At 41.6% G+C, this 72,089-nt stretch overlaps 2 protein-coding genes and 1 long non-coding RNA gene across 5 annotated transcripts; all 3 read left to right on the top strand.

Moving 5' to 3' along the window:
- Positions 1–16,311: 16,311 nt before the first annotated feature.
- Positions 16,312–27,365, top strand: LOC133452681 (zonadhesin). The gene is made up of 17 exons (XM_061732219.1): positions 16,312–16,499; positions 16,618–16,667; positions 16,786–16,857; positions 17,184–17,413; positions 17,511–17,592; positions 17,872–18,269; positions 19,387–19,951; positions 20,558–20,752; positions 20,856–20,990; positions 21,204–21,460; positions 21,536–21,617; positions 21,710–24,961; positions 25,072–25,277; positions 25,379–25,526; positions 25,604–25,899; positions 26,738–26,867; positions 26,940–27,365. Exons 1-17 carry the CDS (start codon positions 16,426–16,428, stop codon positions 27,080–27,082), a joined length of 6,315 nt encoding a protein of 2,104 aa, XP_061588203.1. The 5' UTR covers positions 16,312–16,425; the 3' UTR covers positions 27,083–27,365.
- Positions 27,366–32,099: 4,734 nt separating this feature from the next.
- On the top strand, positions 32,100–61,373 carry LOC133452679 (uncharacterized). 3 transcript variants are annotated; one of them, XM_061732217.1, is made up of 11 exons: positions 32,100–32,243; positions 37,178–37,315; positions 37,604–37,756; positions 54,952–55,104; positions 55,878–56,030; positions 57,914–58,054; positions 58,192–58,341; positions 58,971–59,114; positions 59,894–59,998; positions 60,097–60,173; positions 60,268–61,373. In XM_061732217.1, the coding sequence occupies exons 1-11, from the start codon at positions 32,186–32,188 to the stop codon at positions 60,340–60,342; spliced, it is 1,347 nt and encodes a 448-aa protein (XP_061588201.1). In that variant the 5' UTR covers positions 32,100–32,185; the 3' UTR covers positions 60,343–61,373. The 3 variants fall into 3 exon arrangements, with proteins under 3 accessions (XP_061588201.1, XP_061588200.1, XP_061588202.1); XM_061732216.1 differs by having other exon boundaries at positions 59,891–59,998; positions 60,268–60,655; XM_061732218.1 differs by lacking the exons at positions 32,100–32,243; positions 37,178–37,315; positions 37,604–37,756 and adding exons at positions 51,771–51,890; positions 54,522–54,659 and having other exon boundaries at positions 59,891–59,998; positions 60,268–60,648.
- Positions 39,578–41,343, top strand: LOC133452680 (uncharacterized). The gene is made up of 5 exons (XR_009783272.1): positions 39,578–39,712; positions 39,861–40,007; positions 40,857–40,964; positions 41,063–41,139; positions 41,228–41,343. It is a non-coding gene; the product is annotated as an uncharacterized LOC133452680 (long non-coding RNA).
- Positions 61,374–72,089: the final 10,716 nt, after the last annotated feature.

Here is a 72,089-nt window from a genome sequence, read left to right as displayed (position 1 = left end):
ATGCCCCAGACAACATAGCTCCTAGAATCACTCGGGCAACACAAACCCCTCCACCACAGTAAGTTGGAGGTTCAAGGAGGGGTGGGCCCAAAGTGTGCCAGGAAAATATCCCCACACCATTACACCACCACCAGCAGCCTGAACTGTTGATACAAGGCAGGATGGATCCATGCTTTCATGTTGTTGACTCCAAATTCTGACCCTACTATCCGAATGTCGCAGCAGAAATTAAGACTCATCAGACCAGGCAACATTTTTCCAATCTTCTGTTGTCCAATCTTGGTGAGCCTGTGTGAATTGTAGCCTCAGTTCCCTGATCTTAGCTGACAGGAGTGGCACCCGGTGTAGTTCTGCTGCTGAGGCCCATCCACCTCAAGGTTCGACATGTGCATTCAGTGATGCTTTTCTGTATACCTCGGTTGTAACGAGTGGTTATTTGAGTTACTGTTGCCTTTCCATCAGGTCGAACCAGTCTGGCCATTTTCCTCTGGCATCAACAAGGCATTTGCGCCCACAGAACTGCTGCTCACTGGATATTTTCTCTTTTTCGGACCATTCTCTGTAAACCTTACAGATGGTTGTGTGTGAAAATTCCAGAGATGAAGCAGTTTCTGAAATACTCAGCGCAGCCCGCCTGGCACCAACAACCATGCCACGTTCAAAATCACCTTTCTTCCCCAACATTATGCTCGGTTTGAACTGCAGCAGATCGTCTTGACCATGTCGACATGACTAAATGCATTGAGTTGCTGCCATGTGATTGGTGGAATAGAAATTTGCATTAACAAGCAGTTGGACAGGTGTACTTAATAAAGTGGCCTGTGAGTTTATATATTAAAATAATATTAGTTTTCCAGTCTGGTATTTGAGAAAGATTAAATTACACATATGAGCCAAAATGTGCCCATGTGACAGATGTGGCAGTGGTTCTGCCTGGGCATGTCTATGTTAAAGCATCTGTAAAAATGCTCATGTTCAATTTTTTAGCATTTACTTTGCACAATTACAAATCAGATATTACTTTACAACTTCCTAAATTAAATTTGCTATCATGAAATCCAAAGGTGGTTTTTCAGAGGAATGTGCATATTTTAGGGCAACGATAACAAAAGTTTTCTACCGAATGAGTTTACTCTGAAACAGTAACACACTGTTTGATTCTGATACTTCTGTAGTAATCTTGCATGTGTTAGCTTTCCTTTGAGACTAAGATATACATAAAGCCCTTATATTTGTGAACATGTACAGTATACATGTACAGTATTTTTAATCTATTTATAGATCATTTCAGATGTAAGGCAAATATATATATATATATACCTGACAAACAAGAGGTTAAAGTGGTTATAGCATGATTAAGAAGTTATTATCAACATATATGTTTACTGACTATGTGACATAAGATTAAATATTTGTGTTGATAGAGATCTTGAGGATTGTTTTACTCATTGTCACAGGAACTGAAGAAACATAGAGCAGAAAAAAGAAAAAGAATCTGCGGGAACATCCAACACCAGAAACAATGGTGTTGCACTCTGGGATAAAAGAAGAAAGCTGTTGGATGTTCAGGAGAATGATGGAGTGAATATTGTAGAAAAAGAAATAAGAGAAGAATGGTGGTTAGTGGTAAGTCATGGCTTGATTAGAAATGCTTCACTGAGCCTGTAGCTCAACAGAGAGAAGGATATTAAACCTGACTGAATCCACACTTGAACAACCTTCAAAGGTACTGTACTCAAACACCGATGGTCCTTTTCTCCATCCTAATGCGCTTCAAAGTTCTGTTCAATGGATATTGTATTTTACATTTATTAGTAATATGTTGTGTTGATTGTTGAAGGGGAATATTTCTAAGGTGAGTATTTGTTTTTTATGGTCTTTCTGTGCTTTCCTGGCTCTTTTCATTTTTTCTTGGGGTTTTTTGTTGTTTTTTCACAAATTCTGTATTTCAAAGAGTTATCATGTTTCCTTTCCAGCTTTTTCAAATACTTGAAGGAAGACTAAAGATTTAATGTATTTTTCTGCAATTTCCTGAATAGCCTTACTCTTTGTATCCAGAATGGTTGGAGTCCACTTTGGGGCATAGTTGTCAAATGATGAGCCCATTTTCAATCAATGGAACACTGAACCCTTGCAACAGCATTTTCAGCTGACATTTTAAAAGACCGCGTTTGGCGCGTAGGCAATGGCATGGTGGCTATTGTTCCTTTGTGATGCTCAGATTGTTTATCGACTAGGTGAGCATGCACCCGTAGCCTCCTGTCAGTGTGTGAAGCCTCTGGAGACAACTACAAACTCCTGTTCATCTGTGCATCGGAATAGAAGGTGCTTCAGAAAAGTAAGGGTAGTACAAGTTTTGTCTGGTACTGCAAAAACACATGAATAACCTGCACACTCAACTAGTTTTTTCACCATTACAGACACACATGTATCTTTCTATACATTTTGGTGGAAAAAACACTGGAATAAAACTACAAGAAAGAAACCCTCTCTCTCAGCAGATGAGTCAACCTGATCCAAATACACAAGCAACTTTTGTAAGAATCTGAAAAGTTTTTCTTTGAATGAAAACCACAACCGAGTTGTTCTTTTCTGAAACACAACAGCTATTCGTTGACTTTGCTCAATCTTTTTTGTTGCCAAGTCTGGGTCCAAATCAGCACAGACTAAGCTGGACAATGGTGTACTGTCAGGCAATAAAGTACATTGTTTCAAGATATCTTAAAACATTGTTGATTGCTTCAATAAAGCAATAGGTGTTACTGGCTTTAATATAGATTTCAATATAGATTTTGTGATCAGTCAGCTGACATTTTGGACCCGGTTATGATGGATTGTTTCTCCATTTAATTTCAATTTATTTATTTATTTACTTTTGACAAACTGAACATTATCCAGCTTAGTTCGGGAAATTTGTCTACCTACTTTTTTTTTAATAAGAAAGATTACATCAATATACTTGTAAGAACACACACACATACAGTATATACATATATAAAGTTCCTCATGTCCAATAACACTTCAGGGTATCAACAGTGTCCAGCCTATAAATGTTCTGTGCAGCACCAGTCTGTCATCATGTTAAGAGACAGATTTATTAAGGCAGGCATCTTGCAATCAGTTTAAAACCATTATTGGTTTTTAAGGCTTATGATCAAACATCATTCAGAAGGGAGGAAGCCTACGAGCCTAACCCAAGCCTAGCATTTATTTAAATAGCAACAACAAGGGAAACATTCTTCAAGATGTCTAACAATCTGTAATCATTGCAGCCTACTGTTTACCCCTGAGATATCAGCACACAGCTGTTCAAGAAAAGGAAGGTACTGAGTGAAAACCTGCAGTACATCCTCACCATTTGGAAACATTATATACATTTATTCCTCTGCAGGTGGGGACAGCCACAGAGAAACGATTTCATCCTTTCTGAAGATATGTGGTTTCTGTTAAAATAAGCACGCATGCATAAAACAAAGAACAAAATGCTAAGAAGAAATCCAAAATGATTCAGTGAGGCAGTTGGTGGGTGATTCCTTCACGGTACAGCTTTCAGGACAACCTAGATTTATTCCACTTGCTTAAAAATAATGTGGCATGCTTGTCATACATTACAATAACGCCTTCTTCTGGCATTTTAAATAAATTTACATGAATGGAGAATCTCTTCCTTCACACTCTCCCACTCTGTACAGCACCTGTGCCTCCTCCTCATCACACAAAAAAAATGTTAAACATGTTTTTTTTTAGTAGTAAATAATCCCACGATAACTATCTAATGCAGAGCTTTTTATATTAGTCTGCAGTGATTGATTTAAATAATCCCCACCCAAAATGTTGCACTCCAGAAAGCCTTTTAGGCACTAATTTATGATATATGAATAGCAATAAATAATGACAAGCCAAAGCATGAGTTTTCATCAGGCTCATAGTGGTGGTAAATCTACCCCAAGTTGTCATTTGTCAGTAGTGAAATATTCATTTAGAATCTTTACTGGAAAAATTACCAAGATAACATTTTACCAGTACTCCTTCAAAAATGTCACTGAAAATTGTAACCTGTGATTCTTGCACAATTTACAGAATTTATTTACATTGTGTAATTTATGAAAAATGATTTCAGTGTTGTAATTGATGGTGGTGGAGCTCAATATATCAGGCTGCAGCTTATACAAGTAATATCATTTATCTGCTGATTAATTTCGTAGCTGACTAATTCAAATCTGTTGGAAAATAGTCTCTGAGGTCAAAGAGGTGTCACCATAGTCATTAGTATTTTGTTTGTTGTGTTTTTTTGTCTATTACATGAAGAAATATACAAATAATTATCACTGATAGCTTCTAATAAAACGTAATCTTTCAGAAACTGCACACCTCACAAGCTATACACCTCAAATTCCTAATCTTGACATGCATTGAATAAATCTTGAAAACTATATTCACTATATTCATATTTAATTGAAAATGGTTAGTTACAACTTTCAATTTTAATAAGAGCTTGTAACATTTCCCAAAGGTCACCAAAAATCTCCATAAAGAGGCTTACTTTTCAAAGGTTCTGTACCGGGAATCATGACCCCCGAGCCACCTGTCTAATTTAGGCACATAATTTTATGCTTTTATGCTTTTATGCTCTTCTCTATCCATCAGCCACCACCGATCATCTCAACCTTCATGAAGGTACAACCCCCTCTGATTTTCTCATTATCAGCTCCAGCTATACATGGTTGATGTTAGTTATACACTGGGGGAATCATTAAAAAAGATTCCAAACATGCACCCACTCAGATAATTACAAATTAGCAGTATTTGCATAAATAAAGCACTGCATCGATTATTAAAACATACCACCAGCCATCCCTATTCTTTATACATCTCTAATGAACTGTGCTCATTTTTCATTCAGGGCTGCATTAGGCAACTTGAAATTAATGCCATCCAGTTTCCATGTCTAATCCCTAATATCATGATTAAAATTCGCTTGCCAGCTACTCGCCTTATCGGGGTTGCACCATGTTGAGATAATGTGTGCCTGTACAGCTCTGATGTTGCTGCGCCATTTGTACCTTCTCTTTTGATATTTGACGGTTGACATTCAAATGTGTCCCTTTCTACCTGGTTGCGGCTGTTCACTGTTATCTGCTTCAGCTATGGCTGAGCAAAAGGGTGCATAGGTTGGGTGCTGCAGGCAAAGACAGATCTTCAGAACATAATGAGAGTTTGCCAGGGCGCCTCTGCGCCCGGTCCCTTTACACCGAAGGAGAAAAATACTTTTATTCCTCATGGTTGAGCACAGAGGCCCCGCCTTGGGCTACCGTGTTGCTGTATGAATAAATGCAGATCACTCAGCAATTAGAATACTAAAGATTTCCTCCTTTTGCTGTTTTTTCTTTCACGTTAATTGAAATGGATGTTCTGTTGGCTGACCACTGTGGACTAAAGCTGAATTATAAAGAGAAAAAAAATGTCAATTAAGGTGCTATTACACAACAGGAAGAGTGTGTGTGTGTGTGTGTGTGTGTGTGTGTGTGTGTGTGTGTGTGTGTGTGTGTGTGTGTGTGTGTGTGTGTGTGTGTGTGTGTGTGTGTGTGTGTGTGTGTGTGTGTGTGTGTGTGTATTTGAAACCGTTGATTGTTGTTCTATGCTTGCTTGAATGCAGAGGATTTAGGGCAAGCAACCTTCCTGCTTGAAGATCCAAGACTTCTCTCCCCTTATCTCAGTCCTCCCTCTCCTTCTCTCTTTCTGTCTGTCTCTGAGTCTCTGCCTGTTATGCATTCTTTTCTTATGTTCCTATGTGCCTCAGCCAAGGTGAAACAGCATGGATGTGATTTCTTTAGCTCTGTTGGATACCAGCACCTCATTGCAAAATGGTTTTGGCTGGTTGGGTGAGGGAATCAAATCCTGGATAGCGAAACAAAAATGATGTCAGTTTGAGACTGGAAACCCTCCCTCACTTCTGTCACTGGAGCACGATGAAATGGATACCTTCGATTAAATTCATTTAGAAAGGAATAGGGGAGTGGTGTAGAAGTAGTAAGTTATGAAAGTTTGAAAGGAGTATAGACATGTACTCAAATGTGACATAAACATTCATCTATAAACATGTGGGAGCAAGTGGTTTTTAATCTACACAAAATGATCTGTATGTGAAACCATCAAACATTAAAACTCAAACAAACTGACAAAAAGAGCGAAAATTAATCTTCTGATATTTTTTAAGCGCAACTTTTCTAGTTATGCGGACAAGTCAAAGCACTTTTGCACTACAAGCCACCATGACCGTCTCTGCATTTGGGGCCAGTGGGGCCAGGCCCCACCAGATGTCGCTGTGGAGCAATATGCTGTTCTGAAGTAACAGAACATTTTTGTTATCGCAGATGTAATCATTTCAACTCAGATTCTCTTACAAAGACAATTCGGTATTATATATTTGTCTATTTGTCTATATATATTGTCAAAGGTATTAGTCAGCTTTAGTAAGTTTATTCCTCTCAAAGCACCTATAAATGGGGCTGGCCCACTGGCGCTAGCTTGGTGCTAATCATAGACTTTATATGACAATGGACGAACCCATTGCTTTCTGAAGACAGGTTTTGCAGCCCGTTTTTTTTTTTTTTAAAGGGCGTAGTCATGTTGCTCAGCAAGCCGACGGGAACACCCCCACCACATGTCAATAAAAGTTAGCTTTGCTTCCAACTTTTTCAGCTTCTTCACCTGAACCCTGCTAAAGAATCTGCAGAGGTGCTGTGAGACCTTGTCAGCAGGATAAACTGTTTACCATATCAACTTGTCGGCTAGCAATTGGCTGCACCGACTACCAATCAGTAATATGACAAATAAATGTATCGCTTGATAAAAAAAAAAAATCACCCTCCTCAGAGTTGTCATGGGTATGAAATCAAACAATTGAGAGCAAAATGGTTTTCGAACCAGGCTGTAAATATGTTTATTTCTGCTCTAAAGTCATTTTAAAGACATTTTAACATGGAAGTCACTGAAGACTTTTAGAGCCAGCCTCTATCAGTCAGTCAAGGAACAAAACGTAATTTGGCATGAGTGTCAATACGGTCTCAGTAGATCGCTGTGGGGCACAATTACAATGGCCCCATGCTGAGACCATCTAATTAAAATATTGGGATGACTTACATCAGCACATAATGTATGCCACTTTTGGTGCATGGTAGGCTGTGTAGCAAGCTTAGATACCAATACAAAAAAAAAAATTAAATGAAGTAGAATCAGAATCAGAATCGTCTTTATTGGCCAGGTTCGAACATTGTCCAACAAGGAATTTGACTCCGGTTATTTCGCTCTTTAGATTTAAAGAATACCAAACAGTAAATAAACAAATGTGGCACTTATTGACATATATACAATTAAAGAACTGAAGGTGCAGCAGTATGAGGTAGAAAAAAATTACGGCTCTGAATAAAATAACATATATACAATTATAGAAAAAAGTGAGAGGTGCAGCAGAGTGAGGCAGACATGATTATTGCCAGAAGGTGCATTGTTACAGCATGTACCTGCTATTATTGTTATTGCACGTGATATGTTCTCTGAGACTCTATTAATTGTGAGAGTTCATCAGAGCAACAGCTTGGGGGAAGAAACTGTCTCTGAGTCTGGAGGTTTTTGCGTACAGGGCTCTGTAGTGCCGTCCAGAGGGGAGTAGTTTAAACAGTCTGTGTCCTGGGTGTGAGGGGTCTGCAGAGATGTTACCTGCCCTTAGACCCCCTTAAGGTGTTGACTAGTTTAAGAAACTGCCAGTACTGATATTTTTCCCTCCCTCACAAATGAAAATTAGCGGCACGACATTCTCACGAAAACTAAAAAAAGAAAAGCGCAAAAGCCATTCTGAAGTCATGGCGGCTTTTATTTTAGCGTGGCAGTGTGCAACAATCATTTACATGTTGCTGAAACCCTGCATGTAATACTGAGCAAATCTGGGTTGTAGGCAGCGTCTCAGAAAAATGAGACTACGTATAACTGTAGAATCTGTTGTGTCCCACTAGACTATTTAGCCACACACTGATGAATGCACTGGACATAATCTTGGGTTCAGTGTCTTACCCAAGGACACGTCGACACCTGGACTGCAAGGCCAGGAAATGAACCATCAACTTTTTAGTTAGCAGCTTTCTAATCTATCGTCTGAGGTGCAGCCACCTTCAAAATTGTCTGGAAAGTTTGTAGAGATTAATTTTGAAAGAACACAACCAAAATGCTCTTCCTCCACCTTCTAACCTCCATCAAAACCCGTAGTAAGCAACATAAGCAGACAGACTCACTGCGAGCCAGGGATGAACGGGGTTTTCCTCGTTTTCTTTGTTTCATCTGAATAACAAGGCATCAAACTACGGAGGTCCTTAGGGGACAGAGAGATTTGTTTCTTTTGAGTTCTCTCACAATACTTTGCATTACCTCGCAATAAGTTTTGCGTTCCCTCACAATAATGATGTGGAATATTTACTTGTTAGTTCAGCCGTGGACACAATAATGGAGCACCCGCACCCTTGGGAGAGGATTATAGAGTTTTATTTTTAGATCCGTCTGCAATGCAAAGATATTCTAATAATTCTAATCTTTATTTGTCGGTATATATCTCACAAAAATTAGTCATTTTCTTTTAACCCTTCACTAGTTACACTAGGAGCAAGGGGCTGCCATTTTTTACAGCGCCATGGGAGCGGTTAAAGGTTCACCTCAGTTGCCAATCCAGGGACTCAAGCCTGGGTCCTCCAGACCCAAGCCCACCTCGGTAACCACTATGCTACCACTCCCCCGTTCAAAATGTGCTTGCTGAAAGGCATGGGTTTCATATCAGTTTGAGACATTTGAAAAGAGTACTAAAATCAAGTGGACACAGTCATCGCAAGGACTATTCAGACCTTGCAGTACTGGAATGAAAGTGCTGCATGACCTCCACACCTTATTACGAGAGAATGCACTGGAGTGGATGTTACTACTCAGGAAACAAATAAATCTGGTTGATGGGGAGAAAGAACAACAAATTAATTCATTTAGCTTGAGGAAAATAATTGAGCATGTTTTTTACAGAGCCCTGGCCTCCACCGACTTGGTTTTTGTTGTTGTTTCTTGTCTTTATTTTTTTGATCCCACATTGTTTTTGTTTTAATCTCAGAGCACATAATTAATTAAAAAATTTTAATCAGAATTTCAAAACAGTAAAATCCTTTTTTCTTTTCTTTTTTTCTGTTAATTACCTACCGGTAGTCACCCTCTAAAGTTATTTCAGGCAGAGTGGGTCGTTGTGTCTTATCAATGCAGTCAGATCAGAGTGTGACATCCCTGTGTGCTGGCCATATGCACTACTAAGTAAATTATTTATTAGATTGTTTTTCCCTCTGAGCAGTTAAGTGGTAGCTAGGACCCCCTGCTTCTTGGTCTCCTTGTTTCCCCTCTCCTGAGTCAGATGCTGACATGACACACCCTTTTTTCTTTATACGTGGCCCTGCAACATTTTCACACTTTTTGTGAAGAACAAAGTCCTTAAAGACTTTTTCGTGCATTTTTTCATGCGTTTTTCCGTGCGTTTTTCGTGCGTTTTTTCGTGCGTTTCTTCGTGCGTTTGGCGTTTTTTCGTGCGTTTTGCGTGCGTTTTTTCGTGCGTTTTTTCGTGCGTTTTTTCGTGCGTTTTTGCGTTTGTTTTTGCATGCGTTTTTTTGTGCGTTTTTTCGTGCGTTTTTGCGTGCGCTCGTGCGTTTTTGCGTGCGTTTTTGCGTGCGTTTTTTTTCCTTTTTTCCCCTTTTTTTCCTTCTTCTTTTCCTCTTTTTTCCCTCTTTCTTTCTTTTTTTCTTTCAGACCAGACCAGACCAGAGACCAGACCAGATCAGACCAGACCAGACCAGACCAGACCAGAGACCAGACCAGATCAGACCAGACCAGACCAGACCAGACCAGACCAGAGACCAGACCAGACCAGACCAGACCAGAGACCAGACCAGACCAGACCAGACCAGACCAGAGACCAGACCAGACCAGACCAGAGACCAGACCAGACCAGAGACCAGACCAGAGACCAGACCAGACCAGACCAGACCAGACCAGACCAGACCAGACCAGAGACCAGACCAGAGACCAGACCAGAGACCAGACCAGACCAGACCAGACCAGACCAGAGACCAGACCAGACCAGAGACCAGACCAGACCAGAGACCAGACCAGACCAGACCAGACCAGACCAGACCAGAGACCAGACCAGACCAGACCAGACCAGACCAGACCAGAGACCAGACCAGACCAGACCAGACCAGAGACCAGACCAGACCAGACCAGACCAGACCAGAGACCAGACCAGACCAGACCAGAGACCAGACCAGACCAGAGACCAGACCAGAGACCAGACCAGAGACCAGACCAGACCAGACCAGACCAGACCAGACCAGACCAGAGACCAGACCAGACCAGAGACCAGACCAGACCAGAGACCAGACCAGACCAGACCAGACCAGACCAGACCAGACCAGACCAGACCAGACCAGACCAGAGACCAGACCAGACCAGACCAGACCAGACCAGAGACCAGACCAGACCAGACCAGACCAGACCAGACCAGAGACCAGACCAGACCAGACCAGACCAGACCAGACCAGACCAGACCAGACCAGACCAGACCAGAGACCAGACCAGACCAGACCAGACCAGACCAGACCAGAGACCAGACCAGACCAGACCAGACCAGACCAGAGACCAGACCAGACCAGAGACCAGACCAGACCAGAGACCAGACCAGACCAGACCAGACCAGACCAGAGACCAGACCAGACCAGACCAGACCAGACCAGAGACCAGACCAGAGACCAGACCAGACCAGACCAGACCAGAGACCAGACCAGAGACCAGACTTACTTCTGCAGATGTCAGATTTTTCATCTCATCAGTCATGTTTTACACACCTAGTCTGTGCTGTTCTGCTCTTTTCTCGGGGTAACAAAGAAAAACTACAACCAAGTTGCTGTTCTGCACCAAAATTCGACGAAGCAGCAGTGAGGGTAATGTTTTATTCGAACCAGGGCATTTGATTTTACTCTGCACATTCGGTGTATCTGAATCATTTCTGTTTACTGTGCTGCTCATCACAGGAAATGTGTTTCATTCTCACAATTTCTGACAGTGGAGTGCAACTGAAGTACTTGTAAACTGTAGCAGAGTACCACTGAGGGTTTTCTGTGTTTTAGGGGCAGAAAGTGTGGCCACTCAGGCAGTGGTCAGTTAACACAGTCGAAGACGGCAGCTCTCTTTATGTGTCTGCGTCTGTGCTGACCTTTTGCTGATTGTGAATTAAGTGTCTGAGTGTTTCGGGTTCCTGGCCTTTGAAGGTTATATATACGTACTCCGCAGGTCTGTTCCTCCTTGAAGCAATAAACAGCAAATACACTAGACAGCAGGAACCCGTCTGCCTCGCGCTCTTTCCCTGTTCCCTCTAACCTCCTGTGTCTTTCTATTGTTATGATCATGGGATATCTTCACAGCCGCTCCCAAGGAAATGGAGGGATGCTCAAAATGAAAAGAAAAACAATTAGTAGCGCTGATGGGCCTGTGTGAGGTAATGAAATTGCGTATTTCATTGTAGCGTGTAATAGAGAGCAGTTTGAAGTTAATTGAGGGGAGATAGGACACTGGGCCACTGTCTGTTACTATGTTGGATCTGGGCTCAGTGTTTATCATGGAGGGAATCACTGATCATAATGTATATGTTTTATATATATATATATATATATATATATATATATATATATATATATATATATATATATATATATATATATATATATATATATATATATATATGTGTGTGTGTAATCGACTGAATCATTCATTTAATATTCTTTTCATCTCTTTCTAGGTCACACTCATGGTCATAATACTTGATACAACCCCACTGGAGCTAAATCCAGCCAATCCATGTCCAAATAGTTGTATTGTCCTATTTTCTGGTTCTATGCATGTATGTGTATTTGAGCTCTTTCCCTTTACATGTAAAATCACTTTTTAAGGTATCAGTTACACTGATACACCATCAGTGACAGAAAATATAAGGTGTGGTTTTCATAGTTTGACGTGACTGGTAATAACATAGCCTCAGAAACAACACTCCGGTGAGTTTCAGAAGGAGATAAAGTGCCACCTTCTGGTGAAAAGTCTGAATGATGTTAAAGTTCTACTCCACTAAGATTCCCCAGGAATGTTGCTCTTCGAAAAAGGGTACAGCAACGGGAAAGTTGCTTCAGGAAGATACAGATAACGTAGTCTGGAATTATAAAACAATGTTGCTTCATTTTGAATTTTAGTGATCTTGTTTCAAGCTTTTTCTCAGAGTGAGGTCTTGCAGCAGGAAGTTACAAATCATGTTTAAAAGACAGAATAAAATCCTTGAGTTGTTCAGATGTTGTGCTTGTGAGGATGTTTCCTATCGTCTGTTTCGCAGAACGGTGACAGAAGATAATTAATCGCAGCTTGCCTACAGTATTGATCATGTCTTCCTGATAGGCAGAGCAGAACCACAGCACCTGTATTCATTAAACAACCTGTTTAGTAACCACGCAGCGCAGGGAGAAGTCAGGCTCTGTTTGTGAAACGCAGTGCCACAGGCCAAGAAACACCTGCAAGATTGCACGGAAACTTCTCAATGGAGCGTGACAGAAGGTAGGAGCGGCGAAGAAAGGAAGGACGGCTCACGACCTTGCCTCAGAAAGGTGGAAAAGGAAAACAGTGAAGAGAGGCACAAAGCATTAAAGCAACAAAATAGAAAAGAAAGTTAAATTGGTTTTGTTTCCTGGAATTACAACTGAAATGAGACAGAGGTTATTTGTTGTTTTATTGCTTTGTAAACACTTGTTCACTTTAGAAGCTTGAGAATCAAATGTTAACAACTTTGACTTGTCCCTGTGAAATTAGGAAATGGTTTATTGGATCAAATAATTCAGCAACCATTAAAGAGATGGTGAGATGGTGCATTTTGATTGGTCTCATTTGTTTTGACAGATTTTTTTTTTTTAACCTTATCCTGCCTACTTTAAATTCCTGAGATAGGCCTTTGGTTGCTTTTATTCAGCCTTTAGTGCTTCATTCTAAAGAACTAATTGAAAATAGGTCATTTTCCAGCAGACTATAAACGGCAGCTCCTGTAAAAACGCACCCATAAAGAGTTGAGGGATTTGAAATACGATGTTGTAGCCTCATTTAAGCCGTACACAGGTCTTTAACATTCATGTTGTGATGTGACTCTGTATTATAATTATAAGGGATGTTTGTTAGCAGTCAGACTTCTGCAGTTTTTCAAGGCCATATATTAAATGTTACGAATTTAGAAATGAACAAATGTCTACATGCACTACCTACAATTTGACATTTAAATTACATTCCTTATGTGGTTGTCATTTAAATGAAAGCTGCTAAAATAAAAGTTGTGAGGTGAAAGAATGTCTGTATCAAACTTTGATGACCATGGCCCTGTACCGAATCACCTGACAACCTGTCAGAAAGCAAAAAGAACCGGTTATCTCTAAGCGTTCAATTATTTGGGGGGTGAGTTAGATAATGAGGACTACATAGATATATGAAGAGAAACTGGTATATGGGAATGGGATAGGGAAAGTGTCTGGCTTTTCTTCCCCTCCATTCACTGTAACCTTGACCAGATGCTACAACTGAGGATCTTTGAGGATTGGAGGTAAGAAAGAAAACATTTTTAAATGGCATGGTGCCCCCGGTATTATAGATCTAGTTTTTTTTCGAGGGGGGGGGGTTTGCATTAAAAGGTGACCTTTGGAATATGTCTGGGTCTACGTAACTAACCTCTGAAGCAAGGACAAAAAAGTGCTTGATTATGAGTTTTCCATGACTAGAGAATGATTGTTTGCCATGGGATGAAAAACGTAAGAAAATATGTTTGAGCTTCTGAAGTCAAAGGCCATAATGTAGCTTGGATCCATAAACCATGTAAACTCGATGCGTATCAGACAACTGAACTATGTTTCCCATTTTTTCTTTTCAGTTGCTGTTACACGGCCCCTCATGTCTCTCCGGTGAGTCTGATCTCCTATGAATCGACAGTTGATAGTGTTTCTGCCTATTCTACTGTCCGAGAAGTTCACTGCTTCCTTGAAAGTTGGTGTCTATTCCAAGAACAACCCGCATAGATGGAAAACCAGTTAATGTGGTACTAAGCAAAGCTCACAGTTCTGTTTCAAACCCCACAGAAATGTCCGCCCATCCATCACTTCTTCCATACCTTCTTTGTCCTGTTTACTATCACATCCCATCCCAGCTGTCACCCGATTAGACCCACAGTAGACTCTGCACTGATCATCTGTCCATCACAAGGGACAAGAGACACGGGAGAACCCTACATGCTCACACAGTACTGCAGAAATATTTCTGTTAATAATACAAAAGAGAGTTCGATGGAACATTTCAAACTTTGCTTCCTTCCGAGTCATTTGGAAAATCACTGCGACAAGTGGAAAGTTACAAAATCGCTGAACTGTAGCTAGATCTTTCGCCTCTTTCTTATCACCTCTGAGGATGCATGCTGACCCTTTAACTCCCAGCTGCTTCAGTTCAAAACAATGATCAAAGCAATACTCTTGTGGATAATCTTCAAAATATGAATTGACACCTCTAAGATGTTAGAATTGTTCATCCATGTTTTTCAGCTGGCTGGAATCCGTCACTAGGGAATAGCTTAGTCAATCCCTCCATTTAGTAGTCTTCAATGGAACACCAGCTCTCTTCATCACTGTGTAGCACAGCAGATTATGATCTCTCCTTGTAAAAAATGGACATTTATGGCATTTGCCTCATTTTGCCTCAGCATTCCACAGTGTTCTATTTTTACATACCACATGGCGACGCCAGTGTCGCAACAGGAGATATAAATGGCAAACATTGATTTATGAACTGTTAGTCATGGATCAGATCATCTCCAGTGCACCCTTTGAAAAGCTGCCAGCACACCGTTTTGTGTTTTCCTCTACAACCCTTGTTGCTCGTGCTCCCACATCCTGTGGGCAAGGTTTATTATTAATGGACCTTGCATTTGCTGGCAGAAGACAAGCTAACGGCATATAAACAAGCACTCATTAATAGACTTTCTGGTATGCGGTTGAGTCACGTTGTTACGTCATATTTCAATGCTCAACATGATTAAAATGTAGTATTAATAAAGAAACAATATGGGGTATAATTGTGCGTTGTTGTTCTGGATGTAAAGAAAAGGCTATTCATTGGTGACTCTTTCAATAATACAAAAAATCTACAAAGAATCTACACATGCAGACAGGGCTTGAGGAATGTTTGCATAAATGACTCAGACAGCACTTCTCAGACAATATCTCTTTCTTATCACTTCCTTTTTTTGTTTTAGTTTTGTTCTGGAACTGCAGTGTTCTCTGCTGTTGACATGCACTTAAAGCAAGCTTGAGCAAACTATACATTAAACTACTTCCCTTTACAACATCATCATGTCACAATGTTCTCATGCCCTGTGTACTTTTCCAACAACATGGGTTGCACAGGTTAACTCCCCTGATGAAGTGGTTGTCCCTCCAAAAGCACAGGGAATTTTCAGCTTTGACTGGGTGCAATAGAAAACATTGAATAAGCTTATTTCTGTCTTAACATGTCCACTTTCATGATGCAAGTATGCGCCCCTGCTCCGACACAGCTGTTTCAGATGAGTGCTCCAATGTGTGAACGAGACCATCAGAGGCCTGATGAGCAGCAGCTTATTTAAATCAGGTGAGCAGGTATGCGCATCAGGCTGCTGGTACTGAGCAGGAGGTCTGTGTCCATAGGGGTGAGTTCCCTTCTCAAAAGAAACATTTATGAACCTGTTGTTTTAGTGATACCTAAGAGCAAAGTTCAATGTCATTTGTCAGTAATGTTTTTCTTTCTACGGTTCTTCGGTGGCCCAATAAAAGTAATGGCTTGACATGACCCATTGTTTTATTTTGATCTAATGTCCGCCTGTTAACCATTTTGAACAATAAGTTGGCTCTAATATTAAATTTGCAACTCCAGTGAGAAGTTGGAGTCTTTATAAGGCTTTTTAAAGACTGAATAAAGTAACTAATCTCACCCATTCTTCTCTCACTGTTTGTCAAGATTGTGTGATATACATGTCATCACCTTCAAAGGGTCTCGCTGCCCCTTTTTTATAAAAAAAAAAAAAGTCCAGCCCCTTTTTTGTTTCTTTGTAGTAACCTCTTTCTCCTCCCACTGAGTTTACCTGGCTGCAGAGAATAAATACCTGAGACCATTTGCTCTGACAATGTGTGAGGACCTGTAACTGCACTGAAGTAGTGAAATATTTTTACAGAAAGGCCTACATATCATTCACTCAACTCATCCAGGAGTGTATACGCAAAGGTAAAGGAAGCGGCTGCCTTTGAAGGATCAGCCATGCTTGGAAGCATCAATATGCACTTGCTGGTCATAGCTGGAGTACTCTTAACTTGGACAGTTACCGAGTGCAGGTGGGTTTGAAGATACATTTTTATATGAAAAACTTGGCTGATGTATGGCTAATATGAATTTCATATCATTTTATCTTTGATGGAGCCTCTTATAACTTGCATATTTTTCTAAATTCAGACATTGGAATGACCTTTCAGTAGTTTCATTGCCAGAGAGGACATCTTCAGGTACTTGAGTACTGTAATTTCAAAAGCCTGTAACATTTCTCAGTAAACTTCCTTTTTTATAATCGATGGTCTAACAGACATTCATACTGATATTGTATTTAAATATGCTTTCCTGTAGATTATGTAACGCAGTGTTTCTACAACAAACATGCAAATCTGACTTGTGACTGGACGAGGAGCCAAAAAACAGGTACAGAAGACTTTAAACTATTTAGTGGGTGGCTCTGAGTCACTTCAGAACAGAGTTCAAATTGATTCTCTGGGAATACTTGGATCAACTTTTAGTTTATGTTCATTATACAAGGAAATTGTACCGGTAGGGGCTATTCTTAGGTGTGTGTGGTAACTCTATAGTGGTAGTTGCTAATTGTGATTGGGGATTAAAGATCCAATATAATGCACGTTAAAGGTTAGTTCATCAAGGTCACTCGCTGTACTATAGAAACAATTCGTAACCCTTGAAATATTAATGTGGTTACACTCTGGATGCTGAAAGTGTCTTTGTTCTCATTTCAGTTCCCGAGGATGTCACAGTGAATATGCTAGAGAGTCGTCCACTAGAGATTGAGGGCATGGCCTGTCTGGAGTTCTGGTACTTGGCCCCGGCTGCATCTGTTGGGTCTGAGCTTCGTGCTCTGTTAAAAAGCAGCAGTGGTCAAGTAAAAATTTGGACTTCTCCCACTTTTCCAAGAGATGCATGGAGACAAGTGTTTCTGCCCCTAGATATCAATGAAACAGGCTCATGGGTAAACCAACATGCATTACAACGTATGTTTAATTGAAATGCGACTGGGGATGTTAAATTTGCGATTGACCCTCCTTAAACTGTTTAACTTTTATTAGCTTGCATTTGAAGCCATCTACCCGGTATCTGTTGAAGACCAGACTCATCTAAAACAGATTGGTGTAAGAAGAGGTTCTTGTGGTAAGTATTAGGCTAACGATAATAAATTATGTTCAGGTACAAATGGCTGTAGCGTCTTTTGGTAACACGAGCTTACTGTCATAACGCTTGTCAAATGGCTCAAGACTGCAAGTGATTTGATCGAAGCCTCCTAAATTAATTTGACATATTTTAACATAAAATAAAAAGTGCCTGCTTCAAGTCTACTGTAAAAACACTCAAGAAGATCCATTAATTACTATATTTTCCAGCCAGAGAGATTAAATAAGTACTTTTTTTTTTTTTTTTTCTTCTTTACAGGTAACCAGTGTGACTCCAACACAGAGTTATTGACTGATGAGTCAACTCGCTGCATCTGTTCTTTTGGTCAGCTCTTCTGCTTTCAACCTCAGTGCCAAGAGGACCAAATTTGTGGTCCTCAGAGAGGAGGCCTCAGTGGGCTTTCCAATTCAGGGATGTGTACTATCCACCATAACACAGACTTGAGCACTTTTGACGGAATGATGTTCCACTTCATGGCTCCCTGCTCCTATGTGCTGAGTAAGAGTTGCTCAACCACTGGAGTTATTCCCAAGTTCAGTGTGGAGGTGGTCAATGAGCAGAACAGCAACGGATCACTGCCAAATGTACAGCAGATTATTGTGAATTTGGGGAACATATGGGTGTCCCTGCTAAAAAGTCAGATGCAACAGGCTATGGTGAGTTGCTGATTTATTATCAAACTGATGTACTGAAACTCCAAGTTTGGCTGCCTACTTTGAAAATCTATTGCAAATAATTTGCAGGGTTCTTTTAATGTAATAAAACAAAGTTGAGTGAGGGAGAAGATGGAATCATGAATCACAAGTTGTATTTTTGCTGGCTTCAGATCTTCCATCTATAGAATAAGGGGCTGTTTCCACATTCATGGAGAAGCACCGTCATTTAATGCAGTTTGTCTCGCCTTGCATTTCTACCTGCTTTGGCAACCCCACAGCAAAAGAGAAGATGGATTTAACAGGAATGAGAAAATTGCAGGAAAAGCTCAACTCCTGTCAGTCTGCAGAACATCTATGTTGAGCTTTGCATGCACAGTGCCAACATTAAGGGCTACACACAGTACTGTTCTCATTTTGGGGTGTTTTTTTTTTTTTTAAATCCACTTTCAATAATTCTTTGCTGTCTTCCACTGGATGACTGACTGGAAGTGTGAAACATAATTGTTTTGTTAATGGGAGGAATTTTGACCAAAACCTACTTTCAGTGGGGAAAAATGTCCACAATTCCAATGACCACTTGTAACTATACTGTGGAATGAACTGCCAGTTTCAGTCCTTACTGTGGCACGTGGCCCATATAAGACTATTTAGTCAGTCTAATGATCTTTGTTTGTTTGGACTTGCACCAAACAAGTTGTGGAGCCATCTCTTTACAATGATTTGTATTTTTCCCCTTAGTCTAGTGCATAACCACAATTTAGCACCCTCCATTATTTACATGCCATATTTTGTTCTGACACGTCAACCTTTTAGTTATATTTTTTTATTTCAACCCCACAATGCTCTGTGCTTAGGACCACATTTCCTGTCAATCAGCTATGTACAACAGGTCTCAGGTGTGCAAGCACTTTCAACTGAGTATCCCTTCTAGAAGTGTAAACTGTGGTGATTTCTGGAGTAGACTGTTGTAGATTCTAAAAGTGGTGAGGTGTAATATCCTCAAATTCAAAGTGTCATTGGATCACTCAAATGCAAATGGATACAGTAAAGCAATAATGCTGTTGATGGCTTATGATCTGTAAAGCTAATACTGTTTTTAATATCTCTCTCACCCCAGGTTAATGGTGTCTGGAAGAATCTTCCATTCAGTCACAGCAATGGCCTGCTAAACATCAAGAGCAACCCTGCTGCTGCTGTAGTGGAAACAAATTTAGGTCTTACCGTTTCATATGACAATGCTGGCGACGTCATTATCTACCTGCCATCAAACTTCTCCGGTGAAGTATGTGGCTTGTGTGGAAACTTTAACCACCTGCGTGGAGATGACTTTCATAAGCCGGATGGCACATATGCAGAAAATGCCAAAGCTTTGGGTGAGAGCTGGCAGACTGGGGAAATCGGTTCCTCCTGTGAAACCATACTTGTACCTTTCCAATGTGATCAACTGAAAGAGGCAGAATATGCCAGTGAGGTGTACTGTGGAGGCATCCTCTCTGGCACTGGGGCGTTTGCTGACTGCTTATCAGTGATCGGGGCACAGAGCTACTTCCGGACCTGTGTGGCTGGCATGTGTTCTTCTCATGGTGACCAAACAGTACTCTGTGAGATGTTTCAGGACTATGCTGCTATCTGTCAGGAAGCTGGAGTTGCTGTACCCACATGGAGGAATTCAACGTTCTGTCGTAAGTTGTTTTTTGCATTGCTTAGTTGTGTATTACTCTGCCAACAGTTGTCAACACCCTATGCAAATCCAAGGTCTTGTACAACACCATGCTAGTTTGCAGGAGTGAAACTTCCTCAGTGGCAGATTAATACAACCTGTGGTTAGACTGTCCTTTTTTTTTTTTTTTTTTTTTTAACCTGGAAAAGGTGGTTACTTATTTTTAACTGATTACAGAACAGTAGTGTGGCCCCTTTGCAAATTACACTGGTTTTTAATCCTCTGTAGATATTGTGACTGACAATCTTAAGGAAACTGTGCATCCTCCAAATGAATCTTTTGATTACCAAACCCTCTGGACAATGAGGCCAGCAATGTCATATTATGGTACATATGCAGACATAATTGGCCTTCATGTTTACCTACTCTAGAACAGTGGCAGTTTTACAGTATATTGGAGGGAAAAAAAATAGAGAAATGTTAGTTGGCTGAGGTGGACTTCAAAACAATCCAGACCTAATTCTGCAAGCTTAATAAAAACTTGTACATCATTGAAGGGTAGAGATGATCCATTTCAGAGGTGCCCTTCTGTGAAGTGTGACTTTTTTTTTTTTTTTTGTTCTTTCAGGTCAAGGTGGGGCAGCACTACCTGCTAACCCCAATCTCAATACGCCAGCTTCTCAAAGTGTTCGTGTGCCCACCACCTCAACTCCAACAGCCAAGCATCCGGTAATGACTGCCACTATGCCTCCTGTAAAGGGGTCAGGGCATTTGTTAAATGGGCGCAATGCTACTGTAGTTCCTGGGCTACCTCTGCACCCAGGTATAGTTGCTGTATAACTACTGCATTTTGTGTATATTTTGCTATCTGATCTGTATGATGTATAAAAATGCACTGTACCTGATATATTAACTTTACTTTCCAGTTTGCCAAGTAAACTGTGATTTTGAGCAAGATTTATGTCAGTGGAGTCAGATGCTCACTGATGTGCTTGATTGGAAAAGGCACAATGGTTCCACTGCCACCATAACTGGTCCTGCGTCAGACCACACCACAGGAGGTAATTATGCTTAAAGAAGCCATGTGAGGTCATTTGTGAATGACTGAGGAATGGAAATTAATTAGACACCATTTTTCAGCATCAACCACAATTTTACTAGAGGTAGATTAGCCACCGTTTTAACAGTTGTATCTTAATTGGGTGTACACTAAACCATGATGAGGAAATTATAAATTCAAATGATGCACTGTTTCTTTTTTCATCATTGTACAGGTGGTCAGTATCTTTACATTGAATTCACTGCTGTGTCACTTGGAGCCACAGCTCGTCTAATCAGCCTTGAATGTTCCGACTCTGGCCCACAATGTTTTCAGTTCTGGTACCATACGTATGGATCAGCGGACACAATGGGTCTTCATATATACTTAATTCAGGATAGAAAAGTTGATGCTGTGTGGCGGAAAAAGAATAATCAAAGAAATATGTGGCATCAGGCTCAAGTGGATTTGATGACAACAGGAGCATTCCAGGTGAGTGCCTGTAATTGGAATTGTATACAAAGTTGATTTACTAAACAATTAGTAACAACTGACATGTCTGTTTAGCTCATGATTGAGGCAAGAGGCTCCAATGACCAGTCTGATGCAGCAATAGATGACATATCCCTTCAGCGTGGCTTCTGCACAGGTGGGTGTTTTTTTTTTTTTTTTTTAATCCTGGCTTTGACTTCTCCAATACTGTTGCCTGTGACTCAATGTAACTAATTTAAAATTTTACAGATGTGGCTAATCCAGCAAGTCCTGTTCCTACAACCATGAGTCAACTTCCGATACAAAGCTATGAGTTTCCTCTGCTCAAGTCAACCATCACCACATCCAGGCCACCCTTAACAGAGGCAAGCCCCACACCCCAATCGGAAGCAACAGAGCCGCAGCCTCAGACTAACACTCTACCCCCCACCACCACAACCTGGCTACCCATGTCCACAGAGGCAAGTCCCACCCCTGGCCAAGAGCTCTTCCCAACACCTCAACCAGAAGTGACGGAAACACAGCCTCAGACCACCACTCAGACGCTGGTCACGACAACCAGGCCACTGCCGACTGAGGTAAACTCTCCACTCCAACCGGAAGTAACCAAACAGCAACCTCTGAACACTACTCCACCAAGGACCACCAAAAGCACATCGGTGACCACAAGCGAGGTCCTGAGCACAGAGGCAAGCCCTACAACTGAACCAGAAGTGACAGAGCCGCAGCCTGAGACTATCACTCTACTACCTGCAACAACTAGACGCCCCATGGCCACGGAGGCGAGCCTGACCCCTGGCCCACAGCTCTTCCCAACACCTCAACCAGAAGTTACGGAACCACAGCCTCAGACCACCACTCGGATGCCAGTTGCCACAACCATGCCCCTGACAACTGAGGGGAGCCCTACACCCCAACCTGAAGTGACCAAACGGCAACCTCTAAACACTACTCCACCAAGCACCACCGAAAGCACATCGGTGACCACAGGTGAGGTCCTGAGCACAGAGGCAAGCCCTACAACTGAACCAGAAGTGACAGAGCCGCAGCCTCTGACCAGTCGGCCCACTGCCACCACAACCAAACTACCCCTGACCACAGAGACCAAACCACCACAGCATCCAGAAGTCACGGCTACTCGGCCAACCACCACCAGGCTGACCCTCACTACAGAGGTGAGCATGACAACGGAGGCAATCCAAACCCCTGGCCCACAGCTCTTCCCAACAACACGACCAGAAGTGCCAGAAATGCAGCCTGAGACCACCACTAAACCACCTGCCTTCACAACCAGCTTGCCCCTGGCCACGGAGGCTAGTCCTGCAACAAAACCACAGCTTCAGACCACCATTAGGCTACCAGCCACCACATACAGGCTGCCCCTACCCACAGAAGTGAGCCCTACACCACAATCGGAAGCAACAGAGCTGCAGCCACAGACCACCACTTCGCAACCCCCAACCACGACCAGACTACCCCTGGCCAAAGAGACCAAACCACCACAGCATCCAGAAGTCACGGCTACTCAGCCACCCGCCACCAGGCAGACCCTCACTACAGAGGTGAGCATGACAACAGAGGCAATCCAAACCCCTGGCCCACAGCTCTTCCCAACAACACGACCAGAAGTGCCAGAAATGCAGCCCGAGACCACCACTAAACCACCTGTCACCACAACCAGCTTGCCCCTGGCCACAGAGGCTGGCCCTGCAACAGAACCACAGCTTCAGACCACCCTTGGGCTACCAGCCACCACATACAGGCTGCCCCTACCCACAAAAGTGAGCCCTACACCTCAATCAGAAGCAACAGAGCTGCAGCCACAAGTCACCACTTCGCAACCCCCAACCACGACCAGACTGCCCCTGGCCACGGAGGTGAGCCCCACCCATGGCCCACAGCGATTCCCAACACCAGAACAAGAAGTGCCTGAGCTGCAGCCCCATACCAACACTCAGCCAACAGTCACCACAACCAGGCCACCGCTCACCACGGAGGGGAGCACAGTCCCCCAACCAGAAGTGACTGCACCTGAGCAGCATGCCACTTCAACCAGGCAGCCTAACACTGAGGTGAGCCCAACACCCCAACCGGAAGTGACAGAACCACAGCCTCAGACCACCACTCGGATGCCAGTTACCACAACCAGGCTGCCCCTGACAACTGATGTGAGCCCTCCACTCCAACCAGAAGTGACCAAACGGCAACCTCTAAACACTACTCCACCAAGCACCACCGAAAGCACATCGGTGACCACAGGTGAGGTCCTGAGCACAGAGGCAAGCCCTACAACTGAACCAGAAGTGACAGAGCCGCAGCCTGAGACCACCACTCTACTACCTGGAACAACTAGGCTCCCCATGGCCACGGAGGCGAGCGTGACCCCTGGCCCACAGCTCTTTCCAACACCTCAACCAGAAGTTACGGAACCACAGCCTCGGACCACCACTCGGACGACGGTCAACACAACCGCACTGACCCTGACAACAGAGGTAAGCCCTACACCCCAACCTGAAGTGACAGAGCTGCAGCCTCTGACCAGTCGGCCCACTGCCACCACAACCAAACCACCCCTGACCACAGAGACCAAACCACCACAGCATCCAGAAGTCACGGCTACTCAGCCACCCGCCACCAGGCTGACTCTGACTACAGAGGTGAGCATGACAACAGAGGCAATCCAAACCCCTGGCCCACAGCTCTTCCCAACAACAGAACCAGAAGTGCCAGAAACGCAGCCTGACACCACCACTAGTCTACCAGCCACCACAACCAGCTTGCCCCTGGCCACGGAGGCTAGCCCTACACCTCAACCAAAAGCAACAGAGCCATGGCCTCAGACCACCACTCAACCATCCATAACAACCAGGCTCCCCATGAACATGGAAGCAAGCCCGACCCCTGGCCCACAGCTCTCCCCAACACCTCAATCAGAAGTGACGGAACCACAGACTGAGACTACCACTTGGACACCTGCCACCACAACCAGGCTGGCCCTAACAACGGAGGTGAGCATGACAACAGAAGCAATCAAAAACGCCATCACAACTAGGCTGCCCCTTACCACAGAGGCAACCACAATCCCTAAAATGACAGTGACTGCACCTAAGCCACCTGCCACTACAATCAGGCAGCCCATTAACACTGATAGCCCAGAATCGCAGCATCAGACCACAACTCTGCCAACTGCCACAACCATGGCCACAAAGGTGAGCCCTACATCCCAACCAGAAGCAACAGAATCACAACGTCAGACCACAACTCGGCCAACTGCCACAACCAGCCCACCCCTGACCACAGAGCCAAGCCGAACAACCCAACCAGAAACTATGGACTTGTTGCCTAACACCACCACTGGGCCACCCACCACAACCGTGCGGTCCCTGACCACAGAGATGAGCCCACCACTCACACCAGAAGTAACCCCTCAGCCACTCGCCACCACAACCAGACCGCTCCTCACCACAGATGGACTACCATCATTAATCACATTTTTCCCAAGTTAGTAATTTTTTTTAATAATTGGAATATTTGCCAGAATTGACGTCTGTATGAATTGTATTGGGCTTCCTTGTATTCCCCTGATCATTTGAAGTGTCTTATTTCTCTAGCACCATCTTGTGCAAAGAACAGTCATTACACCGCTTGTGTTCCTCCGTGCGGTCCAACTTGTGACTTCCTGAATGGCCCCCCGCATTGCAGTAACAACGGTTGTGTACCAGGATGCGTTTGTGATGATGGCTTTCTACAGAAAGGAGGGACTTGTCTCCCTGCACAGGAGTGTGGGTGTGTGGACAAGAATGGCATCAAACGCAAAGTAAGTGATTTTATTTATATTTCTAATATTAAGGATTTCTCTGCCTGATCTTTACAACGGACTACAGTTTACGGTGTATGTGTGCTTTTATTTCTCATAAGTTCAATGAAGTGTGGTACACCAGTCACTGCAGTCAGAAATGCAAATGTGATGAGGACGATGGCATGGGAAAGATCGACTGTGATGACGAGGGGTGTGAAGATGCAGTCTGTCTTCAAAATGAAATGGGCTATTACTGTCAGTCAACAGGTGTGTGTGTGTGTGAGTGAGAACTTATATCTAATCTTTACATCTTCATAGTTTAACTGCAGTTGTTGTCTTCAAAGGCTTCGGTGGATGCACTGTCAAAGGAGATCCTGAGTACAAAACATTTGATGGGATGAAGCATAACTTTGAGGGTGAACGCTCATATGTGCTGCTGAGGACTAAAAACCTACCCAGTAACCTTCCAGATGTCTACATCGAGATCATTAATGCATGCACAGAGGACAATCAACATGATGACAGCAGTGAGGAAGACAGCAGCAGTATCGAGGATGATCATGAAAAGGACGCTGTACAAGAACTCAAGATCAGAGTGTACAACCACACTGTGGAGTTCAAAAAGCATCGGAAGCTTTTTGTGAGTATCAGCCCTTTATTTGCATGATGGTTTACGCTGGCATTAGATCTCTGAATGCTACAATAGCCTCTCACAGGAATTACTTGGCATGCCTGAACAAGATTTTTGCATCAAATCGTCGTATAGATGTACTGATCTGACAGTAGAAGAAATATAAGGCATGGCAAGTTTACTTGTAGAGCACAATTCATGCACAAGACAATTCAAAGTGCTTTACAGCTCCATGAAATCACAAGGAGGCAGAATTATTCTATAAAAATCATTAAATAGTGCAGATAAAATCCTTTCAGTTATATGCACGGCTAAAGAACTGTTTTCGGCCTGGGTTTGAATATAATCAGTTGAGGCTGTCTCACATCTTCTGGAAGACTGTTTCAGATTTTAGGAGCATACAACTGAAACACAGCTTCACTTTGTTTAGTCCTGACTCTGGGCACCTGCAGGAGCCCACTTTGAGGTTTTCAGAGTCCAAGTTGGTTCTTATTGCTCCAACATGTCAGATGTACTTTGGTGCCAAGTCATGGTACACAAGAAAAGCTGTTTTAAAGTCTATTCTGAGCGACAGGAAGCCAGCGCAGAGACCTTAGGATTGGGCTAATATGGTTTTATTTCCTGGTTTTTAGTCAGGACTCGAGCAGCAGCATTTTCGATCACCTGCAGCTCATTTCTAGAGCCCATAAGTGCATGAAAATTGTAGGATTTGGCTCTTTTATTGTGTTGAGAAATATTAAAATCCTCACCGTGCGTCTAAATAGTTTGGTTCATTAATTTTAAAATGTTTTCCCTTATGTCCACAAATTAAAAGTATCTTTTGTTCAATGTCAAATCCTGTTTACAGGTGGATGGAATTAAAATTCAAACTACTGTCACACCAACTCCGGGATTTGATATCCAGAAGCGTTCATCCCGCATCTACTTAAAGGCTGATTTTGGTCTTTCAGTGGAGTCTGATGGCCTCTGTAAAGCAGGTAATTCTCTCTATATGTCAGTGTAACTGTGGCTTTTTATGTTTAACACTCACCCTTATCTCCTCCCCACAGAGATCATTCTACCAAATTTTTATAAAAGGAAGGTGGAGGGACTGTGTGGAAACTTTGATGGACAAAAGTGGAATGAACGGATGAAGCCAGATGGTACTAGGGCCAAGAGTATTCAAGAGTTTGGGGAAAGTTGGGCAGTGTGAATAAATGAAGAATGTAAAAGGGATTCAGCTCTTAATGATGATCTGTTTGTACCAGTAGTTTAGTCAAACGTTTACATGAATGCCTCTAGAAATCAGATTTCTGCCCCCACTTATGGATTTCACAGCTTTTTCATGACTATAGTTGCCCACCTATTGCCATGTATACCAACTATTCGAAATGTTGCGTAAATGTTCAGTAACACTAACTTGGCAAGGCTGATTGTTTACATGGGATGCATAACTGCAAATGGATCATCAATGAATAGAAAATTACATGATCAAAATTAGGTATTTTCATTAAGAGGAGAATGTCTGTGTTTTGTCCCATACAAATAAACACCTGTCTTGCGCTATATTTGTGCTGCTTTCTGATCAGTGGTTGATGTATGCCTTATTAGGGCTACTTTGACCTATGTTGGAATCTACATTTTCAGCAACAACCCCGCTCCAACAAGTCAAGAAATGTATCTTCATGCTAAAAAAAATCACTATAGTTGTATCCAGAAGTAACTTGACTTAGGTTAATGTTCAGTATCTCAATTTGCTCTGTCGGCAAACTATCTTTTGAGCCAACTGGGACATTTTGCTTAAAAGTAGAAGCTTGCTATTTTACAACTAGATGGCTTAATGTGACAAATGTATAGATGCTTTCCAAACTTCATAAACTGAAGACAAAATGTGCTGCTACCACTGTGTAGCTAATTTCCCAACCACATTCCTCAGGATGCATTGCCCTAAATGTTAAAGGCTTGTGCAAATCTTTGACAAGCTAAAGATTAATGTGAAGCCCTACCCCTACAGTATGTCTAAAACATGCAGGGCAGTGTGCCCCAAGGACAATAGTTAGACCATTGGTTTGACAGATGTTACTTATCTTACTTCCTTCAACTTTCTGCTCCTGGGGTTTCAATCTGCCCTTTATTTTTATTTGCGTCAACAGGAGAGAAATGGCAAATGCATAAACCTTGCAAAAGTGATTTGTCTTGTTCTAAGGTCGTAATCTTAACTGGATGCCAAAGCCGATTCAAACAACTGTTAACCCTCAGCTGCACTGTTTACATCACTACTGTCATTGGCCGGGTTTCCCAGATCCAACCTCTCAAGGATTTAAGAGAGGTTCAAAGAAGGTTTCAACTAAGAAGGTACCCTAAGATACGGGTGTTTCCCAGATTACCTCTTAACACCGTTCTTTAGTTTTGCTCTTTTAGCTCTTTAGAGGAGCTGTCCGGTTCTGAAACCAAATCAATCGATCACTATCAGCGCATTTTCACACGCAGCACTGCTACCTAACGCACTAATTCCCTGCTGCCTGTGCGTTTGTGTGTGTTATAATGAAAAACTAAGATGATAAATATAATTCAATTACCCTTTTTCATGATGAAAACAAGACTGCAACTAAATAAGTAGTCTTGGTAAGAGAATAATGAGGAAATTGTTTTTTTATTAAATGTGAAAGATGGATGAATTAGGACAAATTATCTTAACGATCAGCATATAGGACCACATTGTATTCTCGTGACTAGTAAAACAGAATCCTTCACCTCAAAAAAATATTCTGAAGTTTATTTAGCTGCTTGACCTGTCGCAACCGGTGGATGAGCCATCTGGGAGCGGGGTCAGACCAGCACCACCAACCTCCCCGGCTCCAAGTACCGAGTCCCACCGCACTCCCGCGTGTCCCTGAGCTCCAACCTGCACCAGCAAGAACCGGCGTCCGCATGCGTGGCGGCCGCACACAGCGCCCTGCTATCACCACCTGCACCTGCAGCGAGACGCTGGTGGAGCTGGAGAGGGAGAAGCTCGGAGTGCTGCCGCGTATAGAGGGCCACCTCGAGAGGTCCACTGCCCTCCAGCACCAGATGATTAGAGCAGATGCCACTTCTCGAGGCGCCGTACAGCCGACCCTCCCTGTGAATCATGATTATATTGATTCATTTCCTGACATGTGTTTATATTCATGGTTGAATTAAACTTGGTTCTCTTTTCATTCTTGTGTTGTATGATTCATAGGGGTTTCAAAACTACACAGAGGGTCCCTGTGAATTGACCATTTTATTGATTTACTCCAAGAGTACTCATGCCATGTATAAGTGTGTGCGTAATGTACGCTTTACGCATGACACGCGCGCCTCTTCCAGCCAAAACCACATGTAAACTCCCGAACACTCTCAAGAATACTTTGCTTTAATGTCCAATGCTACACCTTCAAAGCACTGAAAAAGCACTGAAACATTGCAGCAATAAAGTATTCTTGAAAGTTAGTGGCGGAGTTTAGTAGTTTTTAGACAATTAGTGTGGTGTGGTGATAGTGCGTTTATTGCTGTTTTTCTTCTTAATGTTTGGGGATTAGGGGAGTTGGCCAGCTGATTGCTTGGTGACTGGTGAAAGGGAAGTGAAATCAGAAAAACAGGTCGATGAGCTCCTGTCTTCTCTGGACACCGGCTTGGTGGAGTGCTGCTCGGGCATCGTTCTGAGGTCCAGGGACCGGAGGTCCGAGGACCGGAGGTGGGTCATCGTCGTCTTCAGAATCCTCGTCCTCATCCGAGGGAGGCGGCTCATCTGCTCCGGCGTGCACAGCCATGTCGTCGAGCATGGCGGTGACTACGATGACACCACAACTCTTGGCAGGTGGCAGGTGGCAGGTGACCGGCGCAGCCCCCCCGATGAACGATGGATACAACGGAGCCGTGACTTCGCGACGGCAACGTGGTTGATTTGCAGCGAGAATATGCTATAGCAGCCATGGTATCTCACACATGTGATTTTGCAACGCCTTTATATGGAGCAGTGGATTAAGTCTCCCGTAAAGAGGTTCCAGCTGAACTCAATTACACCTGTCAGTTGCCTGATGTGTTAAATGTGGCAAGTTTGGAGGTTGGATGTGTTTTTGATGTGCCCTGAAGCATTTTTCAGTGTCGTACATTATCTCATATGTCCACGCAGATCTGGGATGTGTGCAGACAAATTATGATAAATTATGATCCTTTTATTTTTGCGTAATGCATAAAACATTTACAGGAACACACTTGTTATTCTTTATTTTTCTTTTTTTCCCCCTTTGCTGTCATCAATGAATGCTAAACAATATAAATCTAAAGTATAAAATAAATCAAAATTTGTGCGGGGTGCATTGTTTTAATATCTCATTGCTTGGTGTAATATTGATTTGGCTGACGCGCCTGGATCTGTGAGTCTTTGTTCACTAAGATGGTTGTAAAGACTGGGTCAGCAGCATCTTTCATTTCCTTCTTAATGAAAGAGATTCTTAAGCTAAGAGCAACTCTGGGAAACGCGATTTTCTTTCACAGGCTCCTTAAGAAGGTTTGAAAGAAGTCTTTCGCTGTTAAGAGCTACTTAACTGATCTGGGAAACCGGGCCATTGTCTAAAACCTGCTCAGAGGCTCTACAAAGATAGTATGACTTGATTACCTCCCCATGACTTTTGAACATAGTTAATAAGCCCCAAGAGATGGTAGCTAGACGTACCTGAAAGCGCAAACTACGTCTAGATTTGGGCTAAAGAAATGGCATATTGGGAACTCATTTGTTTGGTCCTTTTTAGGCATTTTAATATAAATTTCACGTTCAGATGAGGCATTAAAGGTGAAGCTGAAATACAAAAGTTATATGTATAAAGGTTTGCTCTTATTACTTCCATAGAAGTCATAAGGGTAATTAGCCAAGTGTTACTAATTTACACTTGATTATCAGCTACTTTTATAAAAGCAGACATTTTGGAGGAATTTGCTGGTCTGTATTAAAGAGGATTATTTCAACAAGTATTTTTCATTTTAATGGTTAAAATTGCTTCTAATTTCTGTGTTTTGAGATCATAATGAAAAACATCTGTGAAGGCTGGAGCACTGTAAAAGACATCCAATTATTTTACTTGAGCCAAGAGAAATGATTTGCTCTGTCAATCAGCAAACATTTATGCATGTTTTTGTGGTAATTATTTGCACTCGTCTCATGCAGTGACAGGTGTTGTAAGCTTAGGATACTTAGCTGGTGGTGCGTGTTTGTGTTATGATGGAGGTTAAAAGACAGAGCCTTTTTAGTATTTTGGCCATATACTTATAAAAGTGTCTTGTTCTTGTACATTTTCCAGACATCAACTTCCACACTACATCAAGGAGGAAAGCCATCTGTAATGATCACTAATTTCATGTCACTCTGGGAAGGATTATAAGATTGCAATGTTCAAACTGAAGGGCAGTTGCATCTCACACTCGACAGGCGTGACTTAAAATTTAACTTGTTAAAGTTCATATTTGTGCAATTTGTCATATTTGGCAAAAACCAAAGAATATCAACACCTTTCAAGACTGGTGGTGGCATATTGAATTCTGTGTACAACAGGGTGATGATCCCCAGCCCATCTGCAAATGCAGAACAGAATGGCTGGAAAAGAACCCAAAGTCTGCATCTGAACCTTGTTGAACTGCCACGGCAGGACGTTAGGCCCCACCATAGCAGTTTCTCACAGTCTCTCAGCAATGTGAAAAACTAAAAGTGTCCAGAAAATGATTATGATGATGGTGAGTTGTCTACGCAAAACTTCTTCAGAAATGTTTTAATGTGTAACTGAAAACTCTTTGTCTGCTGAATCTCCACTCGAGTCTTGGCAAGGGAGGTTTAAAGAGCACATTTCATGTACACTGCATTTTAAATAGCTTTTAAATAAACCCACAGCGAGATGCAATAACATTAAAGGTCTACTTAAAATAGAATTAAAACAACTCATAAGATTAAACAGTAAAAACTAAAATAGAATAGGGCGGGGAAAATGCACAAAATTAGTGTTCCAGTGAAAAGCAGGGAATGAACAACTGTTTTGATAAGAGTTTGCTCTACATGCGAGAAGCATAAAAACAGAACGCTTCATCTTCATTTATGGATCTGACTGTGGGAACCTGAGATCTCTAAAAAAACATTCCAGACATTACTATGGGTGTAACACATTAATGACTTGTCGAACTGGAAAACTTTTATCCAACATTGGTAAGAGGAGTAAGAGGAAATGCAGAACTTCTGAGTTTACTTGTTCACGTCTGTCTCAGAGTTATCACATGAGCCTTGGCTTTTCAAATCATCCACTGAATCATGGACCGGCTGACACTGCATCTCTTTCTCCTGTCAGGGTTACTAACCTGCGATCATGGTAAGCAAAACATGTTTGATATTTCGCAGCTTCATAAAGTAAAGTTGATGCATAATTATTTAAAATACGGAATGATATAAGTAACTTAAAAACTGATTCAAAGTAGGAAAAAAGATTTTGACGAGCTCCACAGACAGATGTTCAACCATATCCAGGATATTTTGTCAGTTATAGGTGGTAAATGTGTAAATTAGAAAGCTCAATAGAAAAACTCCACTATTCAGTGAATTGTAAATGTGTTTCCATCAAATGAAGGTGTTTCTTAGATGTAGCATTACATTAAAAAAATCTGGCGTAAGCTGAAAAAATCCTGCAAAATGTATCGCACTTGATTAAAGAAAATAAAAACTAAATAAGAATGATATTAATTCTGGGCAGTAAGTTCAACAAGTGCAAGTGTTAGTGCCTGGATCTGGTAGTTCCACATGTCAGGCACCTTGTCCTTATCCATGTATCTTTAATATCCAAAGGGAATTTATTGTTCTTACTATTGTACCTGCTGTGAGTGTGTTGCCAAGGACGGATTATCATGACCACGGGCCCTGGACACAAACTCGCTATGGGCCCCTATCTACAATAATATCCTACGTGCACGGTGCATGCCCTCCCCAAGCACTCAGTTTGGTCACACATGGCGCAGAGAATCCACAATCACACCGTGTGATTGTGGATGGCGGAGCGTAGGTCTCAGTACAGAGGGGGCGGAGCATTCTCCATGGGCCCTTATGATAGTCATTTTAACGTTCAAAAACATCATCCTACCCATCAAACTACATTTATTCTCACTTTTATTGAGCTAAGCCTATAGGCCTATGCTGCAAGCAGAGTAAAGTCACAAACTTGTTCAGAAGAACAACACACACACACACACACACACACACACACACACACACACACACACACACAGGCCTGACAGCTGTCAATCACACGGCGCTGAAAACTCAGTCACGGACTGACTCAGTTCCATCTTTGATACAGTTTAAATACAAAAAAAAACCATAACATAATCTATTTAGATAGATATAGACACAGCGGTCGATAACATCATTTCTGAGCTCTATAACAGAGAATAGACTCTAGTCTCGTTGACAACAACACAAAGCTCATTCAAATAGGCAGGTGGTCAAGAATACACAACATTCTGATAAATAAATGATTTATGAAGGTTACACTGAATCACCAATGGCAGTTGACTCTTCCATAAAACTTTGTACATGCTTAGTCCTCTTTTAAAGTTTAGAGTTCATCTCCTTCATGGCCGAAAATTTGCTGAGTCGGCAAACTGTTAAGGCTGATTTATGGTTCCGCGTTAAACCAACGCAGCGCCTACGGCGTAAGGTACGCGGCGATGCGCGGAGGCTCTGCGTCGATTTAACGCGGAACCATAAATCAGGCTTTCCAGCCAATCAGCGTTGGTTCACGGCCCTGATGCGTTCAGGACAGTTGTAAAGTAAGAATTAGACCGCACAATGCACATTTTATCGTAATTATAGCCTACAATTTACGATTATATATGAACGTATCACACAAAACCGGGCCCTATCATGGGGCCCTATGAGTTTGTAAATTAAATTATTTAATTTACACATAAAAAAAAAAAAAAATGTTTGAAAGCCGAGGGCCCCCATTGGCTCCAGGGCCCTGGGCACACGCCCACTTTGCCCATGCGGTAATCCGTCTATGTGTGTTGCATATGTTGTAGCACCAACAGGAAGCACATTTTGTAACACTGAATTCCCAAAGTTAAAGCTGAAGTCATTTTCTTGAACCCCAGATTTTGCTTCACCACACAAGGCCCTAGAAAGTAATGCTCTCCAGCTAGCAGTTGAGTGGATCTAACTGTCTGCAAACCATCTGCCTACATCTCCCAGGACGGACGGAGCAACAACAGTACTCGGTTGTGAGCCGTCTGCTCAGAAACTCAAAACTGCCACTTCATGCAAGTCCACAGGGCTGACCTTTCGTTTGCAGCGCTTTTCTGTTTAACTAGTATCTGCCAGAAGCCCCAAATGCTTTAAGTGTAGCCCTGAATGTAATTTCAATAGCTGAATGACAATTTGGGACGCCAATCAAAGTTCTGATGGGACAATGACTACTGTTTGTGTCTTTTGTAAAAACCTTTCAATTCGATCTGTGACAATAAATGCATCTGCTCCACATTGAGAATAAACAGGTCTATACAAAGATGGTTATTATTATTATTATTATTATTATTATTAGTAGTATTATTAGTATTATTATTATTATTATGTATAGTATATCATATTATTATTAGTATAGATATCGGATAGGTGAATGGATGAATGAATGGGATGCCTGGGTCTGGGGCCCTCCGTTGTCGGGCCTGCACGGGTGTCGCCTTGTTGGGGGGTTCCCTCTCTCCGGACCCGTCTCCGGTTCCCCCCCGCTGCCTCTGCGGGGGGGCGCCCCTCTGGTCTTGGGGGGCCACTTTCGTGGGGGGCGGGTGCGCCTGCCCGCGTTGGCGGCCGGGGCGGCTCTGTCTCTCCGGGCGGGCTGAAGGGTGAGGGCCTCCTGGCAGCGTGTCCGGCCCGGACCGGGTGGCCGGGGATTGCCTGGGTCGCGGTCCGCCGCCGCGGGATCCCTGGCTGCTTCTTCCCGCGCTGTAGGGGCCCCGCCCGCAGGCGGTGGGTTGCCTCCCTCCTACTTCTCCCCTCTGTGGGGTTGCCGGTGGCCTGGGTTCCGGCCTCTTCCGTGTCGGCCTCTGGTCTCGCGGGTGGCGGGGTTGCTCCCCCCCCTCCCCCACTATAGATACACTTCAGGTGGAGCTTTGTTTGGTTTATTACACACACACACACACACACACACACACACACACACACACACACACACACACACACACACACACACACACACACACACACACACACACACACATATAGTCATTTAGTCACATGCATATACACACACACACACACACACACACACACACGATCATATACATACACACACACACACATAGACATACACACTGGCTTGTTCACCTGCATGCTGGCTCTCTAGTTTTTGGGTTTAGGTAGCGGTAGCGGTAGCTTAGCTCAGACTGCGATCAGATCTCAAGATTTAGGTCGATTGCTGTTATTGTTTTGGTTGGCTCCGTGCCGGTTTCGTGCTTTGTTTGTGGTTTTTTGTTGCAGATTTCCAGTGCTTGACGTGTGTTTCTGTGTGTTCCTGCTTCCTGGATTGGCAGTGGATGTCGTCACACCCAAAAAAAAAAAAAAAAAAAAAAAAAGATTCACTGGGTTTGTATGTGTATATTTATGTATGTGTACGCATATGTATGCGTATATATATGTATATATATTAAATATAGTAATAATGCACATATATATACTTTTGGTTTCTACCGTCATGGTATCAATCATTAATATGTGTGCAGACAAGGGAGAGAAAAAAAAAAAAAAAGAGAATAAACAGGTCTAGATTTGTGAATTCAAAGCTTAAATTCAAGCCAAGCCAGTGAAATAAAGCTAGATAAAAGTTATTGTGCTGAGGCTACCTGAGCTAGTCAACGGTGTATACTGATCATTTAAGAAAAAATATTTGAAGAAGGTAATATATATTTTACAGTAAAGTACTTAAATATTCCTATTTAGCTGGCTAGACATGAAAAAATGTCATTTTATTTTTCCACAAATACTTGGAAGACTTCAACTGTGATTTTAGAGGACCCTATGCACAAGAAACAGCTCTACAAATTGGTATTTTAAATAATATTTAAAAACAGTTTAGCAAATCTGAAAGGGAAACTGTGGGAGCAAGGAGTGTTTTTGTTTACACATCTATCACTGGGTCGATGGGGGAAGTTGTGGGTGTGTATGCTTGTGGAGGTGTGTTTGTGCGTCTGTCACTGGGCGGGGTGAAACAATTATATTATCACTCACACCTGCTTGTCATTCAGGTTTTGTTTGTCAGAGAGAGAGAAGCTGAGAATTTCTGTTGACCGCACTATACGCAATATATCCTACGCAATATATGCAATATAGTTTAAACATCCACTGAATGAAAGTATCCACCTGTCATCATGAAGTGTAGTATTTTAACTGCGGGTTAAAATAAATAACCAAAGAAAATGCATCTACTGTTTCATGTCGGTTTTTGGATTCAGCGTGTTGGACAGATCTCAGCCAATACTCTCTCTGCGGCTAATTGTTTTTAGAAAGATAGTCGCCTTACAAAAAACATTTCCCAGTTGTAACTTGAGATCAGTTACTGTATACACAATTTCTAAAGCAAGAAAATGATAAGGAATGATAAGCTACATTTTTCTAATGCCTGTGGCTGTAACATGGTTTTATCTTTTGGGACAGTGTGTTTTGGCTGAGAAGTACTTCCTCAATGCGTTTCTCATGCATCACAAATTAACTCTTCCAAACAGACTGAAAGATGGCAAAGGACGATATGAAAATCATTATGTTTCTTGATCTTCCAGTTATAGGTGAAACTAAAACCTGACACTTGCGGGTCCCCTTCAGGAATTTCAGATAATGTCTTTCCTTTAACTCATTAAGAGGCCCATGTTTTTTAAGTCTTGCATAGCCTGTGGCTGTCTGGAATTTTTTATGTTAGTCACTATAAACCTTTTATGTCTTCCCCTCTTCTCGCATTAGTAATATGAAATAAAACCATTGAGGGTTACATTTTTTTTAACACACCGTGCTTGGGCGTGTGTTCTGATAATGATGTGTTGCTCCAGGTTCCAGCCAAACGACCAGCACTGACATATTTACACCATTAGATGGAGTCGTTTTACTGTTTCATCATTTGCTGTTCAGAGATGTGGTTGAGTTTTTGAGGTTGTGCTCACAACCTCAGCACATCTCTGCACACACTTTATTCTTACAAACTGCAATGCATGGAACAACATTTGAAGCACAGATATGTCTGAATTTAATAATGTGATCTCTTCACAACAGTCGCCCGTGCAAGTAATACTACCGCACAGCCGGTTGTGAACATGACGTCACCAGCCATGTTGTCTTCTACAAGTTCCAGCCAAACAACCAGCACCGACACATCTACTCCTTCAGATGGCTCATCATCGACAGCTGCAGGTCGGTCACTGTCCACAAAAACCTGTTTCGTGACAAAACAAAGGTGCCTAATTAAATGTCTTAGTAACTGTTTTATGTCAGATTTAAATTGAGGCACCCTCATCTACATGCAAGATTTTTTTCCTCGTACACTTATGTGGCAATAATTTATATGTACATCAAACATCAATATTCTTTCTGTTTTTTTTCATAAATAACTTCAAGTCACTTATCATTTACATATTACTTAAACAACATTGCAAGTATACTGACAGAACTACCTCCATCTCAATCATCTCTTTACAATAGTCTCCAATGGAAGTAGCAGTACTGCATCTGCACAGCCGGATGTGAACACTTCAGCATCCTTGGAGACCTCGATAACAAGTTCCAGCCAAACAACCAGCACCGACGCATCTACTCGTTCAGTTGGCAACACAACATTAGCCCCTACAGCTGCAGGTTGGTCCCTGTCCACATAAACAATTTTCATGACAAAACAAAGGTGAACTTTCTCTTGTAGCGTTTTGCAGCAAAACTAGTGTCTGCCAGAAGCCCCAAATGTTTTGAGTATAACCCTAAATGTAATTTCTACCGCTGAATAACAATGTGAAATGCCAGTCAAAGTTCTAACATCTGCTGTACGTGTCCCTTAACAAAGGTGTTTGCAGTGTGACCTACAAGTTAATCCGTGGCAAACCATTAATCTGTTCAAAAGAAAACAGGCTATATTTGGTATAAAAATGTTTAAATTCAAATTAAGGTTGGACAATTAAGGAAGCTAAAATGAATTTGGCAGAGACAGCTTAGCTAGTCCAATGGTGCATAAGGGCAATTAAGGGAGGGTAGGGGGTGCAGTGTGGGCTAATATTAGAGAGAAGAAAATACAACTCGAAAATGTATTCCACTATAAACTCATTGATTTAAAAAAACATTTGGATCACAAGATATACTGAGTATATCTGAAGCATAACTGAATTGCTAAACAGTAAATAACTTCTTCTCATTTAGCTGGCAATGAAGAAATTATAAGTTAAATTTTTTTAAATGCCTGTGACAGTGAATTGTTGCTGTGGACTGCTTCCTTAACACTTTTCTCATGCATCACAAGTGGGCAACATATTGAAAGATGAACATAGTGAAATGAAAGTTATGTTCTGTATCCATGTAGACACCAGACTAAAGCCAACTCTTTTTTGGCACATGTAAATCAAGATAGCAAGTTTTAAAGGATGAAATTCTTTGTTTTGTTGGTTTGTTTTCTTAAACTTCTCATGAAGTGTTTTCTTTTTTTTTTTACATGTACAAAAATAAAAAAAAATCTAATCAAATCAAACTCTTGTTTTCCTTAGCAGGAATTTTGTCCGATGTCAGATGCCTTTGTTTTCAAGAGCTTTTGAACCTGTCTTAGAATTTTAAAGCTACCCACTAAAACTTTTTATTTCTTAGCCTCCTTATACATAAGTAATATGAATTAAATCCATCAAGGGTATAAATCTTTTGTTAACACACACCAGTTACGTGTTCTGACTCACATCTGTTGATTTGTAGTGTGCGTTTCTCCAGGTTCCACCCAAACGACCTGCACTGCCACATTTACACCTTTAGACGGCGATATTTCACTATTAGATGGCTGGCATTATTTAAATAATGTCATAATATTCATCCGATCTCTTCACAACAGTCTCTAATGCAAGTAGCAGTGATGCATCCGCACAGCCAGATGTGAGGGGGATTTACATTGAGATATTGGTTTTTCAGAATAACATAGATCAAATTAAATTGTTGTGATTAATTGCATTTTTCCCCCACAGGTCAAGTAGATCAAGTAAAAAAAAAAAATGAATGTATAACTGTATGTTTAGTGTTGAGTCAATGAATGCCATCTCCCCATGTCCTCTGTCTAGCATGTGAACAAGTATCATTAATAATGTAAGTTGCACCAAATACATGTTCTGGCATCATCTCCTCGCACATTCATGATTCATCAACATCCTTTTCATACAATCGTCCAAAGGTCATGACTGTAAGGTTTTTTTCCTTTGTTTGCAGATTAATGGAGGAAACATTGACTCCTCCTTTTTTCCCACTTGTTTTTTAGAATAATTTATTTTCTATTATTTATTTTCAAGGCACATTGCTTTAAATCTTCTCTCCCGAAATACTTTATCATCCTTTTGTCTACATGTATATTTATTTCCAACAGCAAATGTATGAACATCCTTCAAGTTTGGGGTTCTTTTTGCAAGTTGTTGGAGATGTTGTTTATTTGACCATATGTTACAGGCTGTGCAGGTCCACCAGAATTGTGCTGCGCTGGTCAGAACAGCAGCTGCTTCAGGCCGGGGTGTGGTTACTGTGATCAGATCTGTGTGCAACTGAATGATTGTTGTACTGACTTCACCTCAACCTGCACATGTAAGTATGTGATTTCAAAGCACCTGCAGTGCTGCCATTATTTCATATGAACACATCCACAACGCATAATCTTGCATAACATGGAACAGCAGTTAAAATACAATGGCATATATATTTTCATCTTAATCCTCCGATCTCTTCACAACAGTCCTCATTGCAAATAACACTACTGCACAGCCAGCTGTGAACACATCAGCTTCCATTGTGTCCTCTACAACAAGTCCCAGCCAAACAACCAACATTGACACAACGACTCCTTCAGATGGAGCCATTATATCACTCTCGACATCTACAGGTTGGTCTCTGTCCATGTAAAACATTTTCATGAGTCATGACAAAACAAAGGTGGCTCAACAAGGCATTAAAGCGAGTTAGCATGCTGATCACGAGGGTTTTCCTAAGAGAAGCACAACCACCACAGCCATCCCTGCTGTGCCGTACATCAACTGTGTGTGAAAAATGTCTACGGCCGTTTACGCTTAAGGTGGAGTAAGACGCCTGCTTAGGTTGGCTCCACTGACTTATCGCAAGTCCTGTTAAAATTTTTTGATTTAATTTTTTTTGGACAGATTCTTTTTAGAGGAAATTAAAATAAAATGATAAGGGAAGCCAGCAGGATGTGCTGGCTCGTGCAGGGGAACATTTTTTTGTTTACATATTGCCTCAAGTTATAAATATTTTAGATCTTTGCTTCCATGTTTTTTACATACTAGTAGACATCATGGCTGAGTATGTCCCCCTTGAAGCGGTGGTGCACCAATCATAGTCATGGATCCAAACTGTCAGGTTTTCATACAGACTTGCATAGTTTACTTTCAAAAAGGGAAAAAAAAACAAGAGAAACAAAATGTTGAAAAGGGTAGGGAGGCAAGATTGTTTCCTTCTTAGCAGACAACAACAAAGCCGATTGTCAATGTTTCCATCTCGCAGTGCCTTATTGGCTTTGCACTAAAATAGTGGGAAAATCGTCGTGGAGTGACCTTGAAGATGGTCACTTAAGCTTTTTGAAGCTTTTGCAGTTTCTTTGTGTGGACATGTATCTTTGTGTTCCACTTGCCAGCCATCCTGTTTCTGCGCTGATAGATTCCAGTAGACCTTGGTGAGTGTTTCACCTCTGTTACCACCTGTTGTCTTGTACTTCTAGCAGGAACAACACTATCTCAGGCCACTACAGCTCTGGACACCAGTAATACCACACCAACAGTTGACAGCACCTCTGATATTCCCATCGAAATCACGCCCAAGAGCTCAGGTAAAGTTAGCATCATTGACAAGACTTGTATCTATTTCTTTAGTGGTTTGTATAGTGACTTATACATTATTTGGTATATTGGTCTTCTCCTCAAACAGTGATACTTCAGTTAAAAGCCTCTCTTCCATCCCTTAATGCGGATAATCAAGATGAGATTTTTGAGGCTATTTCTAAAGTAAGTTCAAATCTCAGTCAAATATGCATCACGTAGTGTCACAAATGCAATAGGATCACATAACCAACAACTATATTCTCTTTCTCAGTTTTTATCCCAGGCACTTCTGCCAAGGAACTGTGAGAGCTGCACATTGACAATCACACAGTTCAAACGCACCTGAGTTGCAGCCAGTAAAGGGACCAGCTTCAAAAGACTCACCAAAATCATACTCTTGCGTCCTAGAACCTTAAGAACATACCTTATGATTTAGTCAGTGGCACATATTAACAGGACTAGCTATGAAGTCAAAAATTGTTGTCCGGGGTGGATATCATATCCAGCTTGTAAGTCACTTGTAAATATTTAAATAAATACAACATGGAAAAAGGAGTTAATTGTGTTTTCAGTCTGAGTCTTTTTGCTGGTGTCGACAAGATGGCAAAGCATTCTTGCAGCTGTGAATTGTCTTGATAATAAAATTTGTAATGTACAGATACCTTGTTGTTTCTTTTCTTTTAATGTAAAGCACTTTGTGTTGCACTTTACCTGCATGAAAAGTGCTATATAAATAATAATAATAATAATTCATTTTATTTAGAGGCGCCTTTCATGTCACCCAAGGTCACCTTACAGGATTAAAACAAGAAATACAATTAAAGTACATTTTATAAGTTAAAAACACAAAAAGACATCCGTAAAAGCAGCAATAGACAGCATAGAAAAGAAAAAGTAAATAAAGCACTTAATAAACAAACTGGTGAGATGTATTGCACAATGTCCGGTCAGAGTGAGTGGGCAAGTTTGAATAGGTGAGTTTTGAGTTGAGTTTTGAATGCAAAATAAAGTTTAAGTTTAATGTACAGATACCTTGCCTAATCTTCACTGCAACAAGATGTAGGCAAACTTAAATAAGTCTCCTGATGTAGTCCAAAAAAGTGGATGACATCAGTCCAGCTCTGAGGTCTTTACACTGACTGCCTGTCCCTCAGGATAGACAGAAGTTCTGATGTTGGTCTTTAAAGCTCTGAATGGTCCAGCACCAAAATACATCAGTGACCTCCTGACCCAGTATGAACCTTCCAGACCCCTCAGGTCATCTGGATCCAGTTTTTTATCAGTTCCCAGAGTCAGAACCAGACTTGGAGAAGCTGCATTCAGCTTCAATGCTCCACAAAAAAAACTCCCAGAACACGTCGGACCAGCTGAAACACATCTGAAGACACGTCTGTTCTCAGCTGCCTTTGAGTAATGCTCTCTATCTGCACTGGTACTACAAAACTTAAAGGGGACCTATTATGGCATCTAATACCTATTTTAAACAGGCCTTGTATGTCTTAAAAACAAACTTTTGATTGTTTTTGCTAAATAAATTAGAAATTCAGCCTCTAAGCCATGTCTTTATCTTCCCCGTTTCTAACCTCCTTCTCTATGCGGGATTCTCAGTGGGCGGGGAGGCTATGATAATGAGGCACTGTGCTGATTGGCTGCCTGAATGACGCGATACACCGCTACGAAAAAATGGCGGAAGCTCCAGCCGGCGGAGTTAGTTGTGGGCGTGGTTTCATGCATCGGTCCGTCATGACGTCATGACAGGAGCAGAATCTGAACGGCTCGTAGAAGCCACATGACACAGGATGCCTCACCCGGGCGGCTGTACAGACACTGCAGAATATGGTTGCTTTCCTCCTTCTCTTAGTTGGCAGGCTGAGGGGAGACCACTTTATATACCTATGTTAAAGCAAGAAAAAACGTGTTTTTCATAATAAGTCCCCTTTAATCATATTTTCATCAGTTGTTTCATCATTTCTTTCTTTTTTCTTTAAATTTTAAATTATGTTCTTTATTTAAGTTTTAATGACTTCAATTCACCTTGTTGTTCAATTGTGCTATAGAAATAAAGTTGCTTTGCCTCCTCAAGCCTGTTAAGTTGTCATTGAGGTATAGCTCCACAAATAACCCAATAAATGTATATGATAGGGATGTCCCGATACCATTTTTTTCACGCCGAGTACGAGTATTTTAATTTGTGTACTCGCCAATATCGAGTACCGATCCGATACTTCTACCACAAAAATAACTAGGCTAAAAATGCAATGAAAAATGCAATGAATTGGAAGACAGGTTTTATTTGCAACAGAAATTCAATTTTAAACAAAAATCAGCCGGGCGGTCTTTCCTCCGCGCTGTCTCATCGCATGTACATCAACTGCACATGTGCGGTGCTTCACCTGAAGCCATCCGTGTGAAACAACATAAACAATCAAATAGAATTAAAAGAACAGGCTAAATGAAATTATGTTACACACTCTTGTACAGTAGGTGGTGGTATGCACCTTAAAGTTGGTTGCGATCCGCCAATAAAACAGAGAAGAAGAAGAAGAACATAGACAATCCCATTGTTACAGTCCGGTTATATAGAGTGATACCCGTGGGTGAGACTGGCAGCGCCGTTTCAGGCAAGATAGTGATAATTAATGTAAACGGGATGTCACCAGGGTGGACTTATTTCAAGATAAGGGACGACAACAGAAGCAAGGCAGACTGCGGGCTGTCTGCGCGGCTAACGCAGCTAACGGCTAACCGGAATGTAACAAAGGGATTGTTTATGTTGTACTGGGAGTTACGTGGAGTGTTTAATAAAGTTCCCTGTGAGTAAGGGTAATACTCAACCGTCCAGTTTGTATAATTAAGGAAGATAGAATTAGAATTTACTGAAACATGGAACAGCCACAGAGCTGCTGCTCAGCCAGGCTGCAGACTGACCCGGGGAGCCGCGGGGTGGCTCAACATCTCCCCCTAGCGGCGCTAACCAGTAACTACAAGTATCGTTGCATGGTATTGGAGAATTTTTGCGTATATGAGGGCAGTATCGGCCCCCATACCGATACCAGTATCGGTGCATCCCTAGTATATGATCAGAGACATTAAAGTCTGTCCTCATAATTTACTTTTGTAATGGGATCATTTTGTCACTTGGGTTTTGTTAACCAGACATATAATATAAAAACTTTCTGTTTCTGCTCTCGGCGAACGCCGATGTTTATCTTCTCCCACTCCCTCCCTATATACCCTGCTGCTCTCCGTCTTGCGCTGTTGTGTCATTCTATTAGAGCCTCCGTTTGCATATCCAGGAAATTTTCTAAAATTATGGAATTGGTTAGTTGGTTTCTAAGTGCAAATTACCACATTTTTCTCGACGAGAAGACAGGGCAAAGGGGAGCCTTCTTGCCCCAACGAGACATTTGCTGCTGGATACAGCAGCTTCTGGCAGAAGTGGAGGGTCGTGTATCTGTCCATACTGTCAGTCGAGGATGTCGAAGATGCCTTCCTTATTCGGATTTCTGATAACAGGATTTCTGCTTTTTGGATTTGGCGTTACCTGGCATATCAACCATTTCTGAAAAAGTCAACAGCTATTCTGGCCCTTCCAAGGCTGCCTGACGTTACACACGTTGTGTAAGCAAAATTGCAAACTGGACTTGATTCTTGAAACAAATCACAGGCTAGCTGTGGTTTTTGAACTCATTGGCAGGCCTTGGAGAACCTGGAAGCTCAGCTTGGTAAAAATTGACCACAAATTCGGCTGTTTGGAGTCGCCATTGAGATGAACCAGAGATACTTTTAGGGAGATGGAAAACTGGAGTCTGTCTGACCCAAATACAATTGTTATTTATTTTGTTTTTTTTTTTCTACCTTGTCTGCACACATATTAATGGTCAATACCATGCTGGTAGGAACCTAAGGCATATATATGTGCATTGTTACTATTTTTAATATATATACATATATATATATATATATATATATACGTATACATGCGCATACATATATATACACATACAAATTTTTTGGGGGGGGGGGGGGGGGGGGGGGGGGCATCCGCTGCTAAACCAGGAAGCAAGAACACACATGGAGGCGCACGTCGAGCACTGGAAATCTGCAAAAAAAGAAAAGAGAACAGACACGAAACGGAACCGGAAGAAACCCGAGCAGCAACCGCCCCAAGTCTCGAGATCCAATCACAATTTGAGCTAAGCTACCGCGATTAACTAACCCCAAAAACTACAGAGCCAGCATGCAGGTGAACGAGCGTGTGTGTGTGTGTGTGTGTGTGTGTGTGTGTGTGTGTGTGTGTGTGTGTGTGTGTGTGTGTGTGTGTGTGTAATAGTCCTATCAAAGCTCCACCTGAAGTGTATTTATAGTGAGGGAGTGGGGGGCAACCCCGCCACCCGCGAGACCAGAGGCCGACAAGGAAGAACCCGGAACCCAGGCCACCAGCAACCCCACAGAGGGTGAGAAGAGGGCGGGAGGAAACCCACCGCCAGCAAGGCCGCCCCCCCCCCACCCCAGCGGCAGCCGAGGGGACCCGCGGGCGGGCCCCCCACGGGTTTGTACAAACCCAGTTTTTTTTGTTTTTTTTGGGGGGGGGGGGGGGGGGACATCCGCTGCTAAACCAGGAAGCAAGAACACACATGGAGGCGCACGTCGAGCACTGGAAATCTGCAAAAAAAAAAAAAAGAAAACAGAGCAGACACGAAACGGAACCGGAAGAAACCCGAGCAGCAACCGTCCCAAGTCTCGAGATCCAATCACAATTTGAGCTAAGCTACCGCGATTAACTAACCCCAAAAACTACAGAGCCAGCATGCAGGTGAACGAGCTTGTGTGTGTGTGTGTGTGTGTGTGTGTGTGTGTGTGTGTGTGTGTGTGTGTGTGTGTGTGTGTGTGTGTGTGTGTGTAATAGTCCTATCAAAGCTCCACCAGAAGTGTATTTATAGTGAGGGAGTGGGGGGCAACCCCGCCACCTGCTGAACACTGTCTCTGCTTCTCTTCACGGGGGGCTGGGCCGGGTCAAACATCCCGTCGTCCACGCGCTGAACCGAACTGAACTCTGTGGAGGGGCTCGGGAACGGAGCCGCTGAAACGAGCGGAGCCAGAGGGGAGAACAGGGTCGCCTCGCCCGCCGCATTTGAGCGTTTCAGGCCAGCCGCTTCTTCCTCCTTACCACTTGGGTGGAGGTCGGAGGTGGTTGTTCAGACCGAGTCCCATCTTGGGATGTGGCCTTCCTCTGCGAGGGCCTTTTGGAGCCGGTGCTCTCGGCGGAGCCTGAGGAGCTGCCTCAGGTTTGGGCAGCCTGGGGATTTTGAAGGTGGGAGGCGGCCGTGCCACGGCCTGGGCAAAGGGTTGACGAGGAGTGACAGTGGGTGCTCTTCTCGGCAAACACAGCTTCAGGGCTTCATCTTCCCTCTTCCTTTCCTCACACCTCTTCTGCATCGACATGACTGCCGTGCCGAAGACGCCCTGGGGTGTTATGGGGGTGTCGAGGAGGTCTTCCTTCTCCTTTGCCGACAGAGTGGTGAGATTGAGCCAGCGGGCTCTCTCCTGCAACACCATCAACCCCATGGCTCTGCCCTGTGATTGGATCGCCACCTTGTGAAGGTGGAGGCAGTGGTCGGTGATGACACACGTTTCCCCATAACGCAGGGTTAGGTCAAGCTGTCATCTCCTCCTACAGCTCGACCTGGTATGCCCTCAGGAGGGAAGTGACGTTGAGAGCCCGGGCCGACAGTCCAGCCGCCTTGTACGCCTTGTCAGTAAGGCTGGATTGAAAGCGGTCGCCTTTGGATGGGAGTGCGGGCCCCGCTTATAACAGGGATGCTTTTGGGTGGAGGTGGGCCACCACCACAGGCTCCACCGGAGGGATGTTGCGGAGGCCATGGCTCTCCATTCCCTCGCAGTCAAGCATGGAGCTGCCTGCCACAGGATGCTTCTCTCTGTATGGCTTGTTACGCCAAGAGACAGCAAATTCCTCCAGCAACTCTGGGAAGATCGGCAGGAGCTGTTTCCCTGTTCTCTTTAATTTGGGCAACCTTTTCCCGTCGTAACGGGACAGCGTCACCTCAGCTTGGATCTCGGACCACTGGATATTGAGCTTAGCAGCGGGACGTTGGCACACGTCCTGCATGTCAAGATTCCCTACAGGGGAAGATGAGCCGTCCGCTGACGCAGGTGCCGTTGTAGGCTGGGGTTTTGCAACCCGGCCCAACAAACCCAGAGAAGAGTCATCGTCCTCATCCTCGTCGGTCAGGAGTTCCCATACACCGTCCGAGTCGTCATCCGCCCTTTCCACCGGGTAATCAAGCAGACTGGCCGCGAGGCCGGGCCCACCTAATTCCTGGCGGAGTGGGTCAACGAGGCTGAATTGACTTCCCCAGCTTGGCCCCGCTTCGGTTTCGGGAACCAACGCGGCAGCGAGCTCCATTTGATCTGCTGCTTCATGAGAGGTGCGCTTCGCAAGCTCCCGGTGTCTAAACCATTGGCGCCATCCTGGGACCTCCTCACTGTGTTGGATGCCCTTTCAGCCTCACCTTTTGAACCACTAGACCAGGTGGACTTGAAAATGTTGACTTTAAAGACAGTGTTGTTGCTGTCTTTGGCTTCAGCAAAATGGGTGGGTGAGATTCACGCACTCTCAGTAAACCAAGAATGTACGAAGTTCCTTTCAGGACATACAAGGGTGACCTTACAGCCTAACCCGGCTTTTATGCCTAGGTGTTAGGGCTATGTTCCCCTATTGATCTTGTGTCCTTCTTTCCCCTGCCATTCCCCTCAGATGAGCATCGGCGGTTATACATGCTGTGCCCGGTGCGGGCTTTACGTATCTATATGGACAGGACCAAGAGCTGTAGGAAAAGTGACCAGCTTTTTGTGTCTTGGGCAAAGAATCAGACAGGGAAGCCAGTTTCTAAGCAGCGGCTTTCTCACTGGATTGTGGGAGCTATTGCTTTGGCTTATACCGCCAAGGGTTTGCAAGCACCAGAGGGTCTGCGTGCTCATTCTACCACGGATCTCACTACCTCATGGGCTCTTTTCAGAGGGGTCTCCATTCAGGAGATTTGCGCCGCAGCAAGCTGGGCCTCTCCACACACCTTCGCCGGGTTTTACAGGCTTGATGTTACAGTTTCCCCATGGGCTCATTCAGTGGTTGGTGTGGCTAAACCTTCGTAGGGCTCATCCTGGGACAGTTAGTCCTCCGATAGCATTTTCCCGGATGACACTCGGGTAACATCTGCCCAGCAATCCGGGAGTCAGTATTTTCCCAATGTGAGACACGAAACGAATGCTATGAAAGAGAACTTTAGGTTACTTGCGTAACTCCGGTTCTCTGAGTAGCATGAGTGAGTGTCTCACTAGAACACCCTCCTTGCTCATTCGTAGCGAGGAAGAGGTGAGAGTTTTTGAATGACGGGCAGCGCAGTGTCAGGTCCCTTTATAGGGGGCGGGTCTCTACCCTCCCTGACACTGACGTGCTTAGTTCCAGCCAATCTTGGCTGGCAGAATGTAATAGGAGCTTCTGATGAGGTCACGCCGCGGGCGTTCCCAATGTGAGACACGAAACGAATGCTATGAAAGAGAACCACCCGCTCGCAGCGCCATCTCGGTCCTGTTCTCTGGTCTCCGAAGCGTTGAACTGCTTCATACGTCACTCAAGTTCAAGCGTCAGTTGTCACATGACCAATTCACTGACTCAGTCAGTGAATACCAGAAAGCCACATGAGTGAAAATGACAAAAAAAAAGGCCTTTGACAGAAGGGCAGTTTGGGCATCTGAGCAAAGGGGGCGGGTGCTTAAGCACCCTCCGCACCCCCCTCTGCACGTGCATGGTAAACCTTCAATGTGAAGCCCTATCCCTATGTCTAAAACATGCAGAGCAGTGTGCCCCATGGAACATAGAGTTGGGGAACCACTGGTCTGACAGATTTGTTACTTATCTTATTGCCTTCATAAACTTTCGGCTCCTAGGGTTTCAATCTGCTATTTATTTTTATTTGCGTCAACGGGAGAGAAATGGCAAATGCATCAACCTTCTGATTGTTGTCTTATGTTCTAAAGTCGTAATCTTTTTAACTGGATGCCAAAGCCGATTCAAACAACTGTTAACCCTTAGCTGCAGCTATCTACACCGTTTACATCCAGATTACATCACTGCTGTCATTGTGTAAAACCTGCTCCGAGGCTCTACAAAGATAGTATGACTTGATTAGCTCCCCATGACTTTTGAACATAGTTAATAAGCCCCAACAGATGGTAGCTAGACGTACTTGAAAGCGCAAACTACGTCTAGATTTGGGCTAAAGAAATGGCATATTGGGAACTCAAATTTGTTTGGTCCTTTCTGCATTTTAATATAAAGTTCACTTTCAGAGGAGGCATTAAAAGTGAAGCTGAAATACAAAAGTTATATGTATAAAGGTTTGCTCCTATTACTTCCATAGAAATCAAAAGGGTAATTAGCCAAGTGTTACTAATTTGCACTTTTTCATTACACATTATCAGCTACTTTTATAAAAGCATACATTTTGGGGGAATTTGCTGGTCTGACGTATTAAAGGGGATTATTTCAACAAGTATTTTTAATTTTAATGGTTAAAATTGCTTCTAATTTCTGTGTTTTGAGATCATTATGCAAAACATCATCTGTGAAGGCTGGAGCACTGTAAAAGGCATCCAATTATTTTACTTGAGCCAAGGGAAATGATTATTTGCTCTGTCAATCAGCCAACATTTCTGCATGTTTTTGTGGTAATTATTTGCACTCATCTCATGCATAGCCTACTCGGTGAGAGTGACAGGTGTTGTAGCTTAGGATACTTTTTTTTTGTTTTATTTATTTATATCGCGCCTTTCATGCAGATCAAATGCAACTCAAAGTACTTTACATTAAAATGTGGACAGAGCCAACAACCTCAACCTGTTTTTTAACAGGTTTGATGGAGTCCACCCTACCCCTGCATCCATCCCCCACCATTGTGTCTGCTGCGGCTGATGCCCCTGCTCCACTGTCTCCTGGAGGTAGCCCCTCCCCCACTATGGTACCCACAGTTACAGCTACATCATCCACTACTGATGGCCAACTACCACTGTCCTTTACAGCAGACGAGGTGGGGGCGGAGCTCAGGAGACTGTGTACAGTGAAGGCTGCAGGCACGGATGGAGTGTGCCCAAGGCTCCTGAAGGACTGTGCAGCCCAACTGGCAGAGCCCCTCCAATGGATCTTCAACAGGAGTCTTCAAACAGACAAGGTCCCAGTGCAGTGGAAAACATCTTGTCTCGTACCAGTGCCCAAGGTGGGGCACCCAGCTGAGTTGAATGACTACAGACCAGTGGCCTTAACATCACACATTATGAAGACTCTGGAGCGGCTGGTCCGCCGTGTCCTGAGGTCAGAGGTCACTGATGCAATGGAGCCACTCCAGTTTGCTTATCAGAAGCATCTTGGAGTGGAGGATGCGGTTCTGTACATGCTGCATCGGGTCTACGCCTACCTGGAGGAGCCGGATTGGGGAGGCAGCCTTGCAAACAAAAAGTGCTATTTTGCACTTAGTTTTAACCTTTTATCTCATGTTTATTTTATTGTCTGAGTGGAAGTGTGGTTGTTTTCCATGTTTTGATGAGCTGCTGGACAGTTGAATTTCCCTTTGGGGAAGAATAAAGATCTATCTATCTATCTAAAAAGAAAAAAGAAACAATCCCCCTTGACCCCCCCACTCTCTGTACCCTCATTCATACAACACACATACACACATCATACTATACAGATGCATACACCCCAGGCAAGGCTGGTGGTGCATGTCTCTGTTATGATGGAGGTTAGAAGACAGAGAGTATTTTGGCCATATACTTTAAAAAAAGTGTCTTGTTATGGTACATTTTCCACATCACCTCCCACACATTTTAACACTACATCAAGGATGAAAGCCATCTGTAATGATCACTAATTTCATGTCACTCTGGGAAGGATTATAATGATTATAAGATTGCAATGTTCAAACTGAAGGGAAGTTGCATCTCACACTAGACAGGCCTGACTTAAAATTTAGCATGTTAAAGTTCATATTTGTGCAATTTGTCATAATTGGCAAAAACCGAAGAATATCAACACCTAACCTTTCAAGACTGGTGGTGGCAGATTGAATTCTGTGTACAACAGGGTGATGATCCCCAGCCCATCTGAAAATGCAGAACAGAATAGCTGGAAAAGAACCCAAAGTCTGCATCTGAACCTTGTTGAACTGCCACGGCAGGACGTTAGGCCCCACCATAGCAGTTTCTCACAGTCTCTCAGCAATGTGAAGAACTAAAAGTGTCCAGAAAATGATTATGATGACAGTGAGTTGTCTACGCAAAACTTCTTCAGAAATGTTTTAATGTGTAACTGAAAACTCTTTGTCTGCTGAATCTCCACTCCAGTCTCCGGCAAGGAAAGTTTAATTGTAGAGCACATTTCATGTACATGGCATTTCAAATAGCTTTTAAATAAACCCACAGCGAGATGCAATAACATTAAAGGTCTACTTAAAATAGAATTAAAACAACTAATAAGGTTAAACAGTGAAAACTAAAATAGAATAGGGCGGAGAAAATGCACAAAATGTAAGTTCCAGTGAAAAGCAGGGAATGAACAACTGTTTTGATAAGCAGTGGCACATAAAAAAAAAACAGAATGCTTCCTCTTCATGTATGGATCTGACGGAGGGAACCTGAGATCTCTAAAAAAGCATTCCTGACATTACTGTGGGTGTAACTGGAAAACTTTTATCCAACATCGGTAAGAGGAGTAAGAGGAAATGCAGAACTTCTGAGTTTACTTGTTCACGTCTGTCTCAGAGTTATCACATGAGCCTTGGCTTTTCAAATCAACCACCGAATCATGGACCGACTGACACTGCATCTCTTTCTCATGTCAGGGTTACTAACCTGCGATCATGGTAAGCAAAACATGTTTGATATTTTGCAGCTTCATAAAGTAAAGATGATGCATAATTAGGCCTATTTAAAATACGGAATAATATGGGTAACTTAAAAACTGATTCAAAGTAGGAAAAAAGATTTTGACGAGCTCCACGGACAGATTTTCAACCATAGCCAGGATATTTTGTCAGTTATAGGTGGTAAATGTGTAAATTAGAAAGCTCAATAGAAAAACTCAATTCAGTGAATTGTAAATGTGTTCCCATCAAATAAAGGTGTTTCTTAGATGTAGCATTACAATTAAAAAAAAATCTGGCATAAATTGAAAAAATCTTGCAAAATGTATGGCACCTGATTAAAGAAAATGTAAATAAGAATGATATTAATTCTGGGCAGTAAGTTCAACAAGTGCAAGTGTTAGTGCATGGATCTGGTAGTTCCACATGTCAGGCACCTTGTCCTTATCCATGTATCTTTAATATTCAAAGGGAATTTATTGTTCTTACTATTGTACCTGCTGTGAGTGTGTTGCATATGTTGTAGCACCAACAGGAAGCACATTTTGTAACACTGAATTCCCAAAGTTAAAGCTGAAGTCATTTTCTTGAACCCCAGATTTTGCTTCACCACACAAGGCCCTAGAAAGTAATGCTCTCCAGCTAGCAGTTGAGTGGATCTAACTGTCTGCAAACCATCTGCCTACATCTCCCAGGACGGACGGAGCAACAACAGTACTCGGTTGTGAGCCGTCTGCTCAGAAACTCAAAACTGCCACTTCATGCAAGTCCACAGGGCTGACCTTTCGTTTGCAGCGCTTTTCTGTTTAACTAGTATCTGCCAGAAGGCCCAAATGCTTTAAGTGTAGCCCTGAATGTAATTTCAATAGCTGAATGACAATTTGAGACGCCAATCAAAGTTCGGGTGGGACAATGACATCTACTGTTTGTGTCTTTTGTAAAAACCTTTCAATTCAATCTGTGGCATTGAATGCATCTGCTCCACATTGAGAATAAACAGACAGACACACACACGCACACACACACACACACACACACACACACACACACACACACACACACACACACACACACACACACACACACACACACACACACAAACACGCATGATCATATACATACATGCATACACACACACAGACATACACACTGGCTTGTTCACCTGCATGTTGGCTCTGTAGTTTTTGGGGTTAGGTAGCGGTAGCGGTAGCTTAGCTCAGACTGCGATCAGATCTCAAGATTTGGGTTGATTGCTGCTTGTGTTTTGGTCGGCTCCGTGCCGGTTTCGTGTTTTGTTTGTGGTTTTTTGTTGCAGATTTCCAGTGCTTGACGTGTGTCTCCGTGTGTTCCTGCTTCCTGGATTGGCAGTGGATGTCGCCCAAAAAAATAAAAAATCACTGGGTTTGTATGTGTATATTTATGTATGTGTATGCATATGTATGCGTATATATATATATGTATATATATTAAATATAGTAATAATGCACATATATATACCTTTGGTTTCTACCTTCATGGTATCAATCATTATTATGTGTGCAGACAAGGTAAAAAAAAAAAAAAAAGAGAATAAACAGGGCTAGATTTGTGAATTCAAGCCAAGCCAGCAAAATAAAGCTAGATAAAACGAATTGTACTGAGGCTACCTGAGCTAGTCCAACGGTGTATACTGATCATTTAAGAAAAAATATTTGAGGAAGGTAATATTTGAGGAAGGAAGAAAAATGAAAAGAAAACCCTTTTAGAAGACAAGATACATTGTCAATATCTGAGGCACAATTGAAGTGTTTTACAGTGAAGTACTTAAATATTCTTATTTAACTGGCTAGAAATTAAAAAAAAATATATATATTTTTCCACAATTACTTTGAAGACTTCAACTGTAATTGGAGAGGACCATATTCACAGGAAACAGCTCTACAAATTGTTTTTTAAAATAATATTTAAAGACAGTTTAGCAAATCTGAAAAGGGAAACCATGGACATTCCCCAGTTATGATAAGGAGTGATAAGCTACATTGTTCTAATGTCTGTGGCAGTAAAAAAATGTTATCTTTTGGGACTGTGTGTTTTGGCTGAGAAATACTTCCTCAATGCTTTTCTCATGCATCACAAATGAACTCTTCCAAACAGACTGAAAGATCGCAAATGTGTCGTGATGTTCCAGTTAAAGGTCAAACTAAAACCTGACCCTTTCGGGTCCCCTTCAGGAATTTCAGATAATGTCTTTCCTTTAACTCATTAAGAGGCCAATGTTTTGAAAAGTCTTGCATAGCCTGTGGCTGTCTGGAAATTTTTATGTTAGTCACTATAAACCTTTTATGTCTTCCCCTCTTCTCGCATTAGCGATATGAAATAAAACCATTGAGGATTAATTTTTTTAACACACACCGGATTGTGTGTTCTGATAATGATGTGTTGCTCCAGGTTCCAGCCAAACGACCAGCACTTACATATTTACACCATTAGATGGAGTCGTTTTACTGTTTCATCATTCGCTGTTCAATTTTTGAGGTTGAGCTCACAACCTCAGCACATCTCTGCACACACTGTATTCTTACAAACTGCAATACATGGAACATTTGAGGCACAGATATGTCTGCATTTAATAATGTGATCTCTTCACAACAGTCGCCCGTGCAAGTAATACTACCGCACAGCCGGTTGTGAACATGACGTCACCAGCCATGTTGTCTTCTACAAGTTCCAGCCAAATAACCAGCACCGACACATCTACTCCTTCAGATGGCTCATCATCGACAGCTGCAGGTCGGTCACTGTCCACAAAAACCTGTTTCGTGACAAAATAAAGGTGCCTCATTAAATGTCTTAGTAACTGTTTTATGTCAGATTTAAATTGAGGCAGCCTCATGTACATGCAAGATTTTTTTTTGTACACTTATGCAGCAATAATTTATATGTACATCAAACATCAATATTCTTTCAGTTTTTTTTATAAATAACTTCAAGTCACTTACATGGTATCATTTAGATATTACTTAAACAACATTGCAAGTATACTGACAGAACTACCTCCATCTCAATCATCTCTTTACAATAGTCTCCAATGGAAGTAGCAGTACTGCATCTGCACAGCCGGATGTGAACACATCAGCATCCTTGGAGACCTCGATAACAAGTTCCAGCCAAACAACCAGCACCGACGCATCTACTCCTTCAGTTGGCAACACAACATTAGCCCCTACAGCTGCAGGTTGGTCCCTGTCCAAATAAACCATTTTCATGACAAAACAAAGGTGACTCATTAAATGTCTTAGTAAATGGTCCCATCACTTGACAGATGTTTACATTCACTTGTTATAAGGAGGGGGGATGCTACTCAATAGTAAACATCACCCTTCTCCAATATTTTTGAGATGTGTTGTCCCCATGAAATTCAAAGTGAGCTTATATTTTCTATGAATAGAAAAATGTCTCAATTTCGAAATCTGAAGTTTATCATTGGGAATAAAATTAGATCCGTTTTTATCTAGGTAACATTCTGTCCCAACTTTTTTGAAAAAGGTCTAATGTTGGAACTATTTAGTTGTTCATTACAATATATACTATGTGTGTGTATGTATATATGTATATATATATATATATATATATATATATATATATATATATATATATATATATATATATATATATATATATATATATATATTATATGTGTGTGTGCGTGTGTAAAAGTATTTTCCTAATAGGTAGTAGGGGGATGGGGCTTTGGTGGTAACAGTTATTTTGCCTGCATTAGAATGTTTTATGTCAGATTTAAATTGAGGCAGCCTCATGTACATGCAAGATTTTTTCTTTGTACACTTATTCGGAAATAATGTATATGTACATCAAACATCAATATTCTTTCAGTTTTTTTCATAAATAACTTAAAGTCATTTAGATGGTATCATTTAGATATTACTTAAACAACATTGCAAGTATGCTGACAGAACTACCTCCATCTCAATCATCTCTTTACAATAGTCTCCTATGGAAGTAGCAGTACTGCATCTGCACAGCCGGATGCGAACACATCAGCATCCTTGGAGACCTCGATAACAAGTTCTAGCCAAACAACCAGCACCGACGCATCTACTCCTTCAGTTGGCAACACAATATTAGCCCCTACAGCTGCAGGTTGGTCCCTGTCCACAAAAACCATTTTCATGACAAAACAAAGGTGAACTTTCTCTTGTAGCGTTTTGCAGCAAAACTAGTGTCTGCCAGAAGCCCCAAATATTTTGAATATAACCCTAAATGTAATTTCTACCGCTGAATAACAATGTGAAATGCCAGTCAAAGTTCTAACATCTGCTGTACGTGTCCCTTAACAAAGGTGTTTGCAGTGTGACGTACAAGTTAATCCGTGGCAATCCATTAATCTGTTAAGAAGAAAACAGGCTATATTTGGTATATAAAGGTTTAAATTCAAATTAAGGTTGCAAAATAAAGGAAGCTAAAATGAATTTGGCAGAGACAGCTTAGCTAGTCCAATGGTGCATAAGGGCAATTAAGGGAGGGTAGGGGGTGCAGTGTGGGCTAATATTAGAGAGAAGAAAATACAACTCGAAAATGTATTCCACTATAAACTCATTGATTTAAAAAAAACAAAACATTTGGATCACAAGATATACTGTGTATATCTGAAGCATAACTGAATTGCTTCACAGTAAAGTACTTTCATCTTCTCATTTAGCTGGCAATGAAGAAATTATCATTTACAATTTTTTAAATGCCTGTGACATTGAATTGTTGCTGAGGACTGCTTCCTTAACACTTTTCTCATGCATCACAAGTGGGCAACATATTGAAAGATGAACATAGTGAAATTAAAGTTATGTTCTGTATCCATGTAGACACCAGACTAAAGCCAACTCTTTTTTGGCACATGTAAATCAAAATAGCAAGTTTTAAAGGATGAAATTCTTTGGTTTGTTGTTTTGTTTTCTTAAACTTCTAATGAAGTGTTGTTTCTTTTTTTTTTACATGTACAAAAATAAAAAAAAATCAAATCAAATCAAACTCTTGTTTTCCTTAGCAGGAATTTTGTCCAATGTCAGATGTCTTTGTTTTCAAGAGCTTTTGAACCTGTGACTGTCTTAGAATTTTAAAGCTACCCACTAAAACTTTTTATTTCTTAGCCTCCTTATACATAAGTAATATGAATTAAATCCATCAAGGGTATAAATCTTTTGTTAACACACACCAGTTACAGTACGTGTTCTGACTCACATCTGTTGATTTGTAGTGTGCGTTTCTCCAGGTTCCAGCCAAACGACCAGCACTGCCACATTTACACCTTTAGATGGCGATATTTCACTATTAAATGGCTGGCATTATTTAAATAATGTCATAATATTCATCCGATCTCTCTACAACAGTCTCCAATGCAAGTATGTAATGTAATGCATCCACACAGCCAGATGTGAGGGGGATTTACATTGAGATACTTGTTTTTGCAGAATAACATAGATCAAATTAAATTGTTGTGATTAATTGCATTTTTCCCACACATGTCTTGTGTTTTGTTTGTTTGTTTTTAATTCCCACCTTGAATGTTCACTTTCAACACAAATTTGAATGTATAACTGTATGTTTAGTGTTGAGTCAATGAATGCCATCTCCCCATGTCCTCTGTCTAACATGTGAACATGTATCATTAATAATGTAAGTTGCACCAAATACATGTTCTGGCATCATCTCCTCGCACATTCATGACTCATCAACATCCTTTTCATACAATCGTCCAAAGGCCACGACTGTAAGGTTTTTTTCCTTTGTTTGCAGATTAATGGAGGAAACATTGATTCCTCCTCTTTTCCCACTTGATTTTTAGAATAATTTATTTTCTATTATTTATTTTCAAGGCACATTTCTTTAAATCTTCTCTCCCAAAATACTTTATCATCCTTTTGTCTACATGTATATTTATTTCCAACAGCAATTGTATGAACATCCTTCAAGTTTGGGGTTCTTTTTGCAAGTTGTTGGAGATTTGTGTTTTGTGTTTATTTGACCAGATGTTACAGGCTGTGCAGGTCCACCAAAATTGTGCTGCGCTGGTCAGAACAACAGCTGCTTCAGGCCGGGGTGTGGTTTCTGTGATCAGATCTGTGTGCAACTGAATGATTGCTGTAATGACTACACCTCAACCTGCACATGTAAGTATGTGATTTTGCAGCACCTGCCATTATTTCATATGAACACGTCCGCAACACATAATCTTGCATAACATGGAACAACAGTTAAAATACACTGGCATATATATTTCCATCTTAATCCTCCGATCTCTTCACAGCAGTCTTCATTGCAAATAACACTACTGCACAGCCAGCTGTGAACACATCAGCTTCCATTGTGTCCTCTACAACAAGTTCCAGCCAAACAACCAACATTGACACAACGACTCCTTCAGATGGCGCCATTATATCACTCTCGACATCTACAGGTTGGTCACTGTCCATTTTCATGACAAAACAAAGGTGGCTCAACAAGGCATTAAAGCGAGTTAGCATGCTGATCACGAGGGTTTTCCCTGGGGGCACGGTGGCGCAGCTGGTAGTGCAGCCGTCTCACAGCAAGAAGGTCCTGGGATCCCTGCCGGGGGACGCTGTACCAACCCCAAGGGCCTTTCTGTGTGGAGTTTGCATGTTCTCCCCGTGTTCCCTTGGGTAGCTAATGTGAGCTACCATCACAAAAACATGCACACAGTCCTGGGCTATATCCTGTATCCTATATCCTATCCTGGGCCCCTCTGGCCAACCGGGGCGCCAGATGGGGTGGGGAGGATCTGGCCGGAATAACGTGATCCTTCTACGCGCTACGTCCGGCCGGAGAAGCCCCACCCTGTCTGGTGAAAAGATGCGGTCTGCTCACTCCTCAGGTTGAGGAGGAGACCTGAGCTCAGTGCAGGGCCCTCCCGGGGTTGGTAGAGGATGGCAATGCCCAGGACTGTCACTTTGGTAGGAGCACGGGGTGGTAAAAATGGGAAAAAACCGGGATAAAAATATTTAAAAAAAATTAAAAAAAATACACTGGCATATATATTTCCATCTTAATCCTCCGATCTCTTCACAGCAGTCTTCATTGCAAGTACCACTACTGCACAGCCAGCTGTGAACACTTCAATTGTGTCCTCTACAACAAATTCCAGTCAAACAACCAACATTGACACAACAACTCCTTCAGATGGCGCCATTATATCACTCTCGACATCTACAGGTTGGTCACTGTCCATGTAAAACATTTTCATGACAAAACAAAGGTGGCTCAACTAGGCATTAAAGTTAGCATGCTGATCACGAGGGTTTTCCTAAGGGAAGCACAACCACCACAGCCATCCCTGCTGTGCCGTACATCAACTGTGTGTGAAAAATGTCTACGGTCGTTTACGCTTAGGCTGGAGTAAGACGCCTGCTTAGGTTGGCTCCACTGACTTATCGCAAGTCCTGTTAACATTTTTTGATTTTATTTTTTTTTGACAGATTCTTTTAAGAGGAAAGGAAAATAAAATGATAAGGGAAGCCAGCAGGATGTGCTGGCTCGTGCAGGGGAACTTTTTCTTCTTCTTTACTTTTCCAGTGTCATTGTTTACATATTGCCTCAAATTGTAAATATTTTAGATCTTTGCTTCCATGTTTTTTACATACTAGTAGACATCATGGCTGAGTATGTCCCCCTTGAAGCGGTGGTGCACCAATCATAGTCATGGATCCAAACTGTCAGGTTTTCATACAGACTTGCATAGTCTACTTTCAAAAAACAACAAAGCCGAATGTCAATGTTTCCATCTCGCAGTGCCTTATTGGCTTTGCACTTAAATAGTGGGAAAATCACTGTGGAGTGACCTTGAAGCTGGTCACTTGAGCTTTTTGAAGCTTTTGCAGTTTCTTTGTGTGTATCTTTGTGTTCCACCTGCCTGTTTCTGTGTTGATAGATTCCAGTAGACCTTGGTGAGTGTTTCACCTCTGTTACCACCTGTTGTCTTGTACTTCTAGCAGGAACAACACTATCGCAGGCCACTACAGCTCTGGACACCAGTAATACCACACCAACAGTTGACAGCATCTCTGACATTCCCATCGAAATCACGCCCAAGAGCTCAGGTAAAGGTAGCATCATTGACAAGACTTGTATCTATTTCTTTTGTGGTTTGTATAGTGACTTATACATTATTTGGTATATTGGTCTTCTCCTCAAACAGTGATACTTCAGTTAAAAGCCTCTCTTCCATCCCTTAATGCGGATAACCAAGATGAGATTTTTGAGGCTATTTCTAAAGTAAGTTCAAATCTCAGTCAAATATGCATCACGTAGTATCAGTGTCACAAATGTAATAGGATCACATAACCAACAACTATATTCTCTTTCTCAGTTTTTATCCCAGGCCCTTCTGCCAAAGAACTGTGAGAGCTGCACATTGAGAATCACACAGTTCAAACGCACCTGAGTTGCAGCCAGTAAAGGGACCAGCTTCAAAAGACTCATCAAAATCATCGACGTCAAAACTCTTGCACCCCAGAACCTTAAGAACATACCTTATAGTCCAGTCAATCTAACTCAAAAAAGGGCCCAACCCAGGAGAAATTGCAATAGTAATGTTTCATAGTTTTTATTGGTCCAAATACCCTCCTGCATCATATATTAAAAGTATACCTTCACAGATTTAGTGGAACATGCTTTTTTTTTTTTTGCATTCATTCCACTCTCCAGTTCATTCATGATCACGCAACTCGTTACCAGGGGCCTCATTTAAAATGGACTGCGTAGGAGTCATACTAAAAGTGCACGTACGCCCAAAAGCCGAAAATGCCGGGCGCAAAAAAAAATCCGGATCTATAAAACCGCGTGCACGCAGACTTCCACGCAATGTTCTCTTTATGAATCACAGTCCACCTGGAAAGCTGCGCAGCTGACTCCGCCCCATATCCCGCCCTCAACACGCCCATAAATCCATATGGATGAGCCTACTGAGCATGCGCAGTGGCTTCCTGCAGCCTGTTAGGGATGAATCCGGATGAATGCGTCAGAATGAATGAACGTGTCGAGCCACCGTGCCACTGAATTTTGCTGAGATCTGAGATCTAGAAGTTGTGGATGATGTGGAGAGAGGACAGTGAAACGAGATTATTTGGTGGTCACTGTAAAAGTAGGAAAAGTATATAAATAGTATAAAATAAAGCGAGTGAGTGGCAGCACGTCGTTGCTGCCCGTTAGTGCCACGATCGCACGACGCAATTTCCACTGGGAACAGGGGGGACATGCCCCCCCCACTTTTCAAAATGATGTATTTGTCCCCCCCACTTTTTACAGTTTAAAAACCAACGGTAGGCTCAGCAAATCATCAAGACACTCGGGACGGCGGCCCGGCAGCCCCCGCTCCCCCTCCTCCCTCCCGTCTCCCCTCAGAGCTGCTCTAGGCTGTTTTATGGTTCCGCGTTATACCAACGCAGAGCCTACGGCGTAGGGTACGCGGCGACGCGCACCTACGCCGGACCCTACGGCGTAGGCTCTGCGTTGGTGTGACGTAGAACCATAATTCCGGTTTAAAAGTAAACAACATGAGCGCACGTAAACTTATCCTCATGAACGCAATTGTTATATAGTCCAACTTTCCTTATTTTATTCAGAATGATGTCTGCCTGTCATGCACGGGTACGTGCGCTCATGTTGTTTACTTTTAAACCGGAATTATGGTTCTGCGTCACACCAACGCAGAGCCTACGGCGTAGGGTACGCGGCGACGCGCACCTACGCCGGACCCTACGGCGTAGGCTCTGCGTTGGTGTGACGTAGAACCATAATTCCGGTTTAAAAGTAAACAACATGAGCGCACGTAAACTTATCCGTATTGAACGCAATTGTTATATAGTCCAACTTTCCTTATTTTATTCAGAATGATGTCTGCCTGTCATGCACGGGTACGTGCGCTCATGTTGTTTACTTTTAAACCGGAATTATGGTTCTGCGTCACACCAACGCAGAGCCTACGGCGTAGGGTACGCGGCGACGCGCACCTACGCCGGACCCTACGGCGTAGGCTCTGCGTTGGTGTGACGCAGAACCATAATTCCGGTTTAAAAGTAAACAACATGAGCGCACGTAAACTTATCCTCATGAACGCAATTGTTATATAGTCCAACTTTCCTTATTTTATTCAGAATGATGTCTGCCTGTCATGCACGGGTACGTGCGCTCATGTTGTTTACTTTTAAACCGGAATTATGGTTCTGCGTCACACCAACGCAGAGCCTACGGCGTAGGGTACGCGGCGACGCGCACCTACGCCGGACCCTACGGCGTAGGCTCTGCGTTGGTGTGACGTAGAACCATAATTCCGGTTTAAAAGTAAACAACATGAGCGCACGTAAACTTATCCGTATTGAACGCAATTGTTATATAGTCCAACTTTCCTTATTTTATTCAGAATGATGTCTGCCTGTCATGCACGGGTACGTGCGCTCATGTTGTTTACTTTTAAACCGGAATTATGGTTCTGCGTCACACCAACGCAGAGCCTACGGCGTAGGGTACGCGGCGACGCGCACCTACGCCGGACCCTACGGCGTAGGCTCTGCGTTGGTGTGACGCAGAACCATAATTCCGGTTTAAAAGTAAACAACATGAGCGCACGTACCCGTGCATGACAGGCAGACACACACGGGGAGAGGAGACTATTTCTTTAATTTTTATTTTTCAAAAAACTTATCCTCATGAACGCAATTGTTATATAGTCCAACTTTCCTTATTTTATTCAGAACACTTTCTTTTTTCCTCTTCGGCGTGGAGTAGTGGGTTCGCCCCCCCCCACCCCCCCGCCGCCGCCTGCTCCGTTATCAGCACTATTTTATTATAAGTCTGATATATGATGACATTATTAAGAGTATGACATGAATCTGACTTCATTTCACCACCTCACAGCCTGCGTCGCCAGGTCCCCGTGTCTTAAGTAAATTCTTACGGGAGGGTCCTAGTTGCCGTAAAGATACGCAGATTTTTCGGTTAGTTTTTTTCTTTTTAGATCCGAGGATTTGCGTAGAAGGCGGCTTCCGCAACTTTCAGGCGCTTTTTCTGCGCAAGCAAGCTTTATAGATGAGGCCCCTGGTCACTCCAATTCTAACTTTTGATCATCCACTGTGGTGGAAAGCAATGACAATTATTGAAAGTGAAGCACCTGGCAGACCACTGAAATCTATTGTTCTCCGACTTGGTGGATTCCATGTGCTCATGAGTTTCCTTGGCACAATTGGTCATTTGATGTCAGGCTCTGGATTGGAAGAAATCCTTGAATGCACCAAATACTGTGCCCAAAATGCTTGAAGGAAAATCAATTGCCAGGGCCATAAGAGGTCATTTCCTGGTTGATGGGGCACTGAACACCCTTCTGGCAGTCAAAACCTTTCAAGTAAACCTGCCCGCCCTGGCAAGCTACGTTGTTGGCTTGAAGGATGTGTCAGAGTTGACTGAAGATGGTACTATTGCTGATGAAAGTGAAAAAACACAAAATGTGACAACTCCAGATGAACCAGTTTCTGATCAGTCTGATGTAGGATCCACAGGCCATTCTAAAGATTTAGAAGGGGAACTAGCAGAAGCCTCAGATCTCTATGACAGTGTTATGGCTGCCACCACAACTATGACAAATGCAAGTGAACTACTTAAAAACATAGCCCGACGTTTGGAGGCAGAGAAGGCAACAATGGTAGATGACCGAACAGCAGCACTCTGGCTACAGTACATGGAAATGATCAATATTGTCCGTGCATTCATCAGATCAGAGAGAACTGGAAATTGGGATCAGCATCTTGATACCCTGACAGACATGATTCCATTCATGGCTGCCTCCGGACATAACTTGTATGTCAAATCCCTGAGCATATACCTCAAGAAAATGCGCCAACTAGAATACACTCATCCCCAAGTTCAAAAAAGATTTCAAGAAGATGGTCTGCAAGTTGTTCGTAGGTCACATGAATACTGGGCTGGACTCTCCCCGGACCTTGTAATAGAACAAGCCCTCATGCGAAGTATGAAAGTGAGTGGAGGACTGACACGTGGAAGGGGTATGTCCGAAACACAACGATTGGTGTGGGTTCTTGCCAACCCTGCAACATCTGAAATCAACAATGCTATGCAAGAACTGACAGGGGTAAATTATAAAATGAGTGAACAGCACAAGGACCTCACTGCATCAAGTCAGGCAAGAGACACTGCAGACACAATCAAAATTCTAAAGTTGTTAGAGTCACACACAAAGTCCATTTGCTGGGTATGAACACCTTCAACATTTAATCACTGGTGTGACAGCCTTTGATGCAGTGAATGTGGACCATTCAAAAGAAGTCGGAAAAGGGGTCTTAAAAGACATGGTAGGTAAAAAGGTGACATAATATACATTCAATAGGAAAGCACATGCAGTCACCATGGACTCCAAATCCACAGTCAAACTGAACAATGAAGAAGTTGTCCATATTGATCCACAGTTTTTTTTTCAGAGACTAGTGATTGCTGGGACACAGGCAGACAATTTAGCTGAAGCCTTCAAGTATGAGCTCTGCGGGTATCCACCTGCCCTCTTTGAGACAAAAACAGTGCTTCTCCCAGCGAACAAACCCCAAAATCGCAAAAGCAATATGGAACGCTGTGCCGCATGATGATGTACCAGAAAGAGACATCCTGTATGTCTTAGATGGAGGGGCCCTCCTCCACCGAATACCCTGGGAGATAGGAAAGAAATACGGGGCAATAGTAGATACTTACATCGTTTACATTCAAAAACATTATGGACAATCAGTGGTGATCGTGTTTGATAGGTACAGCAGCCAGCCATCTACGAAAGATGGTGCTCACAGAAGGAGGAATCCAAAGACTGGCCGGAAGGTTTCATTCACATCAACTATGTCACTGAGTTTGAAAAAGGAGGAATTTCTGTCAAACAATGACAACAAACAATGTTTCATAAACCTGTTGGGGGAAGGACTAAAACTTGCAGGGTTTGATGTTCACAATGCTCATGGAGATGCAGATGTGCTTATAGTTCAAACAACAGTGACAGCAGCATTGAAACAAAGAACTGTCCTTTTGGGAGATGACACTGACCTCCTCATTCTTCTGCTACACTTCTATCAGCAAGGAGAGCTGTACTTCATGTCTGAACCCAGGAAGTTGCCTTCGCCAAGACGCAGGTTTTTGAACATTGGGCATGCAAGAGATGTGTTGGGTGAGGATGTTAGCAACAACATCTTATTTGCACATGCCATGCTTGGCTGTGATACAACATCCAGAGTGTTTGGAGTTGGGAAAGGGGTATCTTTGCGTCTGAGTCAAGAAAACGACTCATTCAGAGTACAGGCCAGCATTTTTCAAAAACAATTTGCTACCAAAGATGAAATTGCTGATGCAGGGGAAAGGGCAATGATGCTAATATACAAAGGTGGAGAGACAGATTCTCTTAATGACCTCAGGCTGAAACGTTTCTACGCTAAGGTGACTGACAGCAAAACAGCTGTCCACCCTCGCAACTTGCCACCAACATCTTCCTCTGCCAGGTTTCACAGCTTCAGAGTGTACCATCAAGTCCAGGAATGGATGGGAAACTCACTACCACCGGAGGAATGGGGCTGGAAGATCCAAGATTCATTCCTCATTCCTGTCCATTCAGACCAGAACCCTGCTCCTCAATCGTTGTTGGAGCTTGTGTGCTGTAATTGCAAGTCAGGTTGTGGCACTATGCATTGCAAATGCCGTCGTCAAGGACTTGATTGCTCCCTAGCCTGTTCAGAGTGCAGAGGTGTGTGCGCGAATATGTCAGCACAACATTTGGATGAGGACATGGAGTAAATATTACATGTAGGCCTACAGTCAAGCTTGGTCTCATTTGGTTTCAGTCTGTGCTGATATGTATCATAGTTTTTATGGAAAAATATATTACTGAGACAAATTTGGATGGTGCAGAAGATTCAATGATAATAAACCGTTTATGACCTAATTTGATTGACTTTATTTGGATTCAAAAAAGGTAATTTTAGCTTAAGGGTACCCCCAAAGGGCACATATACATTCAGAACAGGTCATTTCTGATGGTTGTATGTGAAAAAACACCATAGAAAACCAATGTGTAGACATAAATTATTTGAAAATAGCATATTCAGAAGTAGAGATGCATCATTTTTTTGTATGACGCTATGGCATGAAGGGCCCAAATTTCAACCCCTAAATTTACCTTGATCCACTAAGTATATAATGGTATACTTTTAATATAATATTTGGATGTCCCTAAGGATCACATAAAACCTTGAATGATTACTATTGCAATTTTCCCTGGGTCGAACCACAGATTGACTGGACTATTATGATTTAGTCAGTGGCACATATTAACAGGACTAGCTATGAAGTCAAAAAATGTTGTCAGGGTAGATATCATATCCAGCTTGTAAGTCACTTATAAATATTTAAATAAATACAAAATGGAAAAAGGAGTTAATTGTGTTTTCAGTCTGAGTCTTTTTGCTGGTGTCAACAAGATGGCAAAGCATTCTTGCAGCTGTGAATTGTCTTGATAATAAAATGTGTAATGTACCTTGCCTAATCTTCACTGCAACAAGATGTAGGCAAACTTAAATACGTCTCCTGATTTGGTCCAAAAAAAGTGGACGACATCAGTCCAGGTCTTTACACTGGCTGCCTGTCCCTCAGAATAGACTTTAAAGTTCTGATACTGGTCTATAAAGCTCTGAATGGTCCAGGACCAAAATACATCAGTGACCTCCAGACCCAGTATGCTGCATTCAGCTTCTACGCTCCACAAAAAAAACTCCCAGAACACGTCAGACTAGCTGAAACACACCTGAAGACACGTCTGTTCTCAGCTGCCTTTGAGTAATGCTCTCTATCTGCACTGGTACTTTTCAAAACATAATCATATTTTAATGACTGATTTTATCTGATTTTCATCAGTTGTTTCATCATTTCTTTCTTTTTTCTTAAAATTTTAAATTATGCTCGCTTCTATTTATGTTTTATTGCCTTTGATTCACCTTGTTGTTCAATTGTGCTATAGAAATAAAGTTGGCTTGCCTCCTCCAGCCTGTTAAGTTGTCATTGAGGTATAGCTCCACAAATAACCCAATAAATGTATATGATCAGAGAAATTAAAGTATGTCCTCATAATTGACTTTTGTAAATGGAATCATTTTGTCACTTGGGTTTTGTTAACCAGACATATAATATAAAATGCCTTCTGTTTCTGCTCTCCCACTCCCTCCCTATCTACCCTGCTGCTCTCCGTCTTGCGCTGTCGTGTCATTCTATTAGAGCCTCTGTTTGCATATCCAGGAAATGTTCTAAAATGATGGCATTGGTTAGCCGGCTTCTGAGTGCAAATGACCACATTTTTCTCAACGAGAAGACAGGGCAAAGGGGAGCCTTCTTGCCCCAACGAGACATTTGCTGCTGGATACAGCAGCTTCTGGCAGAAGTGGAGGGTCTTGTATCTGTCCATACTGTCAGTCGAGGATGTCGAAGATGCCTTCCTTATTCGGATTTCTGATAACAGGATTTCTGCTTTTTGGATTTGGCGTTACCTGGCATATCAACCATTTCTGAAAAAGTCAACAGCTATTCTGGCCCTTCCAAGGCTGCCTGGCATTACACACGTTGTGTAAGCAAAATTGCAAACTGGACTTGATTCTTGAACCGAATCGCAGGCTAGCTGTGGTTTTTGAACTCATTGGCAGGATGGAAAAGACTTTGGAGAACCTGGAAGATCAGCTTGGTAAAAATTGACCACAAATTCGGCTTTATGGAGTCGCCATTGAGATGAACCAGAGAAACTTTTAGGGAGATGGAAAACTGGAATCGGCCTGACCCAAATACAATTGTTGATATTTCAATTTGACCACTCACTGGCCACTTTATTAGGTGCACCTGTCCAACTGCTCGTTAACACAGATTTCAAATCAGCCAATCACAGGTCAGCAACACAATGCATTTAGGCATGTAGACATGTGGTCAAAACGATCCGCTGCTCTTCAAACTGAGCACCAGAATGGGGAATAAAGGTGATTTAAATGAGTTTGACACAACTTCATCCCATTAACCACAAAGCTCTGAGGATCTTAGTAAATAACTGAAAAGACCCCCCCCCCCTTTGTGTTATAAACATGTTATGAAAATATTATAAATTAGTAAATAACTGAAAAGACCCCCCCCCCCCTTTGTGTTATAAACATGTTATGAAAATGTTATAAATTAGTAAATAACTGAAAAGACCCCCCCTTTGTGTTATAAACATGTTGTGAAAATTTTATAAATTAGTAAATAACTGAAAAGACCCCCCCTTTGTGTTATAAGCATGTTATGAAAATATTATAAATTAGTAAATAACTGAAAAGACCCCCCCCATTTGTGTTATAAACATGTTATGAAAATATTATAAATTAGTTAATAACTGAAAAGACCCCCCCTTTGTGTTATAAACATGTTGTGAAAATATTATAAATTAGTGAATAACTGAAAAGACCCCCCCCCCTTTGTGTTATAAACATGTTATGAAAATATTATAAATTAGTAAATAACTGAAGAGACCCCCCCTTTGTGTTATAAACATGTTATGAAAATATTATAAATTAGTAAATAACTGAAAAGACCCCCCCCCTTTGTGTTATAAACATGTTATGAAAATATTATAAATTAGTGAATAACTGAAAAGACCCCCCCCTTATGTTATAAACATGTTATGAAAATATTATAAATTAGTAAATAACTGAAAAGACCCCCCCCTTATGTTATAAACATGTTATGAAAATATTATAAATTAGTAAATAACTGAAAAGACCCCCCCTTATGTTATAAACATGTTATGAAAATATTATAAATTAGTAAATAACTGAAAAGACCCCCCCTTTGTGTTATAAACATGTTATGAAAATATTATAAATTAGTAAATAACTGAAAAGACCCCCCCTTTATGTTATAAACATGTTATGAAAATATTATAAATTAGTAAATAACTGAAAAGACCCCCCCCCTTATGTTATAAACATGTTATGAAAATATTATACATTAGTAAATAACTGAAAAGACCCCCCCCCCTTTGTGTTATAAACATGTTATGAAAATATTATAAATTAGTAAATAACTGAAAAGACCCCCCCTTTGTTTTATGAACATGTTATGAAAATATTATAAATTAGTAAATAACTGAAAAGACCCCCCCTTTGTGTTATAAACATGTTATGAAAATATTATAAATTAGTAAATAACTGAAAAGACCCCCCCTTATGTCATAAACATGTTATGAAAATATTATAAATTAGTAAATAACTGAAAAGACCCCCCCCCTTTGTGTTATAAACATGTTATGAAAATATTATAAATTAGTAAATAACTGAAAAGACCCCCCCTTATGTTATAAACATGTTATGAAAATATTATAAATTAGTAAATAACTGAAAAGACCCCCCCCCCCTTTGTGTTATAAACATGTTATGAAAATATTATAAATTAGTAAATAACTGAAAAGACCCCCCCCTTTGTGTTACAAACATGTTATGAAAATATTATAAATTAGTAAATAACTGAAAAGACCCCCCCCTTATGTTATAAACATGTTATGAAAATATTATAAATTAGTAAATATCTGAAAAGACCCCCCCCCCTTTGTGTTATAAACATGTTATGAAAATATTATAAATTAGTAAATAACTGAAAAGACCCCCCTTTGTGTTATAAACATGTTATGAAAATATTATAAATTAGTAAATAACTGAAAAGACCCCCCCTTTGTGTTATAAACATGTTATGAAAATATTATAAATTAGTAAATAACTGAAAAGACCCCCCCCCTTGTGTTATAAACATGTTATGAAAATATTATAAATTAGTAAATAACTGAAAAGACCCACCCCCTTTGTGTAATAAACATGTTATGAAAATATTATAAATTAGTAAATAACTGAAAAGACCCCCCCTTATGTTATAAACATGTTATGAAAATATTATAAATTAGTAAATAACTGAAAAGACCACCCCCCCTTTGTGTTACAAACATGTTATGAAAATATTATAAATTAGTAAATAACTGAAAAGACCCCCCCCCCCTTATGTTATAAACATGTTATGAAAATATTATAAATTAGTAAATATCTGAAACCCCCCCCCCCTTTGTGTTATAAACATGTTATGAAAATATTACAAATGAGTAAATAACTGAAAAGACCCCCCCTTTGTGTTATAAACATGTTATGAAAATATTATAAATTAGTAAATAACTGAAAAGACCCCCCCTTTGTGTTATAAACATGTTATGAAAATATTATAAATTAGTAAATACCTGAAAAGACCCCGCCCTTGTGTTATAAACATGTTATGAAAATATTATAAATTAGTAAATAACTGAAAAGACCCCCCTCCCCTTTGTGTAATAAACATGTTATGAAAATATTATAAATTAGTAAATAACTGAAAAGACCCCCCCCCCCCTTTGTGTTATAAACGTGTTATGAAAATATTATAAATTAGTAAATAACTGAAAAGACACCCCCTTTGTGTTATAAACATGTTATGAAAATATTATAAATTAGTGAATAACTGAAAAGACCCCCCCCCCTTTGTGTTATAAACATGTTATGAAAATATTATAAATTAGTAAATAACTAAAAAGACCCCCCCTTTGTGTTATAAACATGTTATGAAAATATTATAAATTAGTAAATATCTGAAAAGACCCCCCCCCTTTGTGTTACAAACATGTTATGAAAATATTATAAATTAGTAAATAACTGAAAAGACCCCCCCCTTATGTTATAGACATTTTATGAAAATATTATAAATTAGTAAATATCTGAAAAGACCCCCCCCCCTTTGTGTTATAAACATGTTATGAAAATATTATAAATTAGTAAATAACTGAAATGACCCCCCCTTTGTGTTATAAACATGTTATGAAAATATTATAAATTAGTAAATAACTGAAAAGACCCCCCCCCCTTTGTGTTATAAACATGTTATGAAAATATTATAAATTAGTAAATAACTGAAAAAACCCCCCCTTGTGTTATAAACATGTTATGAAAATATTATAAATTAGTAAATATCTGAAAAGACCCCCCCTTTGTGTTATGAACATGTTATGAAAATATTATAAATTAGTAAATAACTGAAAAGACCACCCCCCCTTTGTGTTACAAACATGTTATGAAAATATTATAAATTAGTAAATAACTGAAAAGACCCCCCCCCCCTTATGTTATAAACATGTTATGAAAATATTATAAATTAGTAAATATCTGAACCCCCCCCCCTTTGTGTTATAAACATGTTATGAAAATATTACAAATTAGTAAATAACTGAAAAGACCCCCCCCCCTTTGTGTTATAAACATGTTATGAAAATATTATAAATTAGTAAATAACTGAAAAGACCCCCCCTTTGTGTTATAAACATGTTATGAAAATATTATAAATTAGTAAATACCTGAAAAGACCCCCCCCCTTGTGTTATAAACATGTTATGAAAATATTATAAATTAGTAAATAACTGAAAAGACCCCCCCCCCTTTGTGTAATAAACATGTTATGAAAATATTATAAATTAGTAAATAACTGAAAAGACCCCCCCCTTATGTTATAAACATGTTATGAAAATATTATAAATTAGTAAATAACGGAAAAGACCCCCCCCCCCCCCCCTTTGTGTTATAAACGTGTTATGAAAATATTATAAATTAGTAAATAACTGAAAAGACACCCCCTTTGTGTTATAAACATGTTATGAAAATATTATAAATTAGTGAATAACTGAAAAGACCCCCCCCCCTTTGTGTTATAAACATGTTATGAAAATATTATAAATTAGTAAATAACTGAAAAGACCACCCCCCCCTTTGTGTTACAAACATGTTATGAAAATATTATAAATTAGTAAATATCTGAAAAGACCCCCCCCCTTTGTGTTACAAACATGTTATGAAAATATTATAAATTAGTAAATAACTGAAAAGACCCCCCCCCCTTATGTTATAGACATTTTATGAAAATATTATAAATTAGTAAATATCTGAAAAGACCCCCCCCCTTTGTGTTATAAACATGTTATGAAAATATTATAAATTAGTAAATAACTGAAATGACCCCCCCTTTGTGTTATAAACATGTTATGAAAATATTATAAATTAGTAAATAACTGAAAAGACCCCC

Source organism: Cololabis saira, chromosome 10, assembly GCF_033807715.1.
Source record: "Cololabis saira isolate AMF1-May2022 chromosome 10, fColSai1.1, whole genome shotgun sequence".
Classification (NCBI taxonomy): Eukaryota; Metazoa; Chordata; class Actinopteri; order Beloniformes; family Belonidae; genus Cololabis; species Cololabis saira.
This window is presented reverse-complemented; position numbering and strand designations above follow the sequence as displayed.

What these genes read in the sequence shown, in the direction of transcription:
- LOC133452679 (XM_061732216.1), top strand. Translation starts at nt 32,186, where the DNA reads ATGGACCGGCTGACACTGCATCTCTTTCTCCTGTCAGGGTTACTAACC. An exon ending in ATTAGCCCCTACAGCTGCAG is followed by an intron (nt 37,757 to 54,951) that starts GTTGGTCCCTGT and finishes TCTTTACAATAG; the next exon opens with TCTCCAATGGAAGTAGCAGT. An exon ending in CTACACCTCAACCTGCACAT is followed by an intron (nt 58,055 to 58,191) that starts GTAAGTATGTGA and finishes ATCTCTTCACAG; the next exon opens with CAGTCTTCATTGCAAATAAC.
- LOC133452681 (XM_061732219.1), top strand. Translation starts at nt 16,426, where the DNA reads ATGCTTGGAAGCATCAATATGCACTTGCTGGTCATAGCTGGAGTACTC. An exon ending in GACGAGGAGCCAAAAAACAG is followed by an intron (nt 16,858 to 17,183) that starts GTACAGAAGACT and finishes TTCTCATTTCAG; the next exon opens with TTCCCGAGGATGTCACAGTG. An exon ending in TGATGGCCTCTGTAAAGCAG is followed by an intron (nt 26,868 to 26,939) that starts GTAATTCTCTCT and finishes TCCTCCCCACAG; the next exon opens with AGATCATTCTACCAAATTTT.